The 72,089-nt window shown below is 45.5% G+C and overlaps 2 protein-coding genes and 1 long non-coding RNA gene across 3 annotated transcripts; 1 reads left to right on the top strand and 2 right to left on the bottom strand.

The window, feature by feature from the left end:
- Positions 1-19,236: 19,236 nt before the first annotated feature.
- On the bottom strand, positions 19,237-28,865 carry LOC119374856 (uncharacterized). The gene is made up of 4 exons (XR_005180340.2): positions 28,723-28,865; positions 22,418-22,582; positions 20,607-20,795; positions 19,237-19,381 (listed from the first exon to the last, which is right to left on the bottom strand). It is a non-coding gene; the product is annotated as an uncharacterized LOC119374856 (long non-coding RNA).
- A 1,215-nt stretch (positions 28,866-30,080) lies between these two features.
- LOC119374855 (papilin) lies at positions 30,081-49,564 on the bottom strand. The gene is made up of 6 exons (XM_037645058.2): positions 49,226-49,564; positions 39,784-39,966; positions 38,354-38,395; positions 35,528-35,662; positions 33,011-33,191; positions 30,081-30,261 (listed from the first exon to the last, which is right to left on the bottom strand). The coding sequence occupies exons 1-5, from the start codon at positions 49,284-49,286 to the stop codon at positions 33,094-33,096; spliced, it is 519 nt and encodes a 172-aa protein (XP_037500986.2). The 5' UTR covers positions 49,287-49,564; the 3' UTR covers positions 30,081-30,261; positions 33,011-33,093.
- An 8,778-nt stretch (positions 49,565-58,342) lies between these two features.
- On the top strand, positions 58,343-70,256 carry LOC119375079 (uncharacterized). Its single transcript, XM_037645276.2, has 3 exons — positions 58,343-58,366; positions 63,792-69,031; positions 70,196-70,256. Exons 1-3 carry the CDS (start codon positions 58,343-58,345, stop codon positions 70,254-70,256), a joined length of 5,325 nt encoding a protein of 1,774 aa, XP_037501204.2.
- The last annotated feature ends 1,833 nt before the right edge of the window (positions 70,257-72,089 follow it).

Here is a 72,089-nt window from a genome sequence, read left to right as displayed (position 1 = left end):
CTTTCCGCCGTCGACATTCTATGCGCCAGTGTTCACACAATAGATTTCGAGTGGTTTCTTCAGCGTTGTCTACTTCGTTGAGTCAAGGAATGGGTGAAAGAAGACTGTTCCGCGTTGGATACGTACCATCACGATGGCGCATGCACAAAAGAAAGATGATCTTTTGATGACCTCATTCAACAAAATTCGATGAATTACTCTAGGAGTTAATTGGTCCTTATGTTTGATAAAGTTATGCTCCGCTATCACGCATCCTCTACAACTCTCAACTTGAACAATTAGCTCATTTTTATGAGTTTTTTATGCGTTGGAGGATTCATAGCATTGGAGCCAACGCTCACCTTTCGCTTGGCTGGGGCCGAATTCCGCTTTGCTCCTTGAAAAACATAATATCGCTAGGTGCTAGCGCCAGAAAAAGTGTTTTCGTTGTTTCGATAGTACTTGATAGTAAACTTGCGGTCATGCTATCTATAGTGCATCAGACAGTTGATTGCATAAAGCGCTATCATGTAGGCAAGGAGGCCGCATTTCGGTTGTGCAAATTTGACTGATTTGAGCAAACGTTTCTCTGCTTTTCTTTTATGAGTATAACGATAGGCATGACATTAAGTTTGCGAAAGAGCAAATGGAAAGCTGCGTAAACACAAATAGCGGATCTGAACTAAAGAGCTCTTTCTATGCTGTGTGTTTCCTTCACCTTTTGCTGCCTTCTTTTGTTTGATTTTCTCAGACGCTGACATTATCCCACATGTTCTAAAGTGGTCTTGAAGCCGTAGCAACTTGAACTATTCAACGCGAGCAATGTGTCTTTATTCCGCGTGCCCGATCACTGGTGCTGAGCTCAAGCGTACTTGAAGAAAACATGTGTTGAATGCATGCACGTAGACGGAGTATGAAATCACAGTTTAGTCGCAAGGGCGAAGAAAATAATGCAATTGCAACAAATTGCGATGTTATTAGATTTAATACTAGAAGCACGCTCCTTTAAAAAACACGGCCGCTGCAGCCGACGAAGTGGCGTCCCTGCTGCCTATTAATTTAACACGCAAATTTGTCATGAACATTGCGCGAACAGTGCGGTACAACACGTACAAAGCAATGAGCCGCGATAAGGCCGCGATAGAGGAAGCACACACAACAGGTCAGAGTACGCATTTTTTGCTGGAACTGCGCACTCCCCCCCCCCCTCCCCCACTGCCTCCTAACTCCATGCGCCTTTCGCGCGACAAAGGCGCCCCCCTCGTTTCGTTTGTGCTCAAGCAGCGTTCGTCGGCAGCGTTCGTGCACTTTCACTCTCCCATAGAATATATGAAGTGCAGGGCGGCGTTATTTATTTTGATTTATGCTGAGCATGACAGCGATGGCGATGAAAAAAGTGAGCCCGCAGTGTCTATATCATTCCTATCTCAATAATGAGTGCACCAAAACACGCCATGTTTGAGAATAGCGCTCAGAACTTCACACAAAAGCTTTTTTCGCCCGTTCTACACAATAAACCGTAAGAAATAATTAGAACCCGCCACGGTGGTCTAGTGGTTATGGCGCTCGACTGCTGACCCGAAGGTCGCGGGATCGAATCCCGGCCGCGGCGGCTGCATTTTCGATGGAGGCGAAAATGTTTGAGGCCCGTGTACTTAGATTTAGGTGCACGTTAAAGAACCCCAGGTGGTCGAAATTTCCGGAGCCCTCCACTACGGCGTCTCTCATAATCATATCGTGGTTTTGGGACGTTAAACCCCAGATATTATTTTTAAGAAATAATTAGAAAGTGCATTGTATTTTTTTTCCATGTATTTACGTGTGGTATACAACGGCGTGTATGTGCCACACGTGACTGAGGAAAATGGTTTCATGATGTACGCGACAATTATATCACATTATCCATGGCATGACATGTAGATTGCGTTCACCCTTCTATGCTAATTTTAGTTCATGCTAAGCTAAAGAGACGACGTCGAGAGCACACAGATGCAGTCAGATAGATAGATAGATAGATAGATAGATAGATAGATAGATAGATAGATAGATAGATAGATAGATAGATAGATAGATAGATAGATAGATAGATAGATAGATAGATAGATAGATAGATAGATAGATAGATAGATAGATAGATAGATAGATAGATAGATAGATAGATAGATAGATAGATAGATAGATAGATAGATAGAAATGCTAAAATTGTCCTCGGTCGGAAAAGAAATGCTTCGCATTTTAAAAAAAACCGCGTGCGAATGATGACACCAACTATTGACTTCTTCATGGCACGTAATCAGGATGGCAGAAATCGCTAAAATTTGTCGTCACACGATTACGCCATGAAGTGACACCTTAGACTGGTAAAACAGACCGATCCCAGAGGTTGTGCAACGCCAAGTGATATGAAGAAATGTTCAGTGGAACTGTATCCATTTCGTACGTTCTTGGCCACGTCAACCAAGTCAACGCACTGCGTCAGCGCCGCCGTGCGTGGCATGTATGGGTCGAACGCGCATTCTCAGTGGATGAACATCAGGGTCATGAAGAACATACGCAAGAGTAGAAACAGAAGTGCACCCGTCAGCTCCGCTGGTCATCCTCAACGAATCGAATGATTTAAGCATTTTTTTTAATAATCTAGACTTTCACTTAAAATTACATCTCCATATTCATGTTTGCAATCTAAAACAATGTAGGAGAAAACTGACCTTTTCGACATGTTTGTATATTACCGTTTCTGAAATTCACATCAATACTTTAAATACATTTCTCTCCTCAAGCTTAGCCTTCACCTGACTCTTAACCTTATTGACTTGGCATAGTAGCTTGGCGATTAAAGCGTTCCACTGCTAAATTTAAATATGCAGAGTCGACTCCCAAAATGTAGATGCGGATGGTATACAAAATTACCCTCGCATTTACACCCACGTGGCTAGTTAAATCTGGCGTCTTTTACTGTGGTGTGCCTATACTGAAATGGCTCTTTTGGCCCTATAAACCTAACATTTAATGTAATTCAGCTGCGACTTTTGGTGTCCAAAACTATAGAGTAAGAAAAACTGAGCCGCGTGATTAGATAAGTACATAACTGGAAAGCCGAGAAGCATAAGCGTCACGTCAAGCACCGTGTTTGCTTTATATATCCAAATTAGCGCTGAAAGATAACATCTAGATGTAGATTAACCTTTACACTAATGGATGTGGCATATACGGATAAAAGCTTTGGTAGTATAATTTCGTGCACATAAAATCAAGACTTTGTGATTGCAGATATTTTCAATCAGGCGATCTCACTCACCTAATAAAAAAACTGAAAAAAAAGGCTTCTTCTACGTACGATTCCCTGGACATCTCACAACAACGCTCTGATAGCGGATGAACGCCACAGTCACACACGGCGTTGTTTTCGAAGTTATTCTTGTTTATCAGAGAGCACGTATATAAAGTAGACGCATAAAAAAGATTATTGAGGGCTGAAATTAAGAAAGGATGCATTTAGCCTTTTCAAGAAAACGAACGGAATATACACAACCTTCTTCGTACGACAATCAATCAAATTTTTTTCGCAAATATGTTTTGCCAGCTGCGTTTGCTTCTCACCAACGCAGCTTATTTTTTAGAAGGGGAGGGCAACGTCGCCGTACAGAGCTATAATCATGCTTGTCTTGATTCCATTTTTTTCTTTTGCCATGTCTACTTTTGCGAAATATTTTAGAAATTCGAATCTTCTTTGGCTTCCGGACAAATGCTTTATTTCCCGCTAGTAGAGCATTCTGCCACTCCCATAGTCGTCCGAATCTACAAAGCGACGAGCTCCAGTCAGCTTTTCTTAGTCTCATATGATCAGGTGAGAGATCTTCAAGATACGAAACCAAATGTCCTCATTAGATGCGCTTTGAGCTCTCCAGACTGATGGCTAGACGATTACCTAGATCCTGCTGCTCGCTCACTAAATCTTCATTCATATTGAAGCAGTAATAAATTATTTAAATACGCCTTGTCCAAATATAAGTGTCCATAATTTTCAACAATGCAAAGTGTCGTGCTGAATAAATGTTTTCTAGTAGGATCATCATATCTATATTGAAGTGCATTTATTCATGTGTTCCAAAGTGTTGTCAAGTGTAAGCGACTGGAGATACAGAAATGTCATAATTATTATCATAAACCATGTTAAGCGTATTATCAACGCAAACAAACAATATTGAAAAATGGTTATTGTGTTTCGGCTGTCATCCGGGCTCTCGAAAGCTATGACGTCGTCATTCAAGTGAGACAGTCGTCGCGAAATCTGAACTTTTAAAAATGGTCACATTATTTCATGAAGTGAAAAAAGCAACGTGTTCAGCAAAACTAAAATCTATAGACATAAATAAGGGTGCACTACATTAGCCAGTGTGCATGCCTTGCCTTTGTTGGCAAAGCATATCTTGCGCTGATTAAAGTAAACACATGTAAGCTAAGGCCATTCCAGAAAACTAAAAACATAAATGCTAAACGCCATCGCAACAGTAAAGCTCGCGACAACGCTATTCGCAGTTGCTTCGTGTGGGGACGAGTATTGTAATTGTTTCACGTAAATTGCCATAACTGTAAGCTATTCCAGAGTGCAAAGCTCTAGCAGCGTGCTTACTCACGCTTTCTAATTTATTCGAGCACCGAGCTGTGATGAAAGGACGGCCTTTACTTACATCGGCTTGGTAGACGCATAGCTTAGCAGGCACTTACGCTGCACTATGCACGATTTCATAAATTTTTTCTTCAAGCAGAGCATTGTTGTTTAAGTCCCACACTGACATGATGTGCTTCGACAGGCCGGGGAACAGGTTTTAAGCTCTTGCAACTGTATTGCAGGCCTCATTTGAAGTTCTGCGTTTAACATTTGCCTAAGTTTCTTTTAGAAGGAAAAGCTTTTGTTTATGACGGTTATTTAAAAGGCATGCAAAATGTGAAAGTAACGAAAGCTTTCTTCTCAAGTCAGAAACGCGCCAGCACATTTGAGGCTTTTACGCGCAAAAATCATATAGGAAAACCAGTGAAGCTTTAATTACTTTATTATTCCATTTACGGACGGTCCCATTGAACCTTCCTATTTCCTATTTAGATGCTCTGCAGCCCTAGAAAACGTAATGCCGAAGACAGTGATCAAATACCTCTATTTCCCTTATTCTCAGCATTTTCCGAGATATTTCTCGAAACAACCGGAATACTGTTGTATAGAATTTGGCAGTACCATGTAATAGTCAATTGCTAGAGCAAGTGCTAAGCATCACACAGAAGGCTTTCAAGGCTGGAAATCAATACTTGCGATGGCAGAAAACCAATACAGATTATCATAGATTTGCAAATCATTCTTATTCGTTAAAGAAAAAGGAATATATGTTTCAGCCATCCCTACTGAAGCGTACTGTATGCCGCTGACAAGAATTCCGTATGTTTTCGTGAAGTTCTAAAGGAAATGTATGGTACATCTGTGGTAAATAGACGGACCTTACACGCATTTCGTAACAAAACGTACGGAACTGCCTGAATAGGATACGCAATGTTTCAGTGGGGACTCCGTTAGTTTTTTATGAACACAACAGGAAAGCACACTTGAATAAGAAATTGGTGGATGCTTAGCGCTTCCTCAGAGCGTGAAGGCGAAAGCCTACTTGGGCCTTGGTTTGATCTGCTGTACAACTTTCAGCTGATGGGCTTAACATGGCGGCCGCTTTTGCGAAAAGAGCGCGCTGCTCACAAACAAAAAAAGTTACAACTGTGACAGTTCGCGCTAATCCTGTGTATACTTGTGCGTTCGTTTCGTGCGTCCTCCTTTGTATTTGACCAGCACGCTTTAACTGTTGAGCTGTGACAGTTGTTAGTTTTGTCTGTGTTGACAGTTGACAGTTTCGAGCTGCTTGCCGTTCTTCATCTGACATTACAACTTGTTGCTATATCACTCATTCATCGTAATGAGGGAAAAAACTACACGCCTAAAACACCGAAGGAAGGACGAAGAAGCACAGGGAAAGAGCGTCATTCGGCCTCGGGGTGAAACATTGCACAACAAACGCTCAACTACGTCTGTGAAGACACGTTTTACTTTCGTGTTATGCCGATTCCTATGACAGAGGGATCAGCCACGTTTTTTAACAAATAGTGTTCGTTTTTGTCCGCACGTAACATTACACAAGTACAATGCTCCCAAGTTTTATCGGTCGAGGCAAATTATAATAAATTCGGCACGAGAAGTAGCAAATCTGGCTGGTTTGTAAATCCGCTCAGTGCTTTGACTCTAATCCTCTCACCGTCTCGCTTTTAAGGCACATTCCTGCTTCAGAAGCGAAGAGCAAGCGAAACCGCCAGAGCAGACGAAAAACCGCATTCGTGCGCGTCGAAAACATTCGCATTTGCTTTGCCCCTGCTTCAGGCTGCCGCTACCTTCGCTACTTCTAGAAATTTATTCATTTTGTCCCTTTCCTGAGCTTTTATTACGACCCCGAATTCAAGTATTCGATGCAAAATACGGCAAATAAATTGTTTTCACCTTTTCAAGACCTTGTTTGAGCTGATGAAGCACCAGATGCTACATCAGCGGACACGCCGGTGCCGGCGGATTCGCCAAACTGCGCAAAATCGAGATGTGTGGGGCCACGCCGACTCGCTGCTTCTGAACCTTCGGCTAAATCCAGTCTTCTCGGCAACCTCAATTCAAATCAGCCTCTTGAGGAATGCGTCCTTGTAAACGCCGTATGTTTACTCGCGCAGAACGGGTATAGTTTGCGATTGCGCCGAAGAAAACCACCGCCGACTCTTTGGCCACCATTTTAAATCTTAAGCCGGGTGTTTGCATCACGTGGCTTTATATGCTATATGCTAATGCAGGCAAAGTAGGCCTTCCAGTGAAGCGAAAGGCGTTCTGCTATCGCGTGGTGGAAAAATTGGTCTTCGACTGATTTCTTTTCCCCTCTAGCTCGGCGCGTGGTTTTCCGACCGTTTAGGCGGCGAAGCGAGTTGAATTCTGATGATTTTTGCGGCTTTCGCCCCTTCGACGCCAAATGTGCATACGCGCTTGATTTTCCTACCGGTATGTGCTCGCCCCCTGCATGTGTGCTTCACTAAACGTTCCCTGTGGCCAGATAAAGTCTAATTCATGGTTATTTTCGGAGGACATAGGTTCATTGAGTTCAATGGTGACCATCAAATGTGGGATGAAAACGCCAGTTTCCCCGCATGGACCAAGCAGTGAATGCAACAGCGAAAAATTGGTTTGGTATATGGAGTAATACTAGCAGCTCACTTCTCTAGCATGCGACCTTACATAACAAAACGCTGGCCTAAAGAAATACCGACCTTGCACCGAGAGAAACGGCCTTTATGCTGTGTATTTCAAGTTGAACCCCAACCAACTGGACCAACTTGCCGTCTGGATGCTGTCTATAGCTTCAAGTAACTATCAAAGCAGAGTGTTCATGCAACTTACTAGTCGCCACAACACCCCGAGGGAACACGATATCGACGTGGACAACGCTGTCCCGTTTGCTGGCTGAGCAACGGGCGTAGGGAAAGGAATGGAAAGACGTCCACAAGTAAGAGTACTAAGGCAATTACGACAAGCATCTGAAAGACGCTGGCTGACGTACCCCTGCGTGTTTTGGCCTTTTGCGACCACTACGGCACTGAGATTAAACCGGGAACTGTTAACATAAAAAAGATGTCGGCCAAGCGATGCAGTCAGATGTAGTTGCTATATGTATATACCTGCGGGTGTTTTCATGAAATGGCAACACGAAAGTATCTCCTTTGGCTACGTTGTTATTAGGGATGTCGCTGCAAGGTGGCGTTGTCGAGTTGCGTTATAATAGTAGCCAGAGGCCGAACTGAGCTAATTTTCGTGATTTCATTCAATCGAAGTGTCGCCGACAACAAAAAGCGTGCGCTCCCTTGGTAGATGCTTTCTCAATGGGCATGTGTTACAGAAATTGGCCCAATATTTCTAAGCATTTCCATCTCCTCTTCTTCTTGGGACTTCCCCATATGGTCTGGGTATTCCCTGTTCCTAGGCTGTATCTGCGGCTTGTTACTTGCTGCAGTTAACGCTGGCGTCAGTTTCGCTGGGAGAGGTCATGTGGTCCCCGAACACAGCTTTTCAGTACGCCTTATGCGGACGCCAGCTGGGTGAGAGTTTTCGCCATCCTAGGCGTGAAGTGCTTTCGTGTGAAAAATTGTGTATAAAAGTGGCGAAATTTTGAAGGCTGTATTTCGAGAAAATGTGGGAATTATGTAGCAGAACTTGAGCGCTACACTCTTAGCAAACGACCGCTTAAAACAACGCATATAAGGCGGAAAGTAGGTCAAATTTTCGACGCTTATAAATGGCTCTCTAAGCGGCCTACTTATACGGCTCTTTCATGCGGCCCTTCTTTATACGGCCTCTGGCTAAGCGGCTCTTTCTTATGCGGCCTAAGTTTATGCGGCTCTTCCATATGCGAGGCCATCTCGTTGCCAGGAGGCCGTTTAAAAGTGACCGCTTAAAGTAACGCATACCGTCGATTTGGTTAAGCGGTATTTCAGGTCAAATCTGTCCGGCTTATATACGGCTCAATATGCGGTCGAAATATATGCGGTACTTTCCGCAAATTTTTAGAAAAAAAAAGAAATTCTTCTACATTGTAGTTGATCGTGCAGTGTTCCTCCTTTTTTTTCTCTTGTTCTTTTCAGCCTTCCAACTGATGAATTTGCATTTACACATCACAAGAACACTGCACAGAGAGTCACAAACCATAGCAACACACACACACTCCACCACGGGGATTTGAACCCAGGCCAACCGCGTGACAAGCAGACACTGTAACCGCTACGCCACCCCACCACACGATCTGGGTGGACTTCCGCGGCTTTATATATGCACTTCACGTTATCTTAGACGATTTTGCGATCGGCTACAACGCTATAATTGCGCATCCCGCACGGAGACAGAGGTGAACAATGAACGATGCGTTTCCGAGTGCATTTCCATTTGCCGGCATCATACAGCAGCAAAACGTGCCCTGTTGTGCAACCAGCCGCCAAAGAAAAGTTTTCTGCGATGTTTGACGCAGTACAGGCGGTGGAAGTCAGCTGATCTCATCTCCACTCGGCGAAGTGGTGGTGGTGTTAAACATTTTTCGCGAGCATCGCGTTGATGTCGGTGCGTTTATACGGACAGTATTGTGTAGAGGTTTATCTCAGGGAATCGGATTAAAACACATAATCGCTTATTCGCGCAACAGATAGGTTTGGTGTAGTGCAGCGCGTACGGGGCGACGCACCAGCTTTCAGAACGGGCGCGCTCATTTCATAGACGATAAAAAAAACGCCGTTGTTGAGTCGAAAGAACAACGAGCCTTCGCAGAAAAAGAATGCAGTCTCCCGAGCTCGAGGCTGACGGCGCCGACGAGCGATGCCGTGGAATTGTCATGCTGGGGAGGACGGCGGGTCTGAGGTTGTTCGTTCTCGTGGTTCGTTCGTTGTTGACAGTTGGAAGTGATGCCCCCTTGGCTTCCACAAACGATGAAACGTAGTGCATGACTGGCGCGGAAAGAGCACGCATGAAATCGCTTGCATCACCCGTTAGAACATATGTTTCCTGCCAAGCATCGCATCAAAAGAAGCTAGCAATGCTTGAAATCGAATGAAGTCACAATATTATCCAGCTTTCAAGGATAAAACCATGCTATTTCTTCAAAAGTCAGAAGTGGCCTGAAGGATTCAGAAGGATCATGTGAACATTTATACTGAATAATGCAAAGATTAACTTGAAGCATTCTAATATTTAACAGGCGCTGTTAAAGCTAAATAACAACTCCAAATTAAATATGCACTTGTTTTGCACCTTGAAGGTTCATGAACGTTAAGCTCTACAACATGCCTCAGCTGACCGCATATCAGCGCCTAAGAGCGATCTGGTGGAGGCCCTGTGTTGGGGAACATGGCAGGTTGAAGGTTGTTTTCGTATTCCACCCATTGTCAACGAGTGAAAGTGATTCTTTCCTTGGCTACGAGATGTGATCGGAGCGACAAGGGCCAGTATTACTTCACTCCACGTCATCCAGTCAAGTATGCTTTGAGCTTAACGACGCTTTAACGTATAAACTAGCAAAATGCTAGAAGTGACTGAACTCGGGCAGTAATCTTGACTTCTAGGAATAAATGTTCACCTGTCTTAAAAATGTGCAGTCAGTAGCATCCTGCTTGATTCGGATCATGGGACACGACATGCAAACGTATAATACTAAATAGTAGATATAGAGGAACAATTCTTATACTCAGTAGGTGTCATAATTGCAAATAACAGCTGCAGATAAAAAGCACGCTTTCACACTAATAGCACACCCATAAATGTTGAGCTTTACGTGTCCCAGTCAACCTCCCTCATGTTCGATACCAGGGGCGTAGCCAGAAATTTTTTTCAGGGTGGGGGGGGGGGGAGTCATCCATGCTTTTGCATGTTTGTGCATGCGTTTGCATGTCTGTGTGTATATATATGCAAGCAAAATTGAAAATTTTCGGGGGGGGGGGTGAGTTGAATGCCCCCCAGCCCCCCCCCCCTTTGGCTATGCCCCTGTTCCATACCAGGTAGCTTTACGTGCACCTTTATTTAAATATAAGCTGTCATGCAACATCCTTAGCTTTGGCTGGTACAGCAGCTAATACAAACTGTGCTTGAGAATTCAAGATTTATTGCCAGTACCAACACTAGCTATACACAATAACATTCTGTAGTAGTTCAAACGCAAGTGTTGCAGCTTTTTTTCAGAATTAGCAGCTCATATAGCGCTCACATAAGCATGCAGACATACACGTCTAAATGTGCAGCTATTATTCTTTTTTACGAAGAACTGCGCGAAATAAACTGGCACAAGGAGACGCACGGACAAGCGTCTTCCTTGTGCCAGTTTATTTCGCGCAGTTCTTTGTAGTCATGAATTACCAACTTGCCCAGCGATCAATTCTTCGATATTATCCTTTACATGCAGCCCACTTCCATGGCAGTTACCACGGCACACCATCTGTCAGACATCGTGCCACATGAAGCGTATTCGCATATAGTACTAGACTTGTCCTTCACTAAATGTTGAGACCTGAAATGTATTTGTTCTTTTTCTGGCATCATTTCAAAACATGACCTTTCCCTTGCAGTGTTGAGACATATCTTTGCAGTAAGTTAGGCATTGTGTCCAAATCCATCACTGTGCCAGCCTGGCACTTAATTATGTATGCATGGGTCCCTTATTTCCATTCTGTGCTCCAAGCCCATTCCTTCACCCATTACTGTAGAACTGTGGAATTTAGGTGTTTCATCTGGCAACGCTAATTGTTGTTACATTTTGTGCCATTTCTTCGAGTACCCATGCCAGTATTTAGTGCATTAAGTGAATGAAGGAACATGTTATGTTGCTGCGCAGCTGCACACTCAGCAGAACAATGAGATGCAGAGCCATGAGAGAAAATATAGAGAACATTGTCACGGTACAACGCAAACACAAGACAGTGAAAAGTTCTACAAGAGTAGGACAGCTTGTTGACACAAAAAAATGGCAGGCACAAACATGTCTAACAAGACAGAAACTTGGGCTAGTTGGTTGTCCTTCATGATGAACCAGCAGCACAACCACACACGGACAGAGGAAAGGTACACGAAACACAGCACTCTGTTGTGTGCCTTCTTTCCTATGTCCGTGTGTGGTTGCACTGCCGATTCACCATGAATGACAAACATGATGTTTTCGGCAAAATCCCGAAGACCCACTAGATGTTGATGTTCACTGATGTCCCCATTGTCTTTCTCGCCTGCAGAGCACACGCGTCAATACATATACAATAGGATGCATCGTAAGGGTTCTTCACCTATATGCTCTATTGTTGGAGTAATAGGGCATTGTGTCAACTAAATAATCAATGTAATAATAAAATCACCCTAAAATATATGCCATATTCCTTATTGCTCAATTCTCAACCTCCACGTATTCCACTTCAGCACCTGTGAACATAATGGCCCCCTAAAGGATCTCGGCAGTAGTTTCTCTGAAGTAGTTTTCAAAGCTGTTATTGGATTAGATTAAGCTAACTGAATCTCATGAACTTATCCTTTCAAAACAAATAAGGGGGCAGTCCACTTGTTATTTTCTAGCAAGCTACTTAGCAATTTGGCCTTGAACGTGTGCACTTTCCTTGCACTTGTGTCCCAAAAGCAGTCAGTGGCCTATCGGTTATCAGTAAAAAGTTTCTTTATGAACAGCCTTACAAGTTCAGTAATGCAGCATTGTAATGGATGTATCATTCTGACATATAGTTTATGCATTCAAAACTCTTCAGTTGCAATTCCTAACCAGTTTCTCCATCAGTAATGACCACAATTGCTATGCGACTCTCGGTACCATCATCTGCATGCATGGATTGATGCATTCTGCAATGCTTTAATCATGCATCTTATCACTGGCCCTGTGATCTCACAAGTCACCTGTGTCCTTCTCTAGACAGTAACAGCTATAAATATTTTGCATAACTTAACTAGTCTTTTTTCCAAACAGCATGACTTACCTCTATTTGCACAGTCAGTAAGCCTGAACACACAGTGCACACTTTTGTAAATTGACATATTTTATTTCAATTACAAACAAAACTGAGCAACAATGTATACACCAATAGAGCGTTTGTAAACTAATAAGTGAATCTTACACTTTTACAGAAACAAGGTAAAAAAAACAACTGCGAAAGAGGTGATCAAATAATTGAACAGAACGATTGTTGTTTTTCTATGCTTTAGGGGTTTCAGGCCTTCTCATCTGACTAGAATTGATAATGACCTAGCTTGAGTTTCAGCACGCCTATACGTAGGAAACACTCTACTTTATTGCAGAGTGCAGGTCAATACATACATAGAAAATTGCACCACATAAATGGCAGGAGCTACCTAAATGCCTTCAATTATAATAACTTTACTTAAACACAATAAGATAACACAGAATTGACTAGAGTAACAAAGAAGTATTGAAAGTAAGTGGGCCTTGATCGACGCCATATATGTAGCCTTGGAAACAGACGAAGGGGTTGAGGTGTGCTTCCTGCCTGTTTCTGGCACTTAATTTGCAATATATGAGTAGAATACACAGTGAAAAAAATTCTGTTCTATATCATGAGCTGTGTAGTGCACGTAGGTACTATGATTTATCACAAATGTATGACTAAACTAGATACCCTCTATATTAGTAGGCCTGAAGTTTGAGGACGCAGCTTTTCTGTAGGTAGTGGCTAATAAAATTTCAAAGCATAGGTATCAGCTGTGCATGAACGACAAGTGATATGCTAATATAATGCCCTAATAAATAGGACTTTTCATAGTACATGCATCAGAAATAATATGATGACTGTGTATGTTATACTTCGAGGAAAACTACAAAATGAACAATGAATATGTATATATGAACACACACACACATACACACACACACACATACAGTTATTATTGCACATGATGTCTGCCACAGATTCCAATGCTAGTGTACCTGCTACTCAGGTATTCTCAAAAGAAAGAGCATTGAAAAGTGCATGGACATAAAACGAACTTAAATGTCTCTAAAGTTTGTGAAAATTCAGCTAGCCAGCAGCCTTATCTACCCAGCCTAACAATGTAACAAAAAACACAAACAAAATAAAACTGCACAAAAAAGAACATAAGTTAGGCGGCGTCCTTGAGCTTGTCGAGAATCTTCAGCAGATTACTGCTTGCCCAGCAACGTAGAAAACTCTCTTCCTTGTGGAGTAAACTTTGAATTAGTCCCAATGTTTGGGCGAAAGCAGACGGGTAGGTAACATCCTTTATGTTATGTACGGTCAAACACCAGAAAAGTGCCTTCTCAAGATGCAGTCATCTTTCAGGGTAACACGCTCGTCCTCAGCACAAAAAATAAGCTTTGTTGCCGTGCTCCAAACAATCATGGGCCCTGGCAACCCATGGACATCTGCAAGATACTGGAAAAAAGTAATAAAAACTAATATATGTTTTATGTTCTGCACAGCACATCTTTATACAAAAAGCTAACAATTCAGAGGTAGTGGATGGATGAATGCCAGCACTAAAATATTACAAGCTTTACATGCAAAACCGTGCATAAATTGAGATTTTTATGGGCGTGGTTTATGCCACAGTAAATAAAGCAGTTTCAGCAACCCCGATAGACAGCTATAGGTGCAACTGCTTGAAATTTTGCTAATGCATTCAAAGCAGCCACAGGTACAATGTCAGATCTCACAAGTGTATAAGCAAGCGTTTCTTTGTGTTTCGCACGCAATGTTCATATCATATATCTGTTCCATGAAAATGGGTAAAAACAGCAGCCAAATGAGTGTACTGAGACCACAAGTTATGGAAAGCAGAGCCTTGGCTTGCTTCAATAGTAGGCTGAAGCCACCTCTCAGTGATGACATATCATAGGTGGTGACAGATGGCATGTGTGTTGGGCATGTCCTTTTGCACTAAACTTGAGTGCTGTAGTGTCACGCTCACAGGGCAAACCTGGAAATACCTGGTTTCTGTTTCTGTTAGGAAATGGAAGAACCACAGGACAATCAAAAAGGCCCGAATGGATTGCCTACATTGACTTACATGATTGCTTATGTGTGTACGCCTTTGTGCATACAGATGTACTTGAACTATCTTAAACTATTTTAAACAAAGGAATTGATTGGACCCTATTCAATGGCAGAAAAGGAACTCTGCTACAAACAAGGTGGGCGTAGCGACAGAGTCCTCATTGAAAAAACTAAAGGCCATGTCCACACTAGGATACACAGCAGTTCCCAGTCATCACGTAAGGTGGCTACGCATGTAAGGTGGCTACACATAGGCTAATATCAATATTCTTTGCAGCACCAAGGAAACAAACTTCAATCTACATGGATGTTCTAATACTGAAATTTGACATATAATCTTTCGTTGAGTGAATGATACAAATTACATTCAAAGTCAATGTCAGAGTACTTTAGCAGACTCAAAGGGCCCACTTTGTGTACACAGATGCATGCAGTGAATGGTGCTGTTGTATATAGACTAATATCACAACTTTGCAGGTCATTTCGGCTGTCAATGCACACGTCTGAGAGTGGTGCAACCACCTGCTTATTGAATATTGTCTTTCTTTCATTGAAATTAAAGCTCTTTTGCAGAAAAACATTCTTGTATTCAAAAGTATTTTGTGTTTGCATACAGCATAATTGGGCGTAAAATTACCCTGAATATCTCCTTTAAACGTGGTCTTGACAAACATATGTATTTGTTGTCTGGTCAGACATAGAATAGCTTTTTTTTATTTCATATGCTGCGCCGAAAATTGCTGCATAATTGTGACAAAATTGTCGTGCGAAAGAAAATTCTTCAATGGAATGAGTTAGCTATAGACTTAATTGTAATTTATCAACTCTCCACCAGAAACAAATATCTAAGTTTTATCTGTTGCAGTACCTTAACGCAGATAAATAGTTACATTGTTTACGAACGTTTTACGATAGTCATGCAAGTACAATACTGATTCCGTTTTTGAGCAATATATGAGAGATAGATCCGCTTCAGGTGCACAATTGCAGATGCTGCTTGATATCGTTCTTCATTCGCGAACCACATAATAGTGAGCAACAGTGTTTCGCTTTCTGACAATTTGCGACCTTCATGCATTTCGAAGAAAAGGTCCGAGCAAGAGGCTCTTCCGATGCGCGTTTCACAGATCTATAGAAACTCGTTAGGAGCGGTGCTTTGTTTCTAACAGCACAACACAAGATTGGGAGCATCGAAATAAACTCACGCAGTCGTGCATGGTTCACGGGGCAGTGCCCGCAGTAGGAGCACCAGGTAACTTGATGTGGCACGCCTGGTTCCCCTGGCTGGCGGCTGTACGCGAGCAATCTGATGCACTCACACTCACATCGCACTGACACACTTTGCACTCACACGTGCCATCATAACTGCACGCTCCTCTCTGAATGCCTTTGACGTCGGTCGAGGTGTACATCCCACGCAGCACGGCCTGATCGGCACTGCCGAAACGTTGAAGCACGCCAAGACGATCGCGGGACCGAATTCTCAACGAAAATAGAGAGACCACGCAAGGAGCGGGCGCAAAAGAGACGGACACCGCTCGACGCGCATGGGAGAGAGAACTGTAGGGGGGATAAGTCAGCAGCGTGAGCAGGGAGAGAACGCGATCAAAGGTGAAAACTTCCTTCGCACGTTGAGTTTGTAGACGTCGCGGGCGTTGTTTGCATGACAATTTTGCGTATTCACGAGTAAACAGAAACAAAGGCACGTCTACAATACGAACTTGTATACTTTAAACAAAAACGGTGCGAGGCGAACGAGGCAGCATGAGGCGACTGACGTAACTCGGCACGGCCGCTGCGTTTCCAACGCACGTGCTTCGCACGAAATCAGATATGATTGCCAAGCTCAGGGAGGCGCTGGCTGTATTGGCTGTTTGCTGTATCTCGAGTTCACCGGCCGCATCCGGCGCCAACACAGGAAACACTACACGACGCCAACGTGGACTTCGAGCCTTGAGCACGCTCGCTCGGCCCTCTCTCGCTTCTCGCCGCGGCGCCGATCTCAATTTCCCGCATAAAACAGCGGGCCCTGTATAAGCGTTGCGTCCGCTCGAGAAATTTTCGCGTCAATAAACCGCGGGCTCCATATAAACGTTGCGTCCGCTCGCGGCCGCATATAGCGGGCCCAGCCCGTCACCGCAGAATTTGTCACTCTTAATGGCGATTGAAGGGCCGCTTATATGGAGTACCTTGTGGTGGAATAAAAATGGGCCGCTTATGTGCCGGACGTTATACGGGACTTGAATAAGAGTGTACCGATGTCGGTTTTTATTAACGCTCTAGGTATTTAAATTACCGATCACTATTCTCGCCTTCCTGGGTAGATATGAAATGTCTGACACCTGTGACGCGTACCCTTTACTGCGGCCTTTGGTATATGTGCGTGTGGAACACGTGTCTGAAGTGAAGGGTTTGAGGTCGTACGCGGCAGGATTTTTGCTTTATTCATGCCATGTCCAGACGGTCAATAATAATAAATAATAATATCTGGGGTTTAACGTCCCAAAACCAAGATATGATTATGAGAGACGCCGTAGTGGAGGGCTCCGGAAATTTCGACCACCTGGGGGTTCATTAACGTGCACCTAATACCCCTGTCACACGAGTCAACTTAAGTGCACTTTGAGGGAGTGCACTTCGCCGCTAGTGTCATTTGTACGCTGTCACACGGGAACGCTTAGTGACACTAGCTGCAAAGCGCACTTGACGGCGAGTGCGTTCGCCAAACTCGCTTCGCTGCGGCGGAGTGTCTAGCCTGGGTAGCAGTGGCTCAAGAATAAATAAGTTACTATCCGAAGCCGAGTTCGTAGCATTTGTTAAACTATTGTTTTTGTTATTACGGACATTCTTACGCATTGAAACTTATTATACCTCAAAAAACTACTTCGCTATTCTCGTTCTCAGGCAGTTTACAGCCACGACCGCCAGGGGCATGCCCAGCACGCACCGTGCAATGGCCGCAGCCGCCGCGTTTGTACGTAAGAATGATTTTTTGAGGCTGCTTATAGCTGTAATACATTAGTAGTTAAGAACCATTGCCTGACATAACAAATATCTGTTGTGCTGCTTAAGTACCCATCGCCATTACCATCATTTCCAAAGTACACTCCCCTTTTTCGTGTAGCAACGCGCCACCAAAATGACATTCTGAGGACGTAAGTGCACTCGCTCAAAATGACACTAAATCTGCCAGTATGACCGGGGTATAAATCTAAGTACACGGGCCTCAAACATTATCGCCTCCATCGAAAATGCAGCCGCCGCGGCCGGGATTCGATCCCGCGACCTTCGGGTCAGCAGTCGAGCGCCATAACCACTAAACCACCGTGGCGGGGCATGTCCAGACGGTCATATTCATGAAATCCTCTTACCTTTCCCTGCCAACTTTGGTGTACACCATGCTGAGGAGGCGATCACGAGAGCCCCCAGACGTAGACGGCTAGATACATAGATAGATAGATAGATAGATAGATAGATGGATAGATAGATAGATAGATAGATAGATAGATAGATAGATAGATAGATAGATAGATAGATAGATAGATCAACGTTAGATAGATAGATAGATAGATAGATAGATAGATAGATAGATAGATAGATAGATAGATAGATAGATAGATAGATAGATAGATAGATAGATATAGATAGATAGCAGCGCTCAAAGTGTCTGGGGTTCGCTAAGTAATGCTTCGCATTTAAAAACTGCAACGCGCTTTGGCCGAGTAAAGCGAGCACACGGTAGCAACCAACGCTCTCAGCGTTTGACAGCAACGGTAGCGCCGAAAAAAAAGCAACAACATGACGGCACACGTCGATGCTGGTTCCTTGCGCCTCAAAATAAGGAAGTCACATGTGCCCCGTAAGTTCTAAACCGGCGCTTGTGTTTGCGCTATATTTGTGTCCTGACGCTTCGACAGCAATGTGTTCGTGTCTGTTTTGCACTGTTTCCAAGATTCATTTTCAAGTTCTCGGTGTACAAGGCTTAGCAGGCGTGGCTGAACAAGCAGCTAATCTCAATCGTAAGGACGAAACGTACTACCTGATACTTGGTCCCCAGCGTGGGATGACACAAAGCGATAGCCAATTCTACCATTTATTCAATGCTGTCAGGACAGTTTGCAAACAGCAATCGCGAGTTCGTATCGAAGCGGGCGATCGCGTCTGCATAGGCGTTGTCATGTTGGTTCGTCATCACAATTATCAGCCGTTACTGATACAAACTTAAATGCTTATGACCTACATGCGAATCGTGCAGTATAGCGTATCACGTATTGCTCTGACGTGGCACGTGCCAAACAAACGCCGTTTTTTAACCTTCTACAATTGCAATGCAATTACAAATAGAACTATGCTTTACTACGCAAGCATTTGGTTTGTCTACACCTCGTAGCTTCCATTCTGCTGCAACCAGCTTGTGAGATGGATTATAGTCACCAGGATGGCTCCTCTTCACTCCCGGGGGCCATTGAAGTGAGGAAGAGAAATAAGAAGAGTTTTCGCGTCTGTTGTAGCTGTGCGCGCGATCTACCTTCGTGTTCTGCCAATGCTACCTCCACTGTTTAAGACGTCGCTGTCTCATAATAAATCGTCGTACGACAGTTCAATAAACCTCGAAAAATACAACTGAATTGATTTCACAGTATACCACGCAGTTTATTTATTCCTTAAAAATCTTCTTGAAAGTTACACGCATCCGCCGAAAACGCAGCAGCCAGGTTCGTTGGTCAGATTCCACGTTGCTCACGCAGCCTTCGCTCAATGTATGCGCACCTCCATGTATCCCTTCCTGTAAATCGGTAATCGTGAAATGACACAACTTAGTAGGTAATGAAACAATTAGGCTACATTTTAATGTTCCGCGAACATTAACATTCCATTTTCAAAAACATTAGAATGAACTTGAGAGGGCAGGTATTCAAAAACCTAGAAAAAAAAAGATTGTGCTCCGTGCTATGTTAGCGGTTAAGAAACTATAATTCGCTGTACTTACACTCTTCAGAGCGCGTGCTGCGACTCGCAGTTGACTGAGTATGTTTGGTGGTGTCATAAAAGAGATGGCTCAGTGGCTCAAGCAATGGCCTATAATGAGTAGCGTCATATGCTTAATTATTAAATTAAGAGATGTAGCGCTTCTGTGAAACTAGAAAAACCTGCTCTATCGCCGATGTAAAATCTGCTGCAAGATCATATTCTTTTGGTGTAATGAAGTATGCTAAATCAGATGTTTCGAAAGAAAAATACAATAATATTGTTGAAAATGAAACTGAAACATAGAAGCGGGCATTTGCGAGCAATGTACTGCGTACAACAAACCGAGTAAAAAAAAATATTAAGAAAATGGTATTTAAGTTGAACTATAGGTAAAGTATGTAAGCGAACAGTCAGACGATTACAAGAAAATCGAGCCATAATCTCATATATGGAGGAACATATAGAAGATCGTATTACCAGAATGGCTACCAGGCTTTGAACACATCAAAAATCACGCCATATGCACGAAGGGAATGATGATTGTACTGCTGGCTCGGAGATAATCGGGTAAACCGTGAATGCTCCGTACAATTCCTCTACTGTCATATAAAGACGTCACACTTTGTTATAGTACCGATTGTGGTCAGGTTGTTGTCGAACCACAAGCGGTCGCCGACCTCCCACCTGTGGCCGAACGTGTGGTCGAGGAAATCGAGGAAATGTGGTTTCGCCTGCGTTAGTCTCGTCATCAAGGCGCTCGAAGAACAAGAGGAAGAAGACTTCTCTTTCGCGCGAGCGTGCGCATGCTACAGTTAGCTATGCTATATGTGGTTTTGTCTGCGTTAATATCATCATCAAGGCGCTCGAAGAAGAAGAGGAAGAAGACTTCTCCTTCGCGCGAGCTGCGCCGGTAGCGGTCCCCTCTGGTACTAAGGTTACGCTTACGACGCGGGACTTTGCCCCAGCTTAAGAACCTGGCGAGCCAGCTCCTAAAAATATGTCAGTGAAGGGCCTACTGAGCCAGCGTATCAGAAACTTACGGTTGCATCGGTCCATGCACTCCTCACAGCTATCAAAGAATGCGCCATGGTTTGGGCATTGCCCTTCCTTGACTATATGGCAAGTTCTGAAAGGACCTTCAAACCACCATTTGTCCACATGTTCTTCGCACGCTTTTCTCTTTCGTGGCCTCACTCCGCAGTTTGGCCTGAGCCCACGAGCACGTCCACCTGAAATGCGAGACAACTGCTATGTCACTGAACATTTTACACCTCGTGCAGAGTGAGAGCAGAGCTGAATTTACATTTGAAATGCACATTAGTGAAAAAGACGGTACGTTTGCGCAGGAGAGAAAAAATTTGTGGCTTCTACGCAATAAAAGCGCGGCGACGCTCCCACATTCTAACGTATCAAGTGTTTGCAGATTTCCAATACTTCGCAAGAGGAACATTCGCCCATGAATGGTTCTACCCTTTTTTTTTCAGTTGCAATAAGTAGCTAAGGTGCCATTCATCGCCACTCTAAACCTTCGTTGCTCGAGCTCATGACGGTTAAATATTTTGAAATGTTTTTACATCACCCAAGCGCAGTTTCGGCTTCATAGGGCGTCGAGAGAGCCGGGATCTGGGTGGTTACATTGAAAACACCACTGGTCCCGTGACCACACAAAACAGTGGCGTCCTTGTCGCGCGCGATACACGTGAGCGCTACGTTGAAATAAGTGGCACGGCCCGCAGAGGAGCATGGCAGCGAATGCAAATTCGTAAAGTAGTTAGTTGTTGGTTGTTCACATTACGTTGAAGTTCATTTTGATGTCGCATGGTATTTCGGCCTCAGTTGCGTGGCTTACACTTCAAAATTGACTAACTATTTTGTAGCCTACAATTACCGCCGACATTTTTTAGATGATGCGTGTGCGACCGCACAGATACATTTCACAAGTTATCTCGCGTTCAAAATATTGCATCAGTAGCCTTTTAAATCTTCCATGTCGTACATGTACAGAAACACACACTCGTCGCGTTCACCTTGTGGCCTACAAACGGATATTCCTGATTTGCGTAATAGAACTGAACCTACTCTTTATGAACAGAAACAAGGTTGTAGTAACGCATGCTTTTTCTGAAACTTTCACACATTTGGGGAAGCAATGTCGGGCGTCTCGATATGTTACAAAATTACACCATTTGTACAGGACCCTAAGTTAACGACGGAGACACGATGCTGCTTACAACCGAATGTATAGTCGAGCACGGAAACGCTTGGCTCAACCAGGTTTTCCTTCTTTACTGCACCTAGCTTTTTAAATGCTTTACTACGGCCGTTTTTACGTGGAAGCTAACATCTACCTGCAGGAACGCTGCTGCACAAACACAGTAGGATAGCCGATGGGCGGTGGATTTGGCCAGTAGTATTACTTTATGGTGAGACCTCTGGGAAACCTCTCTATGACGCTAAGCAAAGGGAGACGGACTCTATTTTTCACCGAGTATCTCATCGCTTGCATAGAGCAAAAAGTCTCGGTACAAAATACGAATACCTAGGAAATTATCCTGCATGTCGGTGCATAGCTTCGGCTTCCACACGGCGCATTGAATGCCGCTTGCTGATATAAATCAGCGTTGGGAAACAGAGGAAGTTTACCAATGATTGTTTCAGCCAGTGGTCACTACTGAGTGTATAAATATTCGTGTTAACATCTCCTTTATTCCTTATAACACACTTTCCTTAACAAAACGGCATTTTAAAAATGTTGCTCTACTGATTTGCGTTACAGTGTAGCCTAACTTTTCCGCTGTCTTCCACGTACACTTTTGCAAGCTGAAGAACTGAAATGTCTCGTTCTGCTTACGTTCTCGCTGTTTTCGTTTCTCTTCTAACTGCCTCCTTCGCTCCTCCCGTCTTCGCCTTGCCTCCTCGGCCCTTCTCTGTGCATCCGTCATGCCACCTCCTCCCGGTCTCGGTCGCCTCGCTGGCGGTGGCGCTGGTTCCGTGGGGCGCTTGGTCGTTGTAGTAACTGGGCGTTTTGCGCAACAGATGTACAACAATTAATGCCTGATGTCGCAATGGCATATTGACATACAGTGTGTGAACCAACGATAACGTTACCGTGGCACAAAGAAGGCAAGACATCTTCGATGTTGTGGACATTTCGTTTGTAACAATTTCATGTGATTTTAGACGAACTCAAATTACTGGTTTAGATTCAGTGCAGTCTTTACTTTAATTTCGTAATTTCAGAGAAACTGCAAAAGCCGGCAACATGGTGTTTCACAATTCCGCAGTAGTCACTTCCGCCTTATCGCGCTTCGAAGACCTTAAGTTTGATGGTACAATTATTAGAGCATATGTGAAGTACCTCACGGCGTTTCCAAAATTGCGGTCTCATATTTACGCACATAGTACCAGCCTGACATGCCTGAGGTACACATGGCGACTGTACTTCCAAAATGCAACTGCAAAGAATTTAAATGTAGCTTACTAACGAGGTAAAAACTAAGTGATAATAATTTTGCTGTATTGAAATGAAATGCAAATTACATGTACGTAGTCTTCGCGCGACAAAATTTATTTGTGTTATAGAGTATCGAATATTTAAATCATTCTTCATGCAATGGCTTTTACGGCGAAAGCTGTTAGGAGATCACACCAACAGTGCCGTAGCTGTACGCACCCACCGGTGTCCGCAAGCGCTATCGCGCAAAATAAGAAAAACATTAAATAAATAAGAAAACATCCAGGATCGGACGAGATTTGAACCCGGGCCCACTGCGTGGCAGCCGAGTATTCTACCACAGAGCATTGCTGCTATTTTTTTTCTTTCTTACCTGTTTTTAACACGGCATAATCACCAATGGCGGACACTTCCTACAATAATGGACTCAAATGCAGCAATGTCAAGACAGTCGACTAACCTATGGGTAGTTACACTCATAAAATTCCTTTAGGTAAGGCAGGGGTTCAACCCAGGAAAGGCAGTCAGGTACAAAATCTTGTTGTTTGAGTACATCAACGGAGTGACCAATGCTTTCGCGAAAGAGCACCCGTGCGGGTCGCCTGTCAGGGTCGCAGTGAAAACCGGCCATCCTAGCCCGTTATAGACAATGGAGGCCAAGAAGCATTATTAGATCGAAAGGCAGCCCATCCTCATTTTATATTGGCAAAAATCTGATTCCAAGTGAGTACAAATGAAGCTTTCTTTTTGTTTTGCTTTTTTAGCGTTCTCTGTAAAGCGTCCCAGAAATAGACGCCTTCCCAACAATGCAAAAATAGATGATCTATTGTGTCGGGCCTTTCCACAGATAAAACAATCTGAACCCCACGGCATATAGAAAGGTCTGAACTGGCAAGGGGCCCGAATGTAACTTGAAAAAAAAGCGTTTTGCGTTTGGCTGAATTTGCATTTTCTTGACACGTTTGGGAACATGGTTGCCCTCGCCCCCACTATTTATTAACCAATACTTAGGTACAGGAAGAATCATGTCGCATATATCTTTATGCAATTTCTTTCGACCGACTGAAAACAGTATTCATTTGAAAACCGAACTGACAAAAAGCGGACGCTGTCTACAACTTCGTTTAAATAAAATTGGGCAGATCCCAAGTGCCGTGGGAAACAATGTAATGAGAAGCATGCGGCGGGAAGGTGACTGTGGCGAAACATTAAACAGCCACAGATTAAGAAATGACGCTAATGATAGGCGCAAATGGTACACACGCACACAAATACCTTGAATACTGTCAAATGTGGTTGTATAACCAGTTTAGAGTTCCATAACGATGCTAACAGCAGCATAGGTTTTACGAACACCAGACGCGGTGAGCCGATATGTAGTGCTTATACTTGTCCGTTATGATGGAGAACGCACGCACGTTTCTCGGACCCGTGTGCGTGTGTGCAAGGGGTTCTTGACAGTTCTCACGTAGATTGACAGTTCTTACGTAGCGCAACTGTCTTTGTTATTGTGACTTACATGCACAACGCAGACCTCGCCGATTCCGCTGCTTTTCTGTGTGTGTACGGTGTATGGCGGCCGGGCGAAGTGGGATGCGGCCTACTGTTGAAGTTGCGCATCGCCGTGTTCTTATATGTGCCCACGCCTCCGCAGCTGCAATAAAGCCACGTGCTGTGTACGACGCAGTGGGCTCATCGCTCCAGGTTTCAGAAAGTGCTAACACGCCAGTTTCTATGAGCAGAGAGTCTTTTTCAAGGTCGTGCGCGTGCGCAGACGTTAACCTGACATGACGCCTGTATCGTAGGAGAACATATGCAGTGTTTATTGCTTTCGTGTAAAATTAGATAGCCAGCTCCACAACCACAATTGACGTTGCGCCGACATTACGCTTGCATAAGGGTAATTTTCCAAAGCAATTTCTAGACCTGGCGTGGCTCTGTGGTAGAATACCTGACTGCCACGCAGAATGCTTATGTTCGATTCCTGATGGGATCCTAATTTTTTTATTCTTTGGATTCGTCGGGTCAACGCTGCCGATGTCGGTTTTTCTTAACGCTCTCGCATTTAAGTTACCAATGTCTGTTCTCACCGTTCCTCGGTAGATATAAACTGGCAATCACCTGTGGCGCATACCCTTATACCGCGGTCGGTGGTAAACGAGTATGTGCCACGCGTGTCTGGAGGAAAGGGTTTGACGACTTACGCGACAGGATATTCACGTTATTCACGTCACGATCAGACTGTCACGTTCGTCAAATCTTCGTACCCTTCCATGCCAATTTTGGTCTACACCAAGCTAAGCAGACGACCAGGAGAGCGCCCAGACATAGGCGGCTAGATAGATAGATAGATAGATAGATAGATAGATAGATAGATAGATAGATAGATAGATAGATAGATAGATAGATAGATAGATAGATAGATAGATAGATAGATAGATAGATAGATAGATAGATAGATAGATAGATAGATAGATAGATAGATAGATAGATAGCGACGGCCAGAGTGCCTGAGGTTCGCTAAGAAATGCTTCGCATTTAAAACGCCAGGCCTGTACGGAGCGACCAGCACAGTCACAGCGCAAGCTCGAAGAGCGGCCTTTCTAGAGCCCCCGTCCTGAACTCTCTTGGGGAAACTAATACAAGTATAGATGAAAGGTATCCACTACGCCTCAAGTCATTATCTTTGTGATGTAGGAAAGTACCCACTATGCCAATATTCGTCTTTCTGCGGAAAACCGAGGTACGCGCTACACATCTGTAAGGCATTATGTGCACTTTGTTGATGCTGTATGTGGCTGATGACAATAAAGAATTATGTTTGAGTACTTGGTATCGGGTGGGACGCTTTAAACCGCACACTCGTTGCGCAATTAGCATTGCGTGACGCCTGGTTCTTATTTTAATCTTCTACGATACTATATAGCACATATTAACGCGATTCCTTGCCCGATATGACGCCTGTATAGGGTCTTTTTTGCAATTGAGTTTCAAGCACCAGTGTGGCTCTGTGGCAGAAATTCGAACCCTCGGCCAGGCAAAGGGCTCGAGTTGAAATCCCATTCGATGAACGATCCATTTTTTATTTTGTTTCATTTTTGCTTATTTTGCGCGATAATGGTTACAGACACCTGCGGCGGCGGCGGACAACTACCCCATTGCAGTTGTGACCTGATAACAGCTTTCGCTGTACAATGATACTCCTCGCCTCTTAGAGAAGCTGCAGAAGTGGTTTTTGTTCCAGTTTTAGATTTGCTTACTTTTCTGCGCCGCTTTTTTTTATGCCCACTGCAGTGGGCATACATGGGAGCGGCCCGCAACGTGCTAGGGCGCGTTCCGTGGGACCGAATTAAAGTTTATTCATCCATCCATCCACTGCAGTGGTCACAAGGTCGGAAAGAGATATACCAAAACTGGCATAGGACGACATGAGTGTATGAAGAACACAATGCACCGATCAGAAAATGAATAACGTTGCTAGCCTGTTGCGTACGTCATGAAACCCTCTTCACCAGTCACGTGTGGCGCATACCCACATTATACGGGCCGTGGTATACAGGTATACCAAAGTGATTCGCAGTCTGTATCAGTCGATGCACAGGATTTTGGAAAACATTAACGCGACAGCGTTAAGGACTCGGTGTTGCAGAAAATGCGGCACCGGAGGCGTTGCCGATGAGAGAAAAATCCCAATCGGAGCAGTCTAAAAATAATGGCTGTAGCCGGAATCGAACCCGGGCATTCTGGATGGCAGTCATGTATTCTAGCACAGAGCCACGCCAGTACTTCAAACTACGTAGGAAAAAGAGCTAATGCAAGCATCATGTTGGTGTAACGGCAATTGTGGTTGCAGTGTTGGCTATCTGCAGTTTATAACAATATGATAGACATTGGCTCCTCAAGCTATAGTCAATCGATGCTCGAATACACCGACGACCAATAATTGCATGCGCATCATCGAACCGTAGCGAGCTCTTCGTTGCGATAAAGCTGACATCGCTTTAACGTGAGTAGCGACATCGTGAGTGTGAGTACCCTTCACACTCAAGTGTAGTCGATGTTCCCGGCAAGCCGATGATATGGGCACGGCTACTACGATTACCCAATGACATCGACCCATCTCGATACTCTTCACAAAAAGAAGAAAAAAATCCGGCATAGGCGGCTACTCGCTGACTGTTTCGCATGAAATCGATAGCCACAGTGCGAGGGATCTTCCAAAATGTTTTTGGCCATGAAATCACTCAGGAAACACATAATGGCGCCACAAGTATATCAAATTCATGCAAACAGTATAATCGATCAGATCTCTCACAAAAATACACTTAGACAGTCTATAGACACTCCAAAAATGGGTTTAGACAGTCTATATATAGACTGTCTAAATCACTTTTTGTAAGGGATCCGCCACGGTGGTCTAGTGGTTATGGCGCTCTACTGCTGACTCGAAGATCGCGGGATCGAATCCCGGCCGCAGTGGCCGCATTTCGATGCAGGCGAAATCCTAGAGGCCCGTGTACATAGATTTAGGTGCATGTTACAGAACACCAGGTGGTCAAAATTTTAAGTACCCTCCACTACGGCGCCCCGCGTAATCATATGGCGGGTTTCGGAAGTAAAGCCGCAATAATTAGTAATATGATAGATCAGACATTCTGAAGATAGACGATACGTTCTTCGCGTTTCTAATGCCAGTCAGCACTCCCTGCATGAGAAGATATAATGAAACACGGTTAAAAGACTGCGTACTGTTTTGCCAGAGTATACCACAAGCTTTGATTTAATTGCGTTCCTAATGACCTCACCAGCGTCAGAACTTGAAACAAATAATTCGTGCTCGAATTTAATAAAGCTTAACAAGGTAAACTTAGAGAAACCGTTAAAAGAAAAACGCCATAGAAAAACCGCGTTCTATTCCAAGCCACGTGAATTTTTCTGCGTCACCTATTGAACTTCCACTCATTACCATCGCTCGTGTTTTGTTATTTTTTTTAAAACTGCTATTGCCCTGTCTATTCGGAGTTGTGATCCAAGGTAATTGAAGGTCAGAAATATATTATCTTGGATTTAACATCCCAAAACCACGATATGATTAAGAGAGACTGCCATAGTGGAGGGTCCGGAAGTTTCGACCACCTTGGGTTGTTTAGCGTGCACCTAAATCTAAGTACACGGGCCTCACACATTTTCGCCTCCAGTCGAAAATGCAGCCGCCGTTGCCGGGATTCGATCCCTCGACCTTTGGGTCAGCAGTTGAGTGCCGTAACCACTAGACTACCGGGGCGGGGGCAATAATTGAAGGTCAAGCGGCCCTCTCTACGGCTTTAGAAGATCTAAATGAGGGTGAATTTTTTTTTGGCATCATTACTTTTACTTAGAAACGTATTTCATCATGTCCACGTGGCTGGCCTCTTCCACTTTCCATAGCTACGTAAACAATGAGGAAGAGACACAAGACAAGGGACCGACGAGGGCAGGCACTACGAAAACAACTAACGGAGCCACACGAACGATAAATAAAGGGAAGCAAGGCGTGTAACCTGGCTAGTTGGTATTTAATAGCTACGTAAACAGCGCGGAAAGGACACAATGACAATAGACCGACGAAGAAAGCACCTGTCCTCTCCGGTCTCTTGTCTTTGTGTCTCTTACGCGCGGGATGGCAACTAGCCCGGTCACAGATCTTGCCCTCTTCCGCTTACCTTCCGTATTGTTTCTGCCTCCCTCGCCTTCTTCACCTTCCGGTTTTCTTTCCAGGGGTGACTGGTGGCGGCACCATAGGTCCACCTCCAGTACCTTTATCACTTCCGGTACCACCAGGCCTATTCAGAATACCTGCGAATAAGTATTCCGGACAGAGCCAAGTCGGTAAGTATGATATTCGTACCTGTGCAGCTCAAGGCACGAGCGAGAAAGTGCAGTCGGTCACAGAATATGAGGTGTACACGATTCTGCCATCTGCCTTCGCTTTGCTGCTGTATGTTGTCGGCGATGTACAAATGGCGCACCATCTTGCGCAAAACGCTAGTTCCCTAGGTCATAATGCGGTACCGGAACGTAAGGAGCTGACAAGGATCCGTCATCAATCAAAACAAGAAGAATGCGTTGATGGGCAGTTGGCACAGTCTTGATATATACTAAATACGTGCAACGCAAAGAAACGAGGATAAGAGAAGACACATAAACGACACAGACCTGCCGATGCTTCATTATAAGAGCTCGTGAATATTTTTATGTAAAAAACAAATCAAGGTGGATATCTTGCGGATCACTGCAACGGGTGTAAAAGCACACCACATTTTGATCGTGCAACCTTTATCAAGCGGGCAAAAACAAAAACAGAAAGAGAAATAATAGAGGCCGCTTACATTAGGGAATCGGATTTCAACTGTGGTAGTGCTCCAAGTGCGTACATAACTGACAAAGAAGTGCCGTTTTTGTTTGGTCACCAGTGATGCGATTTCGATTGGTTGATAGCATGCGCGCATGTATAAAAACTGGCTTCGTGCTTTTCAATAAAATTCAGTTGGAAGTCAGCGCCAGTCTGGGTTGTTTACGTATCTTCTCTTGTCCTCTTTTCTTTGCGCTGCACATACTTAGTATATATCAAATCAAAACAAGTTGAAAGATGTATGTATATAATAGAAAATGATCAGATTCTGCGGGAACACGTACAGAAAAAGCTCTGAGGGACCCCACACATAAACAACGATACCAAATATGTTGCCTATTTAATTATGCGGCCATCTAGTGTTCATTTCTCTGTTGTTGTAGTTTAAGATAAATTTGAAATGGTTCGTCACTATATAGGCTGTAAGATATCTTCTGCGACTTAATGCTTGTTTTAGTATTACTAGCACTTACCTTCAAAAGAAGGAGTCATTGATGAACAAGAAATTATTGCTGAAGCACAAGTAAGGAGCGGCCGGCATGCACACAATTTCATCATGTTTGGCAAGGGTACAGCTGCTAATAAAATATTTGCATTTCATTCCCATTTGAGCCGCGTAGAAAAAGCTGCACATGCGTAGAGAAACGAGCAACATAAAGACACACTTGCCTTGGCATAAGTTTTAAGCAATCTTCCTTCGAGTCGAAAAATTTCTCATCTCCCTCACAGTCCCCGTCTCTGAATCTTCTGCACTTGTCTCTCCTTGGACTGTAGTACCATTTATCTACATCCTCGCAATCTCCCTCTTCTGGCAACATGAAGCATCTTCTTCGTTCCGACCCGGGTCTACCTACAGAGCATTGAAAACTTCAGTCTTGTTATGCACAGTAAGTGCTATACTGTAATTATTTATAATGTAATCACGTGAAATACTCGAACACCAAGGTGTTTGTCGTCGAGAAAGTTCTGCCCTGCCGACAGTGAAGGGAAGTGCTGCATATGGACTCCCGTACCAATGGAACCTCTGTTATTTTTTCCCACTGAGAGACCGAACACATCTGTACCATTCGACGTAGCGCAAGAGGAGCCATCGATGACGGCGCTCGCAAATGAATGTGCAGTTTATGTTTCGCGTGAAACACAAGTAACACAGCGCATGCCAACAGGGCCACTACAACTTCATTAGCAACTCCATATCTTGCAGGGAAAAAATGAGCCGGTGTCAGACACACACGTAACGAGTACAGTCTGAAAGCAGAGGCTTGGGCACAGCTCGCGTAAGCCATTACACCTCGGGAAGAAGCAGAATGTCCTACAAGGACACCCTAGTCCGCAAACGATTCTGCATGAAAATCAACCACAGACAAAAACCTGTTGAACCTTTCGCTGGCGGCAGCACATGCGATAACGACTGCGTTTACTTATTGCTGTCATGAGACGCTACGAGGAAGGCGTATCAATTGTACGCGGAACGTCAGGGAGCGATGCAATTATGGTGCGCAAGCAGACACGCCATGTGGTGTTTTTATTGCGATAGAAATTATATGGACAGTCTCGGCGGGTATTTGCCGTCGCTGTTTCCGTCATGTCCTTCCGGTGTGAAGTCCAAATTAATAAGATATTCCTGCGTATTGTATGATCTACCTCCGGTAAAAGCTCGCGAGCGGGGGCTACGAATGCGGCCGAAGCAGAGATCAAACGAGCCAGCCCATCTGCGTCGCTCGGAGGGTGCATGCGATAACATCACCCCGCTCGGGAGGCCTTCCGTCGAAGCAGACAGGAAGCGCCCAGCCCGTCTATAAAGGGCCCCTCACCAAGCCACATAGAAAATTTTAGTTAAACCCTGGAAGTTGTTGTGTGCCGAATGAAGAGCAGTAAGCCGCAATAATTTTTCAAATCGGTTCTTTACGAGCTGAGAAAAACAAGAATTTGTAGCGGCGCGAAGCCATGATGAGAGGAGGCGAGTTTCATACCCTTGCCACTCGCCCCGTGTAGCCTTCGAAAGCCAAATCCCTTCCCTGCCCTCTTCACTTGACACATACGCATGAACACGTCATGCGCATGCATGGTCACGCGCACATGACGTGCCGAGCCAGCCCGAGCACGCGAGCGGCGTTGCACGGCCGCTACCTTTTTTTTATGTAGCGGCCGTGGGCGTTTTGTCGGCGTTCTCTGTGCTGTACTGCCTGTTTCTGTGTGGTTTCTGCGGGACGGGCATGAAAGTTGCGACATTTGTACGGGCACGAGAGTGGCGATATCATGAGCCAGTGCCGCATTAACGTTTACTTGGACGCGGCAGAATAAATGAGAGTAATGAGTGCTCGAAATCGCCAGAACATTACTTTCGTTTCCAGGGCTGACGTCTGCTCGATGCGCTAACCGCAGAGGTACGAACGCATGCGAAACGGAGGCACATAAGCCCGCATCTCGCTGCAATTCACGGAGGAAAAATGAAGAAGTTTTATTAGTCTATTCAAGTTTTATTGTCTATTCAAGGAACAAATTACACTAACTACACATGTCGTGTCAAATAATTATCGCAGTGTCACGTGCTACTGTTGGCGACGTCAGAGCACAGTCGTCTACGCAGAGGAGCGACGTCACAGCACTACCATCTGCGTAGGGCCATTTTCTCATGTACGTCATCCCCTCATTCTCTGGGCGCGCCCGCGAGAGAAAGGGCAAGCAGCGTTCACCTTGAAATTTGACCCATTCCCACGGCTCGTAGCGCTGCAAATCGTGACGCGATCGTGAGCGCCCAGTGTATGCATTGCGTTTGTTAGCTCAAAATTGTCAAACCTGGTGAGGGGCCCTTTAACAACCATGAAAAGACGCGAGGTGGGGGTGGGCGGAGGGTTGTCGAGCGAGCAGCCACTTTGAACTTTGAATCTAAGGGCGCTGTCGCGATCGCTGGCGCGCGCTATTCCGGCCGCCATCACAGCGGGCGGCTCATATACCCTTCTACGTGCTGCGCTCTCAACGCGAAGTGACTATGCGGAGAGCATCTCTCCCTGGAAAGGCCGTATTCTTCGTATTCTTTTACACCAGCGTTTTGTAGTTACGCGAGATCGGATACAAAACAGTTAGCTGCCAGCCTCACTACGTGTAACACTACAATTTGTTGCTATCGCATTCGTTGCTTCGCCCATGCGGTGAAACTGTGACTTTTTGTTTATTTCGCATCCATCCGAAGTAAGTAAAAAAACACCAATAATTGACAGAAAGTAAGAGGCTATCTAATCGGATGTTCTGGAAAGCAATGTACAACTTCCTAATTCGAATTTTTCGGCCAGCTTCGTTGCTTTAATTTAGAAGTTAGTAAAAAACTAACTTCTAAATTCGAAGTTAATTCTGAAATCTGGGATTAGACTTCCTTCATTACGTGGGACGGCACTACTGGGCATAAATGAAGGATTATACACCGATTGCGGAAAGCATTTCGGCTTTACGCTTTCCATTTATGTCGTAGGTTACATGCGACACAGTTTTGTAACTACATATCAGTCATATAGACAGAAATATCTTCGAAACCTGGAGAATACAATGTACGTTTATATATATTTGTAGTCTAATTTCAAAAGACTACAGGTAATGCTTACCTTTGCACGTATTGTCACAATCCTCCTTGGATTCGAAAAATTCATGGGAGCCTTTACAGAGCCCGCTTTTGAGCCTCCTGCACCTAGCCTTTAGTCGGTCGAAGTACCACAGCGTAGCACCTTGGCAGTCTCCTTCGTTCGGCATCACAAAGCACATGCTTCGTCGGGGACTCTTCTTGACCTACATCGAGAAGCAACGAGTGTTGTAATCTTTTCTGCTGCATGCAACATTCATCTGCTTGAAACTGAGTTGTCGTGACTACTTTCTCAGCGTACAGCGATTGTCAACATGCTGGGTGACATTATAATGAAAGTCAGCTGCTGTATTCACGTCAACAGTTCACAGGTAAAATGTCATTACGTTATAAAAAAGAATGTGACGTCGATTAAGGATTTGTTTCCATCTCTAATGCTATAGAAGTATTCTAATGAAATTATTCATTACTCGTGTCTTAAAAAAACCTATAAATACTTGGCACACTGGCATACTCGACGTGACAACATGTGCCGTCTTGTATAGAAATACAACAGGACCGTGTCATTTGCATTTTCATGTCTCCTCACCACCCCTGTACTATTAATATGGCGATCACATGTTTTCATAGCGAAATTCGAAAGAGGACAGATGAGCGGATGCCACACACGCGCTCACTTGAAGTCGGTGCCAGTGTTGTCTCCTTTCCTCTGTCCTCATTCAATTTGCGCTTTGCAAACATTTCGATGCTAAATAACCAACTAGCACAAGCTACCGCTCGATCAAGTTAAAGCAGCAGATGATTTATTATAGTATGTGAAGAAAATGACGACATGACAGTATCCATTGATGGAGGACAGTCAAATACGACTCTTTGCAAAAAACCTACAGATGGCGAACAATACCTTGATTACACTAGCCATCACCCACGACACGACAAGCAAGGAATTTGTTGGACCGGCTAGGCGTACAAGGAAGACCTGTAGTGACGCCGGTGACTACGTTCACCCCTTGAGTAACCTAAAGGCAACATTAATTAAAAGAGACTACGCACGCAAAACACTAAAGAAGGTCTACAATGAAGCTGTGAATTAAATATGAAATCAGCAAATCGGCTGGTTGGGCCGTGCTTCAGGGCTGGTTGGGCCCTGAAGCACGGCCCAACCAGACGTTAGTATTTATAATGAATTACTTAACGGTGCTCTCAAATCTCAGTGAAATCCTCAACGTGTATTCTTCAATGTTAGCAAGCAATGAGCGACTTAGAAACGCGTTTCCGAAAGTATACAGCACGCTCACCCACCGCCGTAATGAAAACAATAAAGATATGTTATGGCATACAGATGTAAGACCTAATTCTACTATACAAATAACTGCCGTCCGAGATATACGACTTGCGAAGACCTTTAAGATGACATTGTAGTTAAAAACACCGGAAGTAATTACGCCCATGATGTCAAATCTAGTTTTACATACGCTAGTTCAAACGGTATATACATGCTCAAATGTTCACTTTTTCACGAACAGTTTATTGGCGAAACGGGACCACCTATTAATGTTAAATAAAACGGGCATGGCGCGGACACGACGAAGCAATTAGCGAAAGCAGTGCACAGCATTTTACAGCCAAAGTACCGTTCCCTGAGGGACTGAGAATATGGAGTGTATTACTCTTAAATTTATTGCGTTCAAGCATATACGATAAATATTTATCAATAGGTATAAAGGGTGCTCTTGAATCTATCCGATACAGTAGGTGCACAACTAGTGAGATTTAATTCATTTTTTCAAAGCATTTTTTACCACTCTGACCACGTAATTCTCATGTTTAGCTGCTGCTCACATGCGATGTGAAATACAATCGCGCGTTTTGCCTTAATTTCGCGAACCCCAGCTAATAGATGATACACGACTCAGCGGAAAGACACACCCCTCTCCTTTAAACAGGAACAAAATACCTACACAAGACCTGTACCCCCCTCCCCCCGCCTTCCTCTTTTCTCTCTCCCGGTTTTCTTTCGTTGTTTGAGGTGATTCTTCCTTACTAACCCAATTTTACACGCCAGCCAATGTCACGTCCCCATTTCACTTTTCTTTCCCCTTTGTTTGTTTTCCTCATACTCCTCCTCCACTTTGTGGTCAGGTTATAATGATGGAAGCGTGCGGATACACAAAGCTAAGGAAGGAATTTTCTGCCTTCAAGAAGAAAAGAGAACTTGTCGATACGTTGGATTTAGCAGCACACACTGTTCAGGAATTTTTAATCTTCACCTGAACTTCTACTATGTTTGAATATAGTATGTGGGCGCTTGAACATTCTCTTGAGAGATCCGCAGTGTCAACAAGCAATAAAGTACAGGAATACAGTAATTACGAGTAGGTTAAAGCAAAGTACACAAGTTTTTCTTTTTTTGAAACATTCGTCCCAAGTGAATAAGTTTTACGGACTATTGTGCTGAAGTGAGGCGCGTCAAAAGGACTGTTGCTTTTGCTCCACGGCTGTCGTTCATATCACCGACGAATGCCTAAAATCCTTCACTCACCTCCAGGTGTCGGTGGCCTTCCTCCGCCAGGTTGCTTTCCTTGCTTGCCTCCCTGGTGGCCCCCTCCGGGTTTCTTTGGAGGTCTCGGTGCAATTGGGGGTCTCGGTGCAGTGGGGGGTCTCCGTCTTGGTGGCTCTGTAAAACAGTTTTAAAGGACTAACTGGATGAGCAGAATTAAGGCGCAGTGCATTGGATACGCGAGTTGCAACATAAGACGTATGCCCGATTTTATTATCGATGCCATGAACAGAGAGATTCGCAGATAAGTCCCGTATTCTATCAAGGGAAAAAATGCTAGATGTAATGTATCGAGGCAAGCTACAGTGACCAACACAAACCACCTTATATGGTTGTTAGGGGTGTTCCTCAAGCAAGGAAACAATGTTTCAAGGTTCCACTGCTGCCATTGGCACACATTGCGGGGCATGTAGGCAGACGCATGTGCAATGTCACTTAAAGAGGCACAAGTTGTACGGTAAACATCAATTATTTATTCGTTGTGTAAAAACAATACGCCATCTTGAAGTGACATTCGCAGATTATTAGAAAAAAACATATTTGCTGTGCGCTTAGATGACTCTTAAATATCGTGCTTAATATGTACAAGCTTAAAAAACACATTAGGGTTAAGACAAGTTTCGAATAAGAAATTGCAGTTCCTTTTCGCTGAGGGCAACCGACGGATGACTTATACACCTTTCACCTTCTCTGGCGAGGAACAAGGCCTCCATAATTTCCCTCGTGATCCGATGCTTATGGCGGAACAAACAATCTGTTTTCCGCGCCATCGGTTCGCAACCACATTCTCTGCATTGGGAAGGCAGGTGCAAACCGCCTGCAGCCCTTAACGATGACAAGTGCTCTTTCAATCTGATATTCACATGTCGTCCGGTTTGGCCACGTGCCCTGAGTAATTTGGGTATCACCGGGACGACTCTGATGCACACGCGCAGTTGCACGGTTTATAGCCGGTTGACCTCTGTATGTATTTATTCGTGCCCTTCCTTCCAATAAACCTTAGTTGAGAGTCAGCGCTCGTGTCGTCATATCTTTGGTCTGCGTCCTCATCTTTTTTGCGCTGTAACCTGATCGAAAATGCACATTTGCTGAGTTTTTATGCTTTATGATGCTCTAAAGTTTAAATATCAATGCACAAAAAAGACAATCACACATTGAAATAAGGCAGACGGGAATGGCTCTGTCTCATCTAGCTCACTAATGTCTAGCAGCCATCACTCACCTCCCTATTTCTTTGGAGGTCTCGGTGTACTAGGGACTTGTCGCCTTGATGGCTCGGTAAAATATTTTGAAAAGCACTTAAACGATGTGCACTGTAAAAACTCAATACTTCGGGTCAATCGTTTAATCGCAACAATACGAATTGTCCAGTTTCTTTACGGACGCAAGAAACGGACATCTCCTCAAATTATTGTGTAGAAAATGACTTCTTCAGTGTGGGCTAAAATATGCAAACTTTAGAATAAATATTGACGGGAATGTGCTCCTTGCAAGAAACAACCAGCATCGATTACAATTTCCAGGTAATCTAAAATGCGGATGTTCTTTTTTTATGCCTAAGGGATGCGTGAGATAAAACTTGAGGTCTGAGAAAGCTAAATCGGTTGATTTTAAATCGTTTCACGAAAGACGACACCACATGGGAAGCTACATAAGACGAGTGCTGTCATACATCCCAAAAATATTAAAAGATGGCATGTAACACATCTAACTAGGACGTTTAAGCTGGTGTATTTCATCTGGACTGATAAATTACAATGCAGTTGAAGATGTAGAGCAATATCTTATTAGTATACAAAAAATAGTGGAAGAAATGGCGGCAAAAATGTCGTAACTAAAACGTCACTCTGCAAGGCGTATATGACGAGACCGGAGCGATTTTCCTGTTTTAGGAAACCGTTAAACGACACCAATGCTAAATATGCAAAGCAGCCTAAAATATGGCAAAACGTCAGCGCTTTATACAAATAAAATATACACAAAGGTTCACGTTATTTTTTTATGCGGTACATGTTAAGCCACAACCGCTGAAATAAACACAAGAAACAAAAAAGACAGCCATAGGCGCTGTAAAGCACGTTGTCTTCAGAAATCATAATATGCGGGACCCATACTACCTGATGTCCTCAACCTCACTCAAGCATCTCACAAAACACTGGAATAAAGTTCACACTTCATACTTCTCCGACTAATGTAACTCACTCCGCGTCCCACCGCAAGCTAGATCGTCTACCCACGCAGAATATATAGCGACAGCCAAAGAAGATAGGCTATTTTGCGTTGACAATCGGCCGTTCATGCCGACCGCGTAACCATCCGCTTTCTCATTCAGTTTGCATGATTTGCCTCAAACACTGTTTCGAGAGAACTTTGTTACTGTAGCTGCACATCAGACGAAGTAAACATGGCGATTTAAGTATAAGACGCGTGTGCTCATGCTGTCAATAACAATACGCGTCTTTGAAAGCCAACATTTACGTTCGTATGAGAAGCCATGAACTTTCAACGTTTGGACACGAATTAGCCAATACATAATACATCAGTACACCAGCGAAGATTGTGGTATGTTCATACTTGTGGTATGTTGAGATTTATATGTCCATAAAGTGCCAAAAAAAATACAGATTTGCACAACTTTACTCGATGGTTTCAGCCCAATTAGCCCGACCACCATGCCATGGCTGACCACATATATAGCTACAGTCAAGATCTAGTTATATGCGACCTCTCTCGCATATCACTTCATGAGCTGTCACTGACCTTCAAATTTGGCGAGGAAATTCTTTATCTTACATACTTCGTACTGACCTTTATTTACTTTGGGGGGCTTTGGAGGTTCCGGCTGTGCCGCTGAAAAGGTTTTTCAGTAGAAACGCGTTAACAAAGGAAGGAGCAAATAGGAATGACTTGCACAAAATATGCGCACATATTTGTAGTCACAACATATACAAATGAACCGATGGGAAGGTAACTATTTGAGAGAGTGTCACGTTTTGTAATTTCATAAGTATTCATATGTGTCACATGAAATGGCACCCAAAAACTAGAAATTCAACTTTAAAAGAGAAATGCAGAAGCCAGCGAGGTTAAAGCATCTAAGAAGCAACTGATAATATAAACTTGCTTGAAATGTACTAGTGGCCCAGTTCGTTGATCATTATAGCGTATGGCAGCACACACCGGGTCAAAGGACTACACGAAACATAATACAGACACAAGGGCTCCGTATGTTAGCGCTCGTGTATGTCTTTTTGTTTCGTGTCGTCCTGTAATCCGGTGTGAGCTGCCATATTTTATCTGATAATATTCTGAAGAGGGCGTAAATAAAGGGTAAGTGCCTGCACGTGCAGCATGATAATACATATTCAAGGACAACCGAATTTAAATTGTTAACGTTTATGGTTGGATTATTCCATGGTCTTTGGCGCATCGGCTATGGTATGCTGCCCGTCATTACATTTCCTTTCGATCCTCTTTCAGCCTTCCTGTACCAGGACACGTACCTTTTTTTCTTGACATTTTGGTATATCCTGTTGCTGCTTTTTCTTCTCTGTCAATATAGTTGCATAATTCACAAGAACGACGATTGTTTTCGAGTGCGACAAATATCGGTCCAGTACCGTGGAGTCCATGCACACGTTATAACTCCGAAAAAAACCTAACGCTAGCCGGGAATGATTCGTTGCCATTACTAATACACTCCTATAGAAACGGTTTTTTTAACTACACTGTGCTTTGAGGAAGCACGACCGTCTACTCGCCTCCGATATTTTGCAAGCGTCTTTATCTGTGCGTATTAGTTAACCTGGTCTCACCCAGAGGGTATTTCTGCTTAAAAGTTCTGCGCGTCGTTAGTGCGATCTCCAGAAAGCGATAAAATGATCGCAACGTTGTACAGTTGTCTATATCCGCGCCGGATCCGGGTTCCCCGTCTGATCGCCCGTTGCAAAGGGCAAGGCACCAATCATTATCATCATCATCATCATCATCATCATCATCATCACCCATTGGCTCAACGTAAGCGCATATTGCTCTAAATTGACGTAACAAAAGAACGCATAAAGCGCTTGCTGCTTATGAGAACCAAATCGGTGACGTATACCTCATACATAGTATTAATAATTTCGGAGGCTTCACGAGCAAAGAACATGAACATAATTAAAGAAGACCACGAAGCGTATCGTGCCCTTTCATAAAAATAAAAGCAGCAAATATGTTGGTAATAAATGCGGCCTTACTTATGCACGCTGCTATGCACTCCGCCTCGCTCTCAAACTTGTTGGAACTCTCTGGGCATTCTCCGTACATAAAGTTCGTGCATTTTTCTTCTTCTTTGTTGTAATACCATTCTTCTATTGAAACTGCAACTGGACAAGTATCAACTTCTCGCGGCATCCCGCGGCAGCGTAGAGGTGATCTGGCTGGAATAAAAAAAGAACTATTTTTATTCCTTTTAAATATTAGCCTAATAACATGTTTAGCAATTCGTAAAAAAACAGAAAACGTAATAAATATTACCCTTCTCCTAATTATTCTCATCATAAATTTAAAGTAGCTACGTGTGCACTGGTGGTTATACGAAAATGTTGAAGCATTGCCGGCGAGAAAACCGTTCTGAACTTTACTCAGCTCGTGCTTGGTATTTTAAAGGAGCACTCACAAAAATCATTCCAGATTTGAACGCGACAGTGTTAAAGAGCTTGTTTCGCAGAAATTGCGGTGTCGGCGTCGGTGTCAGTGGTTGTGAGCGAAAAATTATGAACTTTTCCTTGACCGAAAGATCGAAAAACGTGCAAATTATATACATAATAAACACGTTCGAGTTCGAATCGAACCCAGGACGTCTGCGTGGCAGATAGGTGTCTACCACAAAGCCGCGCTATTTCTTGAAGCTGCTTCGGGAAAAACACACTTATGAATAATCCAGAAAGATCCAAATAAAACAAAAATCTTTGGGTTCGAGTGAGAAACGAACCCAGGCCGTCTGCGTGGCAAGTAGTTGTTCTACCACAGAGCCACGCTATTTCTTGAGACTGCTTCGAAGAAAAAAAACTGTATGTATGTCATATAATGGAAAGAGTATCCTTAACGCATGTAATAGTGCGTGGCAGAAGCGTAGAATCGCGCCGGGTGTCAAAACATGTCATTTGCGCAACTAGAAGGTGTTTTAAAGGCCCGTTCATTAAAAGCGCTAAGACAAATTTAATCGTCATCACCAGCAAAAGCATCGACGAAGTGAACAGCTACGTAGGAGCACGTGTTGCCTTACGGACGCGTAGAGGGCTCTTCCCTGATTCGCGAAAGGAAGAATTATGGGGTAGTGGGCACTTAACAACTGTACTTGCAGTAGGAATTGTAGGATTTGAAATGGTCAAGGTTACGCGCACATTCATTCGTTTCCTTACGGCACGGTTGAGGCATGTAGCGAGAACCGAAGCGAGGCTAGCAATTGAGAAGGCACAAGGAGAGTTGGGCGAGTTGGTTAGAGCTCATCTTTAAAAAGCGCGGGAAATCCACCACAGACAGGTATGAAGGAGCGCGTTGCCCTGTCTCCTTCATACCAGTCTGTTGTGGTTTTTGCGCGCTCTTTAAAGATGAATTGAGAAGGCGATGCGCACGGAGCCCGAGGAGGCCATCGCATTATATACTCTTGGAGGCAAAGCTCAAGCGTCGTCCAAGTTTTGTTTTATTTTTTGCTGCGGAAAGTAGCTAGAGACATACTTATCATGGCGGAAACCTCGTTTGCTCGATTGCGCGATGGCTAATTATTCGGAAGCGTTTTTACAGCGCCCAGCCGCAGTTTCTGTCACACAGCGCGCCGAGAGTGTCGGGAGCCAGCGGAGTTTCACGTAGCTGCACAAGAGCATGGGCACATGAGCACCGCGTTGAAAATTCTTTTTAACGAAGTCTCCCTTGGTGGCGCTGTAATCACGTATGAGATGTAAACATGCCCCGCAAAATTTCCGACAGCTACGCACTAAATACTGGCGCATAGATTGAGGACATGGTGGAGCTGGTGGCGTTCGCCTCCTCGTGTCCCTCCTGCTCACCCTGACTTCCCTTTCTCACTCTTTACTACACTTTACAATACATGGCTAGGCTATGTGCCACGGTCTCCCCTCTTCCTTCTCTGCTCCTCAACTTCGCTTCTCTTTCCCACCCACTTGCTATATTACACTATACAAGGCTATGCTATGCTCTGCTAGCATGCCTGGATAGCCGAGTGGTTACGACGCTCGTCTTCGGATCATGGATACGCGGGTTCGAATCTCGTCTCGCCAAGAATCTCTCCCTTTCCTTTCTATGCGCTCATTTATTTCTCCCTGCACTCGCTCTCTCGCCCGTCAGAGTTAATGCATCCGACGCCGAACAAATCGGCGCACGTGTTCTGGGAGCGAATATGAAGAAGAGGACGAAGAGAAAGAAAGAGGACGAGTAGAGCACGGGCCATTTCTCGATGGTGATAATTTCTGTTCAAGACTAACGGGACTTCCACGAGCTTAAACAGCTCCGATGTTAAAATGCACTGCCGAGGCAAGGACGTCAGCCTTTGTACTCGCGTGCAAGTCTACAAAGAAGGTGCTCGGTCTTTCAGTTGAAAAGGTCTGCTTGGAGAGAGCGTTCGCAAGGAGCATGACAGACAGCATAAACTAGTGGTGCAGGTGCCTTTTGGTTGTTTTTGTTAAAAACAAGTTGTTGTCGATGTCAAGAGGTGGTGCGTTTCGCGTGCAGAGGCGGGACATGCAATTTAATGTTGATTTTAAATGTGTTCTGGGCTATATTAGCCGTGGATGTCTTTTTGATGGTACTTGCGTTTCCACACAGATATATCCCAGTAGTTGTTTCGTTTCGACATATTGTGTCAGTACTCCTTTAGGCATACGCATGTAGACGTGCGTATGTCCAAGTGCGCAGCAGAGTTACCTGCTGTGCAGCACGATTATGAGATCAATCAGGCACCACACAACGTCGCTGTTCCCATGTGCGTCAGATCTCAGATTATTTCCTAAAAATTTTACTCAAGGAAAACATATCGCCGATTGTAATATACGGTCTGCTCAGAACACATTATGCATCTTGGTATGAACAGTGTGAACAGAGCTTGCAGAGTGCTGTGAGTACATAAGCGCAAAGCGCTAACACTGGAATTGTTTGCATAGCAGTCCTACCGGTAAAGGTAAGCCAGTATGTTGCATCGTTTTTACGGTTTTTACAATGAAACGCATTGCTCACACGTTTCTGAAGACCAGTTCACCACACCCGTCTTCCCCGTCCCCGCGCATTTGGGCTAGCTGTTCTGAAGTACCTTGGCTTATACACTGATAGCGACCTTTCCTGGAATAGTCATCTTGCCTATGTTAGCCAAAGACTTCGCGATGTGTCTTGTCTACTATATAATATAAGATACTACATGCCGTTTTCAGTACGTAAGATGATAACACAGGCTTTAGGCTACAGTATACTGCGTTATGGAATAACCATTTACGGGCACTGTGCTGTCCGATGGCACAATAGATTAAACAGAATATTACGTTCGATCTTAAAAATATTTCTCATGACCTGAACATGAAATCGGAGAGAGACGTTTTCAAAGTGCTGTTAATGCTGAACTTCAATGATCTCTTAATTCAAACGGTTGTCTTAAAACATTTCTGGTCCAAAGGATTCCTGGTTCCGTATGTCACTTCCCGTTCTTTAAGGCCCAAAGTCCGTTACTGGAGACCGCGATGTTCAACAAGGTATGGAACTAGAATACGAGCTCATTATGTTCCAACTTATTTCAGTGTGCTACCCTCCATTTTTCGCGTAAAAACAAAATACAAATTAAAGAAACTGCTACGGCGTATCTGTCGATAACTGTAATGCATGTCATGTCTGGTGTTATTTCATATGTACTCATTCGCAAGCATGCTGCTGAACAATCATCTAGTGTGCTACTTTGCTTAAGAAACTTTCGCTGTATTTCTGTTTTTTGTTCACTCTCAATTTCTGTAATTGTTATATATTGCTAATAACTATCGCTTGTATGCCCTGTTGCTTCTAATCTAATGTGCACGTTGTTTTTTGTCCTATCATCGCTCTTATGCCATGTACTACAACCTTGTAACGCGTTCGGTTTGTTTCGCTGTCTGCCAGGCTCTGCCACTCAAGCCACCAATTGGCTTTGGCAGGCCTAGCCACATGTACTGCTTCATTTGAAGAGATAAAAGGCATTATTATTATTATTATTATTATTATTATTATTATTATTATTATTATTATTATTATTATTATTATTATCTCCGATTATAGGAGTACGTCGATGGAGGCAACAGCAGGAAAATATCCGGTTGTGCATTGGCGTAGCCAAGTTTTGTCACCTCACAATCCCTCCCCCGCAAGAAACATTCATGAGGCAAGCTCAGTATGTACCATGAAACTTTGGCAGTTCTCATTCATTACCTGATAAAGATTTAGAGTGAAAGCAAGTCGGGTGATAATGCCTGCAGGGGATAATTCCTGCAGACTCATGCGCAACTTCAACGCCGGAACTAAATTTCGACCTCTGGGCGGTTTAGGGGCCCTTAACAATTTAAGCCAAACGACATATATTTCTTTTCAATAAGGCATACAACATAGAGCTGAATGTCCGTTTCAATAAAAAGAAAGCACAAGACAAGCATCACAACCGCATAATGGGTGATAAGGCGCCTGCGAACGATAGAATGGAGCCTCCCACGTGTTCTCGGTAAATATTAGGTTGCAACTGCTTCGCACTTCCAACGAGCAGTGTGTCGGAACGGAACAAAAACCCAAAACAAAAAAAACGAATAAAAACGATATTTTTGACCGCAACGAAAACGTAATCGAAACGTTATCTATTATATCGTTCCGGGTTGAAACCGAAATTTTTTCAATCGTTTTTCGGTTTGCGAGAAAGCTTCGCAATCCGGAACAACTGAGCTCATCCAATATGAGCACATCTCAGAGTAAAGTATTAGCGCGTACCTCAGGCAGGATTTCCAAAGCAAAGATATGCCTGAAATTGTCCTGAAAAACGAAAACAGTAGCGAAGAGAGATGTTTATATTAACGCAAGTGGCCTTTTGCGCGCCTGTCACGCAGGCCAAAGTGGAGTGGGCATTGTCGGCGCTGAAGTTTCTAACAGTGAAAGCTGTTATGAGATCACAACAGCTCATTTTGGCGCCATAGTTGTCCGCCGCCGCCTGTGTCCGTGACCGCTATGGCATGATATAAGAAAAAAATAAATGAGAAACAACTTTCTAAGATCGGGTGGAATTTTAACCCGCGCCCTCTGCGCGGCAGTCCGGTCTTCCACCACAGTGCTACGCTGCTGCTTGTAACTCCTTGGCAAAAATACTCCATACGGGCGTCATGTTGGGCAAGGAATCGTGTTAACATACGTAATATAGCGTGGCAGAAGAGTAAGACAACAACCAGTCATCACACAATGATAATAGCGCAATGAGTGTGTGGTGTAGTGTTCCCACCAGTGTTGCGGAGTTGCCCCGCCAGAATTGGAATGACTCCGGAATTATTCCACATTTTCGCGACCCCGCAATGGAATAAGGACAACGCTTGGAGGAATGGAATAGAAATTGAATTAAGCGCCTTTTGCGCGGAATGGAATGGGAATGGAATTATGTCTTTTTCGAAAATAGCGCACGTTTTCGTCTAGGTGCTGTCTGTCAAACTTCAAACATTATTAAGTCAGAGCCTCGAAATTCACAATAAAGCAGTATTTTTAAAGTGGCTTGGCGGATTACAAGCACGGTACATTTATAAGCAACGCGTATAAGCAAAGGTTTTGCTCCCCATTAAAGAAATCTTAGTTTTCTTTATATTCACGACCGCTCCAGACGCGTGGCACAACTGCTTCGGCGTCTTGAATACTAATTTTCTCAGCATAAAAATATGCTATGCCGTGATTTTAGGATTAACACATTTAAGCCTAAACAATATTAAAACACCACCATTTGTTCAAGCATGCTTACCATGCAAATACTGTAGGTATAGCGGGAGAACTTCCCCATGGGAATTAGTAGGGTGGTTGTACACACAAGTTATGTCATCAAGCTACTATCCCTCGACCATGGTAACGTGTTTTGCGTACTTTTGCCGTTCTTAGTGCATCTGACGACATCAGCTTTATGGGGCGTTTATTCTTAACTCGATAAAACTATATCAAGATGCCTTTCCTACGTTGAGGAATTATTGGAATGGAAATGAACTTCCCGGCCATTCGCAGAGCGCGAATGGGCTAAGTTTTTAGGGGCGTACCTCCTCTTAGCAGGGGCGTAGCCAGAGATTTTTTTCGGGGGGGGGGGGGTTCAACCATACTTTATGTATGTTCGTGCGTGCGTTTGTATGTGTGCGTGCCTATATACGCAAGCAAAATTGAAAAATTTCGGGGGGGTTTGAACCCCCCCAACCCCCTCTTGGCTACGCCCCTGCCTCTTAGTCTAACCTTGTCACGTCTCCGTTGTCCGGCGTATCTCCCGGCAGCCGGCAGTAAACGGCAGATGCGCATACCCTCTCCACACACCTCCTCTCCACTCCCCCTCGCCATTCCGCATGTCCGCTACCCCTCTCCCCTTTCCCTCTCTACTCACCCTCTCCCCCCTCTACCCCCCTCTACCCTTCCCCTCCCCCTTCCCCATAACCAGTCAAAAACGGAGGGGGCGTGCACACATGAAGGCTCCTTAAAGACAATGCGCTGCGACATGTATCGCCTTCTCCTCTCCTACGCTTCCCCCTATTTCTCCTCTCCTACGGTCCCCCCCCCCCTATCTTGCCTCGCGGCGCAGTGGTGCCGACGCAGGCAGCGTCGCGAGGCAGCGTCGCGGCAGCGTCTTGATTGAAAAAACCGACCGCTTGCGCTGCACAACCGTTCACGGACCACCCCGTATATATAGGGACTGGATTTTGACCTCCAAGGTAGTGCGTGTGTGCGATTTCTCCTGTGCGTGATTAAACAATGAAAATTCAAAGCGTACATGTAAAATTAAAGTCAGCTGCAAGTCGTCATAACTCTCATCGAACCTTTAGTATAAGCGCGCCCGATCTCACGTCAGTGATGATGTACTGGGCAGAATTCACGGAAGATACACGGTTTACCGATGAACCTCCGCAGCTTCGCCCACTCATCATCATTCACTCCGTGGATATGCTGTGATTTTTTTTCATTCCGAAGAATTGAAAGGAATGAAATTGCGCCAAGTTCTTATTCCCGCGAATGGAACTGGAATGAAATGGAGGCGCCCAATCCGCAACACTGCTTCCCACCCACTGCAAAGTGCCCAGCCATAATACTTGATCATCATCAGCCACAGCACAAAGTGCACATAATGCCTTACAGATGTGTAGCTGTTACCACGATTCCCCGAAGAATGACGAAAATGGCATAGTGGGAACTTCGCTGGTTCAGAAAAATTGCAATGATTTATGACGTAGTGGGTACCTTGCATCTGTATACTTGTATTAGTTGCCTCAAGAGATTTTACCAGAGGATCTACAAAGTCCAGTCTTCTAGCTTTCGCTGTGACTGTGCTGCGTGTTGCCGCGCAGGCCTGGCGATATGTTTGTCAGAACAGCGGCCTCGCACATCATAGAGTACACTCAATGATGTGCTGCTTCTGAGATCGCGCTCACTCCTTTGACACAAAGCATTGAGCCTGCTAAAAAATTCATATTTGTATTTTCAGAAAATAAATAATATTACTGAAATAAATACTGGTTTGTGCTAGTTGGTACGAATTCGTGGTACAGTTACTTCCGCCGCTCAGAAGAACGTGTTTTACCCTTGTCCCACTTTCTTAAGAGGGGGGCAAGTAACTACATCACAAATCCAATATTCTTTATGATGACATTAACTTCAATTTTTTCCATATAAAAAAAAACGCTACGAACCGTTACGGAACATTTTTTTCGTTCCGGAACAGAAACGGAACGGAACTTTTTGCGGTGGAACGAAACTAAAACCGAAACGAAAAACATTTCGTTTCGACACCCTGCACACGAGGGCTTCGAATGACTTCAAACGGCCCTTCTTTCATCCCGCATGTGTTTCCTGATTTCTTATATAAAAGGAACACCAGTCTAACAACTCCTTCAGTTAATTCTGTCTGCCATGGGTTGACCACGGAAATTAAAGGCACCGGAATGATCAGGGTGAATGCATTGCTTGAGGCAAGGAACAAAGTTGTCTGCCTGAAAATGGTCACGGAACAATCACCGTCTAACACAGCGACAACAAGGCGATATTAAATACCATTACTCTAAACTAACAACAAAACATACCCTTCAAAAACATGTGTGGTGTTTTATGCAGCTTCGCTGGACATTCGTGTTCGCAGGCGAGATTACGGCCAATATAATTTTTATTTCGGTGAGTGCAACAAGTTCCAAGAAAGTACGAGCTCATGAAACCTAGACAAGTACCTCTTTTTGAAATAAAGAAACCCATATGAAATATTGTGAGCAAGTAAAACACCATAAGAAGAAGGGAAATATACAAAATCATCGTGACCACAGAATGCGCAAGAAGTGTGCTGTAAACAGCTTTTTGTGTGTACGTTAAAGGGTGTGGCTTTCCTTCGTGAACGCGCGCTTCCCGATTTATCTATTCTATTTCATGTGAATACAAAATGCTGTCCTCTTCGTGTTAGGAATTGGAATAGTCGGCTGTGACGCAGATGTAAGACTATATGCAAGCAAACGGAGCTCAGGAAAGACACCTTTATAATTTTGGCATTAAAAGGCAGAATGCTGTGATTGGGGCACCTATCTCTTTCACCTACACAAAATTATCCAATGGACACGCGAAATATGGGCGCTTTCTTCTAGATGCAGAGACTACCAGGCGATCCCATTGCTTAATCGTGCACGAGCCCTCCCGTTTCACGAAATTAGGAAGGCACATCCACGTGCCGGTGGAATTCTTTACCTTTAGTTTTCTGAGAGGCGTAAGTCAGGCGTCTTTCCAAATGTCTTGCTAGCGTAGCGTTCCTTTAAACTGCACAAGTTGCGGCTTGCTTTAGCGCCGCCGTGACAACAACAGATTTGCATTACACTGCGCAGATGGCCGTTATTCCTGCTGTATGAGCTGAGACTTAAACCGCATGGTTTCTCATGCACTGACTTATGACGGCCGATGAGGCCGTCGCATTGATAATATTGTCTCCTGTCCTGAAATAACGTGATCCAAAAGCATGTCAAACACGCACATAAAACTAACGTGGTTCAAAGCAGCTGTCTTCGACACCGTTTGCAATACAACCAAGCACATTTACAATGTCCAAATATCTTTACGAACTGCGTATTCAAGTATGAGCGTTTTTGACCAATGGTTTGGCACCGTAATTTAGTGGACGCTACCACAGTATACACTGCGCTAGCATGATTTAATGTGTAACCGTCTCATCTCTTTCGGGGCTTATGTCACACGCGTCGCTCGTACGATTCCATCGAGGCTTAATTTTACAATGAGAACAGCGTTTTTGGCTATTTGGTGATCCATGATCATCAAAGAAATAGCACGACGAAAACACGTACAGAAGAAGACAAGTAAAACACAGTTTTACAGTTACGCTAAAGTCGGCAAATTATAAACAAACAAACGCTTAAGCGTTTGCTAAACGCTAGATAGCAACATAACTCCACTACTGTGGCCAGGACTTACCATGGCTTGGCGTAAAATGGACGACGTAGTAGCTGAGAATTGTGCACAGCACTGTCTTCATTGTCAACGTTTGCTCGGAAGCATACCTTCTGAAATTCAGTAAAGGCTAAAAATGGAACAAGGTGTTCAATTTTTTATGAAACAAAGGATTCTCATCCAGTCGACAGCAGCATGAAGCTACCAAATAAACAAGTCGTTTGAATGTAGAAGCTTCGCAGTTCAGAGGAAAAGCCAGGAAAGAGCAATTCTTCCTCGACCGCGGAGAGTGATTTCTGTTAAATTTGTCGGGCTATCTTCGATTGCTTCGGGCTGCTAGCAAGTAGATAACAATGTTCCCCTTCGTTCCTTTGCAAGAAAAGTAATCACCCCTCGATGACATACGTATTTTTTTCTCGCGGAAAGTGTGTATAGAAGCTTGAAAAAATATTCACCGCCTGGTCAACCGACAATAATAAGATGTTCTTCCATGCGCATAGATTGTCGAAACAGCTGCAAGCATTGTTGCTTCCGAAAATAATCCTCTATTTTTTCGGACGACACGCAATAAAAAAGGCCACCATTGCACACTTTTTGCATTGTGTTAGGAATTTCTGTAGATCGAAAGAGCGTTGATTAGCTCTCGGAAAAAGTGTAAAAAGTTCGCCCAATATGTTGGTGATATCATAGCTGCTGCGACAAATTTCTTACCTGAGCTATAAGGACCGCATTTGGGGTCGCGGCTTCAAGAGTAAGATGGGCCATGCCGCAATGTATAACCAACCGTGGTGTCGAAAATATTAGCAAATGTATTCAAATAACCTTCATAACGTAATCATCACAACGCTTCAAGAATTTCAAGAATTCTCCGAAACCGCAGTTTAACCAGGTACAGGAAAGAACTAACCAGATGATCCTCCATCAGGTGTTCCCATCGGTTTAGTTTTATCACGATTTATAATTTGTGTAGTAATCTTTATTAAATTTTCGTGTGTCGACTACTTGCGTGACTTAATTACAATATTTAGGTTTTCTTAATGATTACTAAATAAAAAAAATAACTGACCGCCATCCCGTCCCTGCTAACGTGAATGTCCATAGAAGCTGCATCAAACACCCCACATGTTCATGGGGGGTATGTGTTACAGCGAAAGCAGTTATGGGATCATTTCAGCGGCCCTTTTTGGCTCCTAGTTGCCCGCCGCCGATGTCCGTCACCACTATCGCGCCAAATAAGAAAAAAAAAAACGAAATAAGAAGAAATTTTCAGTATGGAACGGGCTTCGAACCTGGGCTCTATGCGTGGGAGCCCGGTATTCTACCTCAGAGCGATGTCGGTGCTAGAAACTACTTTACAAAAAGACACTATACAGGCTTCATGTCGGGAAGGAACAACATTAGCTATATGCAATATAGCTTGGTAGAAGTGTGAAATAACAACCAGGCGTCAAAGAATACGAATTGCGCAACGAGTAGGTTGTTGAATACTTCTAACATTTACAAAGTGCTCTGCCATATTCCTTCATCATCATCAGGCACAGCATCAACAAAGTGCGCATAATGACTTACATGCGTTCAGCAGGTACCACGGCTCTCCGTAGAATGACGAAAAATGGCATAATGCCTGCTTTCCTGCTTCTAAAAAATTGCAATGATTTATAGCATAGTAGGTGCCTCGCAAGTGCACTTGTATTGGTTGCCAAGGAAGCCCATAAGCTCATGATCAATATCCTCATGGCCTCAATAAAGTTCCTCCCCCTTCTCTCTCTTTCTTTCTCACGTCAGCTAATGTTATACAGCATGGCGGGTGAGGGAAATAGCTACCAGGCGTCACCCAATGCGTATTATGTAAATTGTAGGCCGTTTAAAGCTTCAAACCCATAACAAATGGCTGAGCCATAATTCTTCATCGTCATCAGTCGTCGGACCAACAAACTGCACATAATGCCCTACAGATGTGTAGCGGGTACCTCGCTTCTACGCAGAATGACGAATAATGGCGAAGTAGGTGCTTCCCAACTTCAAAAAAATTGTGATTTATGGCCTAGTGGGTACCTTGCTAGTGTAGTTGCATTAGTAGCCCCAAGAGAGTTTACAACAGGCTCTATGAACGCCGCTCTTCCAGCTTTCCCTGTGACTGTCCTGCGCTTTCAGCGCAGGCTTCGCGTTTTTATTATTCGTTCAGAGCAATGGTAGTGATAATGGCCTTGTGGTCGCCGTGGCATACCGCTATTGCTTCCGCGACCATTTTAAGCAAGACGAATTTGGTCCTTTCGTCGAGCATTGCATTCACGCTGTCCTTCTGGTGTCTAATTTTCGTCATCGACCCATGGCAGTCATAAAATGAACTGAAGGAGTTGCTAGACGGGTATCGCTTTCATATGTGAATACGGGAAACACACGCGGGGATAAGGAAGGGTCGTTTGACGTCATTCGAAGTCCTCGTGTGAAGTACAAAACAGCTGCAACCCAGTAATCGTTGCCGGGCACGCGTGGGAGTGTGTTCCCATTGTTCACAGGTGCCTATTCATCCATCATGCGGTTCTGAGCGCCTTCGTGAATATTGTGTTTTAAAGGGACACTAAGAGCAAAACGATTTTTCTCATATTTGGAAAGTACTCCTTCACTATACCAAAAACACCATGCTTGCTGCGAGATGACGCTAAGTAAGCAAGAAAACGCGTAAAAACAAAATGTGGGTGGCGACGCCACCCTGACGTTTCCGCACAGTACGCCGTGACGTCACATGTTTTGACGGCGCCCACTAGGGACTACGTAGTTTTTAATTGGTAAAAATTGAAATACATTGTACTCTGAGGGGGCCATAGGCCTAACATACTGAGTTCGGGGTATTTTTGCTGAGCCAATGGCGCCAAAATACGGTAAGTACACTTTAAAATCGGTGACGTCACGCGGGCAGATTTCGGAGCAAAATTTAAAAATGAAACTTTCAACTTAATTTTCTTCTCTAATAATAAATTTATAATAATATCTGGGTTTTAACGTCCCAAAACCACGATATGATTATGAGAACGCCGTAGTGGAGGGCTCCGGAAATTTCGACCACCTGGGGTTCTTTAACGTATAGGCGAATTAACGACATTAGCGTTCTCAGAGCACAATTTATCGATCCAAATTGATTCATTGTTTCTCTTTAGTGTCCCCTTAAGGAGAAAGTCTTAGAAGCCTCAACAAACGCGATAATTGACAATCGGCGTCGGCGGCGTCTTAGGGTTTTGCGGGACCTGACGATACTTTGCGATACGAGGATCGGCTTCAACACGAATGCTGACGCCCACCATAACTCGCATAAACTGAATGTAACATGACCCTATCACTCACGTCAGCCTGTGGCGTCGTCATAATTTCACAGGTCCCCAGAGCTTTTTACGACATTACGATGTTATTACGACGTCGCATGATGACGTCATCGCAGGACGTCGTTGCTTTGTAAAGGATCACGGAGGCTGTCCAAAACCATGTGAGGTGCTGAAAGCCTGCAATGCTTCCGATCCTGGAGGCAGTGCGAAACCACGTTAAGCGCAGAAACCTTTCAAAGGGTGGAAAGAGTGTCTATACATCCCTGCGAAGAAAAAGAAGAAAAAGATGGTATCACCTTCGAGTCGTCTGAGGCGATTGCTTAAGGGACTGGAAGTATTTTTTTTTTTTTTCGAGCCGTGCAATCAAGGGGTGTCAGGCACGCGTGACTGTTATGGACAAGAACCGTGACATGCGCATTTGTCTAGAGTCGCTTTACATTTATTCAGTGAAGGAAAATCGCCACCGCAATAGGAAGGTTTACCACGTTGCCAGGACAAGTCATACGTCCTGCTTAAGGAATTGTTTTAGGACTGTTGGTCTCAATTTTCAACAAAGCTCCTGCGCGTAGGCCGAAATGTAAACACGAATTAACAATTTTGGGGCGTCCAAATACCACAATTACATAGATAAACTTTATATTCAGAAAAAAGTAAGAGTTTTTTTGCGGGGAATGTTGAGTGTATGTCTAATAATTTCTAATACTTTTGTCCTCGCACAAGCCGTACTTGCGGAATAAAATTCCATTACGCATGTAGCACACTTTCATGCGGGTAGTGTGAAAGTGACCTATGACTGAATTAGAATAGGTTAGGTTAGGTTAGGTAACAGTTCATAACCACCAAGGCCACTTTCTTTAGTTTAGATTGCCATGGTTTTTTCGTCAAAATGAATGATCGCTGAGGCCTAACGTTGAATCGGCTGGTTGTTTTATCTCACAGAATTGCGCCGAGTGCTCTCCACAAGATCTTTGATATCTGAATCAGAGGCATCAAGGTGATTTTCAAGTGATTAATGCAACGAAAAATGTGCGGAAAGAGAAAAAAGATAGAAGACAGAAAAAGAAATATACAGAGAGAGGAAGAGATGGAAGGAAACAGACACAAGAATGAGACTGAAAAAACAGAGAGAGAAAAAAAAAACAGAAAGAAAGAGCGGAAGAGAGAGAAACAAAGAAAGGGCGCAGAAACCACACCATGTTTTCGCCAAGATTACATAGCAACTAGTCACATGACACATTGAGACGTTCTCGTCAAATATCACCTAACGCCTAGCGACACTTAACATTTCCTGGCAAAATTAACCAAGCCTAGCAAAACCTGGAAGGAGCTCCGTCAATCACAATCTTCGCTGTTTGCTCCAGCCTCGCGCAGCTTGTGCAAGCTGCGATTTTTTTTTTTAATACGGAACATTTCTTAGTCGCACCTGGGGCGTCAGCGGCGCCCTCCACACCACCACTGCCCATGCTCGGCTCGTCTAGTGCCGGCAGCAAGCCTCTCCTCTCCCTCGAACGCGGGTGGTGTGTATATAAGCGGCGGAGCGCGCGTTCGGAATTCAGTCAAGGGCGTCTTTACTTGGCTTTCGCTTGACTTGACGCTTTGCTTGACTCGAGTAGATGCGATGGAAGCAACAGTACCTTCAATCAGCGTCCCACCACTCGTTGAAGGCAACGTTACCCCACCCTCACCGTCGTCGGCGTCAACAACAGCAAGCAACGCAGAAGACAAGGCTGCGAAGAGACGAGCATACGACGCTGAACGCAAGCGTTTGAAGCGAGCTGCGGACCCGGAACTTCGTGCACGCTGGAGCCGTTCAAGTCGTACTTGGTGTGCGCATCGTGTAACAATTAAGCATTCCCAAACCATACCCAATTACGCAACATTCACGCGATACCCCCACCACTCTGCGACACATTTACTCGAGTTCCCCCCGTGGAAAGATGCGGGCGATTTTTCTAAAGTACCTAGCTGCGAGTGCAGCGGGGGTCCTGTTGAATTGTGTGTTCCTTTTGGGTCAGACCTTTGTGCGCTGTTTGGCACGTTAAAATTAGCTGGCATGAACTCGCCCAACTTTCAGCTTCACTGGACTTGATTACCTTTGATTTCGTCAAACGGGCGAGTTAGTGAGTGAACAAACTTTATTTCCCTTTTTAAGAAAGGGGAAGAGCCGGAGTTGAGAGTACAGCTACATCTATTCGCGAATGCCTCCGTGCCAAAGTGTCCTTCGACTATGCGAAAGTTGTGGCCTGCCGGCACAACACAAGATCTGGAACTTCATAATTCTGCTCCCGTGGCCGTTATATTCAATGTAAGAACTGAGATTTTGAAACCACCATATTTCATGCGCTGAATTATGACAGCCGTTAACATCGTCACATTGTTGCGGAAGAACAGAGCAAAAAAAAAACAAATAAAGCACATTTCTCAATGCCTAAATGGTTGCATCTAAATGCACGTTTGAAATGCGCATGAAATGGACATCGCAGAAGGGAGCTGTCATTCACAATGCGACCAGCATATTGTTACACTGACTACACACCTTGACGAACTATTTGGCCTTTACAGGCAAAAGGCTGCAACCGTCGATTTGGTGGTGTAGTTTAGCGGGCGCTTGCTAAGGCATAAAGGACATAAACATGTTGCAATCGGCAGACATTTCAATGTATATAGTATACGCACAGGTTGCACACTTTTTGTGCGGCTGAATGTTTCAGTGGCACTAAAGTGGCAAAATATAACTAGGCAGAAGATTAAGCGTATACTAAATGAGAGACAGCGATATGACTCTATTGATGAGGTCCAGACTTCCCATGGCTCGGCGTGAAGAGAATGACGTAGTGGCTGAGTAATGTACACCGAACAATCTTCATCGGCACCGTATGCCCTGAAGCATACCTTTTAACGGCGAAGCTGCTAAAAGAATAGCCGTAATTTGTGCGGCCTACGGGTATGTAGCGTGCGGCCTACATGAAAACTGCCCTCATCATAAGCGGGTATGTGACACATAAATTGCATAAATTCCACTACTCACCACTCGTCCACTAAAAATTAAAAAGAAACCGCGTTATCAAACGCGTATGAGGAAAGCAGCCAAGCCAAAAAGTGAACTCGACAAGCTGCCGGCCCACTTTACCGACAACCTAGCTAAAATCAAGTTCTGCCTAGCCACAACTAGAATAAGCAACCCGTAGATCCATGAGTGGTGGGAACGCTGGGTTTCAGCGCGTGGTCCTGCCTCTGAAGCTTGAAGATCCGTGTCGTGTGTGCGACTGTCTGTGGCTGAACTCGAACCTATATGCACTGAGAATCAACATAGAAAGAACCCGCATCACCTAGCAAAGAAACAACCTAGAAGCAACCAGATTAGTCTTCAGATTTCATCCCGTTCCGCTGTTTCAAGCCTTGCTCGGCTTAGGGGAAGCTTCGCCAATATTGTTAAAGATAAGTATGACCTAAAAATTGAAAGAGTTGTTCAATTTTTATGATATGGAGGATTCATGTGTAGTCGACAGTAGCACTTACCTATGAAATAGGCCAGCTGTTCTTAATCCAGAAGCCGCGTACTTGAATAGAACAAATATCAGCAAAGAATAATTCTTCCTCGATGGCGGCGATTGATGTCTGTTCGACCCACAGGGATATTTTTTCTATTCGCGCGCCCAGCAAGTGGACGACAGTATTCCCTTTCGTGTCTTTCGAAGTGAAGCAATGGTTCGTTAATGCGATATGCATAATTTTTTGGCACTAAATACCTGAAGGAGCTTGAAAAAAATTTCACTGGCTGGGAAACTTGAATCATTGCGTACAGTTCCCTACGCAGAGATAGTCGCAAAAGCAGCATGTACAGCCGCCCAAACATTTACTATCGTGCGCGAGTGCCGACTTTTTTGTGCGTCAGCGCCGTACGACGGAGCCAAGTTGCAAACAGCGCGTGAGTAAGCGCATGCCCACGGAGCGCACTCAGCTGGGCCCATCGTCTGCTTGGCTGTTCCTTCGTGAGAACGTCACCCTGCATTAACTGACTTCAGACGAACAGGCAGCGCCTTTTGCTCGTACCTTACATTCCGAAGATCAGCAAGCAACCGAGAATGTAAAATCTGCAGATACGTTACACGCCCCCGCGCGTGAGATAAGCTGACAAATGTGGATCGTTCATCTGTTATCTGGCGACGCAAATGCTTTAAGAGCTTTCTCCTTATGCTCGCGCCTTGTCCGTAGCCGCCGGCGCGTACACTACTTCTCATTGGTCCCGCCAGGAGCGCAGCTGCGCTCTCTCCGGTGATTTCATGAATGCTCACTAGATGGTGCGCCACCGCTCAAGGCGGCACACACCACGCTCGGCGCATGCGCTAATTAGGTGACTGCTCGAGGGCCGCGCCTCTCGTTTGGCGCGCTTCCTTTCTCTTCGCCGGGAGCTCACTAAGTGAACACTCCTCGTTGCCGCTCCGCAGCATGAACACCCCAGCCAAGCAGCAGCGCGACGGGCTCGCAACGCAGTAGCAGCACGGGCTCGCCGCCAAGACCCTGCGTTGAGAGCCCGGGAGGCCGAAGCGAAGAGGGCTAATGTAAGTATATATAACAACGTTGTCACGTCTATATATGATGATAGGGAAATGTGTACGGAGGATTCGCGGGTTACCCGATCATCTCCGAGCAAGCTCCTCTAACATCATTCACTTCGTGCATATGGCGGTGATTTTTTTTGCGCTTACTCTCGCCCTGTTTGCAACTTTGCTCCGTCGTACGGCACTGACGCACAAAAAAGTCGGCGCTCACGCACAAAGATTTGGGCGGCTGTACGGCTGCTTCCAAAAACAATCCGATATTTTTTACATATACAATATGAAAAAGAAAGCATTGTTCAAGTGTTGCAATTTGATATAAAAGTTTGCGATAGCGTGTTGGCGCAATTCATGGGCCATGCACGTGCACATTGCTTTCGCATTATGCTTAGTAAGGGTATAGCAGCTGCAATATTGTACCTATTTTAGGTATTAGGCCCTACTTGCAGTGACGGCCTCAACAATAGCATACAAATAACAAAGAGCGCGAGAAACCTCGTGAACGAAAAGCGGACACCGGACAAGCGCGGACTTCTAGCTCTGTTTATTACCAGCATGAATAGCCAAATAGCCCACTGTTATGAAAAACGGTTCGTTTGTTAGGATAAATACCACACTTGTTCCTTGCGTTATTTTTATGCATCTGAGTTTCGTCCACAAAAGCTGTTAGCAGCGCTCGGCACAGACCGCGCCGCAATGTTCGTGAAGCTTCACTGTTGTCTCTGATCATTTTGTTAAGCTTACGCGCGCGCAAGACGCGAACAGTAGTTTTTTCGAGCGCTTTCGCAAGCGCCAGCGATAACACTAGAACCTTCGATGTCGCATGTACAAATGCCGACGCGCCTTACTGCTGGTTAGAATATCGACGGCCGACGCTCTGTTCGCGGCTATTAGCCTACAGCCTGTATTGCTTGTACCGTGACTTTCCGTTATGCGGGCACAGGTTCACACAAATAAAAAGTTTGGTCTTTAACTCGCCGACAGCTGCCTTTGTCAGCGTCACGATCACGTGGAAATATAACGGTTGGGAGCGCGGGCGGCCCCACCAATCGACAAGGCTGTTTGCAGGTTTTGACACGTCACTTTATACACATGTGGGAAAGCAAGCATACGCGCAAAAAGCATATGACGCGAACGCAATGAAAACAAGAACGAGTTAAAGCGTCTCTTTACTTAATAAGGCCGTCTGGTGGTCCGACGGAGGCTCACCGACTAGACGAGTGGTCGGGCTACATGAGCAAGGCGAGGAGACGCACGCCGACATGTGGAGCGACGGCTTCGCAGAGGTGGGCGCTGGCTTGCGAAGGCTGCCGAAGGCACCGGAACCTTGACGCGATGGGTTGGAGGCGGAGAGCACACACGGCAAGTAATGATCTCGGTGGCCAGAGGGGTTGCTCAAAAGCGTCAAAAGTAGCCGTGGCAATCGTCTCTCAGGAGCGGTCCAAAAGGAGCGAAAGGTGGGAAAACGCGCCGTGATCCCGTACATACATAACGTCCCACACAGGCCGAAAAAGACAGGAGACAAAGCGAACGTTAAGGCCGTCTTTTCTGCCCCCAACAAGCTTGTTCAAGAGCGGCTATCTTCATGCTTAGAAGTCGGGCTGCCAGACAAGGCACATGGAAAGCTATGTAGAGCGTGATCACAATGTTGTGTGTAATCTACCATTCTCCTGTGCCAAAGCACACATTGGACAGACGGGGAGGTGCGGTATCGACCGGCTGCGGGAGCATGCAAACAATGTGAAAACGGGAGACGCAGGCCACTTGGTGGACCACTGCAGGAACTGTGGTCTGCAAGCCCCAGTACACGAAATGCACTGTTATATGGAGAAGCCCGCCACAAGTGACACGGGAGTTCATCGAAGCATCGGAGATGGCAAGGTTGGGAGAAGCGTGTGTTAGCACGCCTTATTCATCTTGTGATGCGCTGCCAGGTATTACAAGGACCAAAAAAACGAGTCACCCTGGGATGTGTCTCGTTTTTTCGGTGCGTGTCATACCTTGCAGCGTATCACAAGATGAAGACGAACTAACTAGCCCCTGTTGCAGGCTTATTAACACGCGTTTAATTGAATTAACAAGGGAAAAAAGTGGCTTTCTAACAAAACGCTGACAGTGACCCGATGGTGATGGCAAATCATCAGACCTCGTAATGTCGCTTACTAATGTGTTATCCTAAATCGATTGTACACAATCTGTAAACTAAGATGTACAGGTGTTAAGAAATTCTTCTGTTTTCATTTTTTGTTCTTTATAAATGCGCCTGCGTGCGCTGTTTATTGTTATTATTGGTGCGACGCCCACTGAAATAAATCTTATGTTGGAAGTTAGCGCTTTGTCCGTGCTGTTCTTCTATCCACTGTTTTGCTTAATACTGTGCTAAATAGCAAAATAGATGTCGTGCTCATGAATGCGTACAAGAATCTGCACCAGCCCAGGAATGAATGAATGAATGAATGAATGAATGAATGAATGAATGAATGAATGATCTTTAACTGATGCGAGTCCGGCAGTTTCTTTCGGGCGGGGTGGGGAGAGGGGATTAACCCCAGATCCCCCTCACCCTCCGCCGATGATGATGGCGGTGCCTCAGGTGACGGCTCGAAGTCCTTGGACCCGGGCTGCATCTTCGGCTTGCCGAACGGCCCGAAGCTGGATCGGCCAGCTCGTCGCTGGCGGGTGCCATCTACCAGCGGCAGTAAAATCCAGTAAAAGTGATTTTTTTCAGCTCTACTTCCTGCGTAAGTACATACGAGGGCTATTCAGAAAGAAAGGACCGTTTGCTAATATTTAAATATTTACACGTCAGATCGAGCATTTAATTGTGCAGCGCCACCTGGTAATTCTTCGCGAAGGTACTGAAGTTATTGTTCTCACTGAGTAGTCATCTGCTTGACGGGGAATGCAAGCGCCAATGTCTGCGAAAATCGTTGCTCGCACCTGTTGTGAAGTGCGAGTTGTAATTCAATTTTGCTTGCAAAATGATCATCAGCTTCTCAAATGTATGCGGAATTGTGCCTAGTTTATGGTCATGACGTGATGAGTCAAAGAAAGGTCATAAAATGGTGTCGAGACTTCACAACTGGGCACACAAATGTGCACGACTAAGAGCGGAGTGGAAGGGCCAGAATTCAGGCCAATGAAATTGTTCAACAAGTGGGCCGGGAATTGCGATTAGATCGACGACTGACAGTCGTCTGTCGGATGAATTTTTCCTCCTTTCCCTCCTCCTCACCCTTACGTCCCTTTCCCACCCATTGCTATACTATAATATAGATTGCTATGCTTGCTCACTCTTTTTCTATCTCTCTATTTTAGTCTGTTTTCATATCTTTCTCTCTGTGTCTATTTCTTTCTCTTTCTCTTGCTCTGTGTGCTCGTTGCCCCGCCTTCTATCTTTTTCGCTCTTTGTATTTATTTCTATCTATTTCTACCTCTTCCTTTGTGCACTCCTTCTGTCGCCCGTCAAAGTTATTGCATCTGACGGCAAAGAAATCGGCGCATGTGTTCGGTTAACGAAGAGATCGCGTGCCTGTTCACAATGGCGATAGTTGTCTGGTGTCGCGAACCGGTGCCAAAAAGCTTAACAGCTCCGCTGGCGAAGACGGGCGCGCGCGTTTGGGCCCTAGAAACACGGTAACAAAGGGATTTACTACGTGGACGTTTCCGGACACGTAATGAGGGGGTATTATATGGCCGCAGTATTCCAAAAGGAACCGCAGGTGGTTGGCCTCAGCTTTAAGGTCCGCAACTGAACGCTCGCGGAGGAGGTCGCTATAGCGTTAGCTCTCTCGCACCGAATTTCTGAAGTAATGATCACTGATTCTCGCAAAGCCTGCGCCCACTACTTGGCAGGGGAAATTTCACCCCTTGCCTAGGAAATTCTGCATGCGGACACGAGGGCCGCGGACCCCACCCTAAAACGCTTTGAATGGACGTCACGCCATCTATGTGGTAACTAAGAGAGCATGCTGATGTAAGTGGTGTTTATAAATAGCTCGCCGTTAGCATGCTGAGAGACGGTACTCTTCGTGGCATAGCCCTTTAACGCCGCGCGTTTTAGAGCGAGAGATCGGCCGTTTGATTCGGCGAGTCGGAAAAATTTGTGAATTATTTTTTTGTGGCTTATATATATATATATATATATATATATATATATATATATATATATATATATATATATATTTTATATACCCACATATACATATACGGAGCATGACTACGGCGACGGCGACAGCAAAAACAAGCCGAGACTGTCCATATAATCGCAATAAAAGAAAGAAAAGTAGTAGGTCAAGCACGCCCTCGCCAAGTTTGATCATTTGCCTTATAATTTCCCTTATAAAGGAAGACTCCAGAATTGTTTTTTTTAATTATGATGTCGTATGATTGTTCACCACATGTGGATATAGGTATGCCGCCTTTTGACAAAATACTACTTGCCAAACGAAATGTGCACTAGAACCTATATAAATGATACTTCAATGTTGGGTAACTACAGAAAATGTACTTCAGTTATCTAAGAACACTTTACGCTCAGCGCAATTTATTTATTTTTTGCTCATCATATGCAGTACCTTGGCTTTGAATAAATGTCTCGCAATGCATGGAGCCGTTAAGGGGTAGACACCATTTTTTTAGTGTAACTTTCTGGTCGATGTCCTCAATTCTTGGATTGACACTGACGTACCATCGCTCCTGAAAATTGAGAACAAAGAAATGACGCCTTATTAGTAATAATTATTGTGGTTCACCTTGAAACACTTTTTCTTTATTTTCATGACAAACAGCATAGCTATAGCACACTGAACAAATAAGTGCCGACTCAACGGAATACGCAGCTTAATGTCGATGAAAAGGCAGCATATGTTGGCAATTTGGCTGGTCGTAACGTCATACACGCTCCTTGCCTTACTACGACATTTTCAAGTATACTGAACTTTTACACAGAATGGAGTGTAACGCGTTAAGACGTTACATTGTACATTATGCAGGTTGCGCATGAGACGCCTTTCCTATATATCACGGTGCGTTTTCCAGCATACCATATGTTTATTACGCATAACTTAACTAAAATATGTTCCGTTTTTCTTTTGTTTTCGGCAATATCTTTATACTCCCGCGCTTCTTATAATGATCGTATTGGTACGTTTGACCACTTCTAAATAAAAAAAAATAAACATGTCCACATTACCAAAGGTCGCACGACGCTTACTGCGGAAGACCCAGTCTTATATGTGTACCTTGTAGCGGGGCATGCAGCGTACTGCAGTGCATTCTATTGACAGATAATTGCGAGGGGAACGTTGAAGGCAGTTTTTTAAGATTTGAAGTGAAGCATCAGGGAACTCGGTACTATGGCAACAATCTGGATAGAGGTAGCAAACACATTCTTTTTTTAGGTGTATTTTGTGGTCCTTTCTGACATATTAAATTAGCTTGCCGTCACTACGTCGGTCCACTTGCTGCAATGGTGTCCAGCGCATTGCGTTGCCAATTTTCTACGATACCACAAAAGGAGGTTCGATTTCGTCGCGCGTAGGCAAGACTTGGTCGAAAAATTCATGCTGCATTTTCCTAATGTCATACATATCCAAAGCAAAGAAGATGGCGTTTTGCTGTATTAAAATATTTATATTACAATATGTACTGCAATCTACCGAGGGTGGCCCATAAGTTTCAAAGGCATATTCCCTCGAACAAATTTTCTGGGGGACGCCAACTTCGAGACATGCATTCCTAATGTGTGGGAATAAATGCTTTGGTATCCCCGTTACTTTTGCACTGAAGGGCACAAAACAGCGTTCTGGTAAAAAGGTAATGGCAAAAAAAATGCATTGTGAACGATTCCTTGCTGCCGCACGTTTGAAATAGGCGAAACACTTGGATTTTTCCTGACAAATAAGCTTTTCAACACAGCGGGTGCAAATCACTACTTGTATCATGGTAAATATGAAAAAATCTAAATACTCAAATTTAGCTATTTATTCGTAACAGAGTTTCACTGTTGTGCGCTAAAATTTACAACCACTAGGTCTAGAGTTATGCGATATTGCACACTTCATTTGGCCAAACTGTGTATTGCCCCCTCCCCCCCACCCCCAAAAAATAAAAATAAAACACACAATAGCATATGACGACGGGATGTTACAGTGCGTCAAAATTAATTAACACGAAGAGAAATAAGGGCGGTCGATTTGTTTCGGCTCATTTAGTCAAAACTTTCTGTTGATGAGCAAACTTTCTAGAACAACAACAATGATTTTCATCGGTGCAGTGTCTTCGTTCATAAAGTTTTAGGAGCTTGCTCGCCAAGCTTCTTATGCTCGCACCTTGTCCACATCGCAGTGACCGTCGGCTCCCTACTTCTCATGGGTCCCGCCAGGAGCGCAGCTGCGCTCTTTCCGGTGATTTCAAGAATGCTCGCTAGATTGCGCCACCGCTCAAGGCGGCACACACTACGCTCGGCGCAGCTGCGCTCTCTCATGTCACTTCAAGAATGCTCACTAGATGGCGCGCCACCGCCAGCCACCGCTCAAGGCGGCGCACACCACGCTCGGCGCAAGTGGCGCAAGCGCTGGTTAGGTGACTCTTCTAGGATACATCTTCGCTTGGATACATCTCCGCATCATGAACACCCCAGCCAAAGCCGCAGCGCGACGGGCTCGACGCCAAGACCCTGCGGTGAGAGCCCGGGAGGCCGAAGCGAAGAGGGCGCGCCGTCAAGCGGACCCTGCGGTGAGATGTCGCCGAGCAGAAGCAGCTCGGGCTCGACGCCAAGACCCTGCGGTGAGAGCCCGGGAGGCCGAAGCGCACAGGGCTCGCCGTCAAGCAAACCCGGAGGTGCGGGCCAGATATGCGCGCCGTCGAGCGGACCCCGCGGTGAGAGGTCGCAAAGCAGAAGCAGATCGGAAGCGGCGGCAAGAGAACCCCCAAGTGCGGGCGCGGGATGCCGCGGCTAAGCGTCAAAAGCGGTTGCTACCTGAGGTTGGCGGCGCCGACGCGCGCTTCAAGCGGGATTTCCTCGACCACACCTTCGGCCACAGCTGCAAGGTATGCGACCGCTTGTGGTTCGACAATAACATGACCATAATCGCGAGCATCCGTAACGAGCAGTCCCGCACCAACGCCGTCGCAGTCCTTGAAAGAGAGTTCCCTGTCGCTGCCACGCCATCGGCCCCGCCGACAGACTTCAGTACGTACAGAGTTTGCTCTACGTGTAAAAGCGCTCTGGTGGCGGGAAAAGTTCCTACGATGAGTGTTACGCACGGGTACCGATATCCTCCCCGGCCCTCTCACCTGCCTGCTCTCAACCCCGTTGAAGAACGCCTGATAGCTCCACGTCTGCCATTTATGAGCGTCAGGCGTTTGACTCACGGCAGCGGCCAGTACGGCATAAAAGGGGAGGTGGTTAATGTGCCGATCGACGTGGCCAAGACTGTGCAGTGCCTGCCGCGGAACGTGCCCGACGACGCCGCCTTTGACGTACACATCAAGCGCCGGCTCGTTAACAAGCCTTCCTACAGAAAAGGTCTCGTCAAGAAACGCCACGTGCATGCCTGGCTCAAACATCTCGAACAGTCACCATTATACAAATACCTTAAAATCAAGATCGACTGGAGCCGCCTCGTGGCACAAGAGGAAGACGACGGGAAGGTCAACGATGACGAGATCGAGCCGGCGCCTGAAGTCACCGACCTCGACGATCCTTTACAGGCTGCCATCGCACTCAACCTCATGAGTCACACGATGTTCATTGACGATGCGGCCATTGTGAACACGAAGAGGGACGACTTCATCGGCGTCGCCGAAGAACAACAACAGCTGTGCGGGTTAATGACAGGCACGCACAGTCTCCATCTGGCACCCGGCGAAGGTCAAACGCCAATCTCGCTGCTCTTTGACGAGTACGCCGAAGAGCTGTCCTTCCCACAAATCTACCTAGGCGTACCTCGTCAAATCACCGGGCCTCGACCGACACCGTTCGCCAAGGCGAGCAGCGAGATCCGCCGGACCGATCGTCGTGGAGTCGGACCGGAGCACGTGCTCTACATGGCCATGAAAGTCATGAGGCACAACGTTGCTGAGAAGACCATGACATTCAAGACCAACGCCGCCACCAGTGCATTCACGCGGCAGCAGTTCGAGACGGGTGGACACGAGTTCCTCGACGACGTCCTCAACAGAAACCTGGCGTTCATGAGGGGCATACCCAACACGGTTCAATACTGGCAAGACCGTCGAAAAGAACTCTTCGCTATGATACGCCAGTTGGGTAAGCCCCATGCGTTCCTGACGCTGTCTGCCGCGGAACTGCACTGGAACCGGCTTCTCGAGACGTTGGAGCGGCTGCGCGTAGGGCCAGACGGTGTGGCGCGAGTCATCGACCAACTCGACTGCATGCAGCGCGTGGAACTCGTTAACAATGATCCGGTCGCGTGCGCCATATACACGCACCGGATCTTTGATGTCATCCTTAACGTGCTCAAAGACAAGCGCTGCTCGCCCTTCAAGCCCTACGTGGTTGTGGACTTCTTCAAGCGGGTGGAGTTCCAACAGCGTGGCAGCGCCCACATCCATACCATCCTGTGGTTGGACAGCGCACCCGCCGATGAGGAACTGAGTGCCGACATGCCACGGACCTTAGAGATGGTCGAAAGTCTACTCACCTTGGACAGGGATCTGCTGAAGCGTCCACGAACTCAAATGCACGCTCACACTCACACGTGCTACAAGCGGGGAAGAACCAAATGCAGGTTCGGCGCCCCGTTCATGCCCAGCAACGAAACCAGGATCGTCTTGCCCTTCCCTCCCACAGAAGACGCAGCTGAAAACGCGCGCCGACAACAACTGCGCAAGCGGTACGAAGATATGCACGACGCTTTGGAGAGGGGAGAGTTTGCGTCCTTGGAAGAGTTTCTGGCCACCTTTAATGTCCGCTCTGACAAAGAGTACATGGACATCTTAAAGGCGGGGTTTGCGCGTCCCTGCGTGCTTCACAAACGGACCCCCGCTCAAAAGTTCGTGAACGCCTTCAATCCGTGGATTGCCAAGGTGTTAGACTCCAACATGGATCTCCAGATCATCCTGGACTACTACGCCTGTGCGACCTACGTAGTGGACTACGTCAACAAGGCAGACCGTGGCATGTCAAACCTCCGCAAGGCCGTTCAACAAATCCTCGAAGAAAACCCCAACATGGAGTACGCTGCCGTCGTGCGGTCCATCGGAGTCAACATGCTCAGGGGGGTGGAAATGTCAGCTCAAGAGGCGGCCTGGTTCCTGCTCCGACAAGAAATGTCGCAGAAGAGTCGGGATGTTGTCTACATTCCCACCTGCTACCCCGAGGAACGCGTGCGAGTCCGCAAGACTAACGAAGAACTGGCCAAGCTCAGCGCCTCGCCAACCGACGTCTGGAAACTCAACCTCGTCCAAAAGTACGAAGCCAGACCGCGCGAGTTGGACGACGTTTGCCTTGCGGACTTTGCTAGCAAGTACCGGTGCAGCGGCGCCAACGGCTACGTTCTCCGCGACCGCCCTGTAGTCATCCGCTACCGGCACTACTCTGTCAAGACTTCGCCTGACAACTTCATGCGTGAAGAGGTGCTTCTCTACGTGCCCTTCAGGAGTAAGACTGTGGACGTGCTCGACAACAGCCGCTACACACAACTCTACGAACAGCACAAGGAGCTGATAAACGCAAAGCATGGAGAATACAGCCCTGCCGACGACGACGAGATCGTGGCCCAGCTGATCGAGGAATATCATCGGGACGAAGAAGCAACCGCCGAAGCCACCGCCGTCGCCACCGACGATGTCAACACCACCACCATTCACCAAGACGAAGACGCCGACCTGCTCCCAAACGAAGATCTGATGCGGCTCGTTAAGGAGACTAGCTCGTGTGCTGCCGTGCGCAAACGACAAGACGTCATGGACGTTGGCGAGTACGTCAAGCTAATGCGCATGACGAACGCCGAGCAGTACGAGCTGCTCCGAGAGATCATCCACAGGCAGACTACTCTCGGGGCACCTCCGTTGCGTGTCTTCTTGACGGGACCTGCTGGGTGTGGCAAAACGTTCGTCCTGCGTCTGGTGATGGACGTGTACAACCGGTACAACAACAACGCACCCTACAACGCATTCGTTATGTGTGCGAGCACGGGCAAGGCGGCGGTGGCAGTAGGGGGAACCACCGTGCATGCGGCTTTCAAGCTCTCCCGCAGCAAGACGAGGGACCTCGGAGGTTTAAGCGACAGCGAGCTGAACACGTTCCGCGTGGCCTTTCGTCACGTCAAGTGTGTCATCATCGACGAAGTCAGCATGCTGTCCGCCGACAACCTTGACATCATCGAATGCCGTCTCCGACAAATCACTCAAAGGCTCCACGAACCCTTCGGGGGACTGGACGTGATCATGTGCGGCGACTTGCGTCAGTTGCCGCCCGTCAGAGCCAATGAGGTGTACAAGAGGTGCAGGGACGGAGGCAGCGGGCTCTTTGGACCCATCATCAAATGGCAGTACCTGGATTACTTCGCACTCGTCCAGGTAGTCCGCCAAGCCGATGCCACCTTCTCTGCCCTGCTTACCAAAATCGGAGACGGCAGACCGCTCGACGAAGAAGAGGTCCGGCTGTTGGAGAGCCGCTTCGTCACCGCCGAAGAAGCCTTACGTCGCGCACCCTCCGCCATTCGCATCTTCCACATGAACAGCGAGGTGGACAAGTTCAACGCCTCCGTGGCCTCGCAGCCACATGAGCAGTCCATCGTTCGCTTGAGGGCTAAGGACATGTACCTGGGGTGCGCGACGCAAGACGCTCTGCAGAAGGCGACGGCCAAGGTCGAACGCATGTCCCACACCGAATTCGCCAACCTGCCCATGGAGATTCTCATCGTCCCGAACAAGCCCTACATGATCACCACCAACATCGACGTCGTCGACGGGCTTGTCAACGGGGCGGTGGGGAGTCTAAAGTTGTGCGAACGAGTGGTGGTGCGCGAAGAAGACGCTTTCCCGAAACGGCTATGGCTACAGTTCGGCGTGCCCACTACCGGAAAACTCGCTCGCCTCCGCTCTCGTCATGCTGTGAGCGAGGCCGTGCGAAACGGCTACGCTGTAGAACCGTCCTGGATACCAATCGAACCTCGCACGGTCACGCTCACCCTCGACCGCACGACGGGCGTTTCCTGCAGACGCAAGCAGTTCCCCCTCGTGCAAGCCAGTGCCATAACTGTACACAAGTCTCAAGGGGGAACGTACTCTTCGGTGGTATACGAGTACAGCAAGACACACCAGCAGAAACTCGTGTACGTGACACTCAGTCGCTGTACCACCATGGAAAACTTGTACCTGACCAACGCCAAGGGGGACCGCCACTTCTACCACAAGACCTCCAACGAACACAAGGACATGCTCGGCGAGTTTCGCCGTCTCGAGCAGCACAGGTTGCCCACGCAAACGCAACGCTACCTTCGTGCCCTGCGAGAAGACGTCGACCGCTCGACCGAGTTCACCCTTGCACTTCTCAACGTGCGGTCCCTCAACGCACACGTTGATGACATCGAACATGATCCCGTCCTGACCGCAGCCGACGTTCTCTGCTTCACGGAGACGTGGAACGCTGGAAACATGCACATCAATGCATTCGTTCCAGTCGTCTACACCAAAGAATCGGAGCGTCCTGCGGGCGGTGTCGGGATCTACGTGAAGCTACCTGATGCGGCTGAAGATCTCGCGTTGCCAGTAACCAGCCAGAGCCATAACGGGGAGCACGCCGCTGTGAAGCTCTCATCCGGGATAGTAGTGATGGCCATGTACTTGGCGCCGAACTTGTCGCAAGCAGACGTCACCAAGTACATCGAGAAGGCAATGCATCGATACAGCACCGAGTTCAAACGCGGTCCCTTCGTACTCGTCGGAGATCTGAACGTTGACATCATGCAAAGCGATTGGCTAGTCCAACACATGATGTCACGTTACGCTCTCCGATGCGTATCGTACGACTGCAAACGTCCCACCACCATCAGGGGCACCTGTATCGATGTTGCCTTCTCAAACTTTCCATTGCGTCCCATCATCGATGATCCCTTGGCAACATACTTCACTGATCACAAAGCCCTCATCTTTAAAGGGGAACGAGTCCCCAAGCTCATCGACGGACGCCCTTGTACTCTGTAAAAGAACATCTCTTGTGTATATACAATGTTTATAGTTCATTCAAATAATTATATACTTCATCAAAATGTATATAGTGCATCCAACCGTAAATTGATAAACATTGTGTATGTAATGCGTATATAACAACGTTGTCACGTCTATATATGATGGTAGAGGAATGTGTTTCAACTTGGTAAACAACATGTCTTGTGTACATATAATGTTTATAGTTCATCCAAATGTATATATACTTCATCCAAATGTATATACTGCATCCAACCATACATTAATAAACATTGTGTATGTAATGCATACACAATGTTTCACATACACGCATACACGTTGTCACATCTATATATGATGGTACAGAAATGTGTGCGAGCATTCGCGGTTTACCCGATCACCTCCGAGCAAGCTCCTCTAACATCATTCACCTCGTGGATATGGCGGTGAATTTTTTAAGAGGGAGTGAGCAGACCAAATCCTCGCAGAATCTCTATAGATAATTATCAAAGAGCGTTGTAACGGTCACGGGTTAAATAAATAGCACAATCGCAAACGGAACGAGCTACTAGATAAGGAGTGGAGTTAAGGAAGAGTGGATTCTGTTTGCTGAGAGGAAGCATTTCGGAATGAAACTAATGTTATTTTACTTGTCTTCAATTTAAATATCCTTTCATTATCTAAAGCAAGGAATGGACGGCAGGTTCCCAACACGTGAAGCAAAATTTGTTGAGCCATTGCACTGTGGGAAGGGGCACGCCCAGCTGAGCTTACGAGCGCTCTCCCGCCTCTGCTGTCATCGGCTTTCTACAGAAGCGCGCCGCTCCTCGGGAGTTCTGTCGATGCCCGGTCGACCCATATTTGCCATGAGCGACCACACCAAAGCAGCGCCCAGACTTGCCTGTTGCGGAGAAACACATACGAATCGCGTACCACTTGACCTGTTTTCTGCACAGCCTCCGCGATCGGTCCACTGGTTACACCGGCTACACTGCCTCCGGGATCGGCTCATCTTGACCCGATCGACAATATGACGTCCCCAAGTTTGGCGATGTGGGAAGTCATGGCGACGTCCCATGATGACATCTTTACGTGACGTCATTGCTTCTTCAGAGAAGGTCACGCGGTTTCTTTCCTTTTTTTGGACGGACGAGAACGGACACCCCAAATCGAGCAAGTGTTTCGTTCACACCAAAACATTTGGCAGCTCAAGTGTAAATAAAGCAAGTGTTCCGCTTGCACTTAAACATTCAACATCGGAGCGGTAAACTGTTTCAGTTTTCGTGCAGCCGGAAGTAAAGCAACATCTCTAGAGAACCACTAATGACGCTTCCAACCTAAAGAGAAAAAAGTGAGACAGCCCTATTTTTAGCAATGGTATAGTTATACAGGTAGCACCAGATGAAGAACAGAAGAAAAGGTTTTCTTATCAGCGAGACTTATGGCGACGAAACGAAAGACTCTAATGTGACGTAGACTTACTGCGGCACTTCTTCATGCAATCTTCGCAGGTTTCAAAGAACGACCCGTGCGTTGGGCATTGTCCTTCCTTCACCAGGCTGCAAGTGTAGAACGCTGCATCGTTAAACCACATGCCACTGTAGTCTTTCTCGCAGTTTCCTTTCTTTGCTCTCACTCCACAGTTAGGCTTGGCTGTACCTTTTTGCTCTGGAAGTAATGATAATGTTTCATGGTGTGATTCTGCATCGTCGTAAGTGCCCTCACATTTTTATAATCTTTTCACCTGCACAATTGCTGTTAAAGCACCACGTAAGAACTTCTGTCTGAGTTCTCTAATTTTTCAGTGTTCATAATTTTAAATCCCTGGCTCTATTCTTTTCTTTCGGGGACCCGTTTGCTTATCTACTTGTTAACCAGTTTACTGGTTAACTATTTAGATTGCGCTTTTTATGGGTCGCCTTGCCTGTAGCAGAAGTACTGTGCAAGACGGCCTGAGTTTGGCGAAACTCGGAATCTCCGAGCTCTGGCGACACCCCCTTTTAAGTGAACTAATAGTACGAAAAGCTCAAATGCCGCCCTCAGCGCGCTCCGCGTTTCCTTGGTTACAGTGGTTGAAATGAAACCCGGCATTACATGAAAGGACGGTCGACAAAGTTGGGCGGCGCCTTCAAACCAGCACCACCTTCTTTTATTTGTTTGGCGTGCCATTCAGCGCAGAAATGCAGGCATTCAAGAAAAGTGTGAGAAATTTTGACTGATAATATTTTCAGGCGTTTCATGCCCGCACTAAACATTCTCTAGCATAATTATTACCTTGCCCTCCGAGATTAGCTCCGGCCGAGCGCCTTTCAACAGCGCGCGTCGCACATCCAACAAACCGACAATTGTTATAGCGGAGCTGTTAAGCCTCGCGTCAACCATCGACAGCGGGCTATCGACGTCGATAGCCAGCTATCGAAGGCGTCAATTGCCGATTTCGAGACATTCCGTGGCGTTCACGGACACACTGCGCCATCCGTCGAGGAGGCACTATAGTTTTCTTTATGTAGTTTTTTTTACGTGGTCTTGATTTTTGAATGCGCTCCGAAAATGTGCGATCGTCCAAATGGAAAGCGAAGAAAGCCGCCGCCGGGTGCGGCACGCGAGCTCACTTTGGAGGATCGCGTGTACCAGCATTACGGTGTGTTTTCGGATCATTTTATGAATTTAATGAGCTGCAGCCAGTCTGAGGGTGCTGCTTTTTGGTCGGAGTTTAACACTGAGGGCAACGACGACGCAAACAAGCCCGGGACATCGGTCAGCTTCGCTTTCTGCTGCGGGTCGTCTCAGTTCGCGTTTCAGCACCAGCCTGCCAGGACGGGAACCTATAGAGATTTTAAGAAATGCAAG

The sequence above is a fragment of the Rhipicephalus sanguineus genome, chromosome 11, assembly GCF_013339695.2.
Source record: "Rhipicephalus sanguineus isolate Rsan-2018 chromosome 11, BIME_Rsan_1.4, whole genome shotgun sequence".
Classification (NCBI taxonomy): Eukaryota; Metazoa; Arthropoda; class Arachnida; order Ixodida; family Ixodidae; genus Rhipicephalus; species Rhipicephalus sanguineus.
Note: the sequence above shows the minus strand (reverse complement) of the source record. Positions and strands in the feature narration are given on the sequence as shown.

Excerpts from the sequence above, each read along its gene's own strand:
- LOC119374855 (XM_037645058.2), bottom strand. The coding sequence starts at position 49,286 with ATGAAGACAGTGCTGTGCACAATTCTCAGCTACTACGTCGTCCATTTT. Across the intron at positions 39,967-49,225 it reads CCATTTTACGCCAAGCCATG|CCAGATCACCTCTACGCTGC; the intron begins GTAAGTCCTGGC and ends TTTTTATTCCAG. Across the intron at positions 38,396-39,783 it reads GTGCATAGCAGCGTGCATAA|CGGCACAGCCGGAACCTCCA; the intron begins GTAAGGCCGCAT and ends AAACCTTTTCAG.
- LOC119375079 (XM_037645276.2), top strand. The coding sequence starts at position 58,343 with ATGTGGAGCGACGGCTTCGCAGAG. Across the intron at positions 58,367-63,791 it reads GGAGCGACGGCTTCGCAGAG|AGGGCGCGCCGTCAAGCGGA; the intron begins GTGGGCGCTGGC and ends GCCGAAGCGAAG. Across the intron at positions 69,032-70,195 it reads GACATCATGCAAAGCGATTG|CCTCCGCGATCGGTCCACTG; the intron begins GCTAGTCCAACA and ends TTTTCTGCACAG.